This window comes from Vicia villosa, unplaced genomic scaffold (genome assembly GCF_029867415.1).
Source record: "Vicia villosa cultivar HV-30 ecotype Madison, WI unplaced genomic scaffold, Vvil1.0 ctg.000434F_1_1, whole genome shotgun sequence".
NCBI lineage: Eukaryota > Viridiplantae > Streptophyta > Magnoliopsida > Fabales > Fabaceae > Vicia > Vicia villosa.
The window spans coordinates 456,255-517,202 of NW_026705206.1; the positions used below are offsets into that span (position 1 = coordinate 456,255).

The 60,948-nt window shown below is 35.5% G+C and overlaps 5 protein-coding genes across 7 annotated transcripts; all 5 read left to right on the forward strand.

Annotated features, from left to right (window-relative positions):
• Positions 1–1,121: 1,121 nt before the first annotated feature.
• On the forward strand, positions 1,122–4,064 carry LOC131628215 (E3 ubiquitin-protein ligase SINAT2-like). 3 transcript variants are annotated; one of them, XM_058899072.1, is made up of 4 exons: positions 1,122–1,265; positions 1,876–2,188; positions 2,897–3,283; positions 3,456–4,064. In XM_058899072.1, the coding sequence occupies exons 2-4, from the start codon at positions 1,961–1,963 to the stop codon at positions 3,774–3,776; spliced, it is 936 nt and encodes a 311-aa protein (XP_058755055.1). In that variant the 5' UTR covers positions 1,122–1,265; positions 1,876–1,960; the 3' UTR covers positions 3,777–4,064. The 3 variants fall into 3 exon arrangements, with proteins under 3 accessions (XP_058755055.1, XP_058755056.1, XP_058755057.1); XM_058899073.1 differs by lacking the exon at positions 1,122–1,265 and adding an exon at positions 1,472–1,629; XM_058899074.1 differs by lacking the exon at positions 1,122–1,265 and adding an exon at positions 1,472–1,612.
• A 29,765-nt stretch (positions 4,065–33,829) lies between these two features.
• Positions 33,830–36,746, forward strand: LOC131628216 (probable protein kinase At2g41970). The gene is made up of 9 exons (XM_058899075.1): positions 33,830–33,975; positions 34,176–34,261; positions 34,571–34,709; positions 34,839–35,092; positions 35,181–35,307; positions 35,456–35,729; positions 36,020–36,152; positions 36,226–36,312; positions 36,388–36,746. The coding sequence occupies exons 3-9, from the start codon at positions 34,601–34,603 to the stop codon at positions 36,511–36,513; spliced, it is 1,110 nt and encodes a 369-aa protein (XP_058755058.1). The 5' UTR covers positions 33,830–33,975; positions 34,176–34,261; positions 34,571–34,600; the 3' UTR covers positions 36,514–36,746.
• A 4,106-nt stretch (positions 36,747–40,852) lies between these two features.
• On the forward strand, positions 40,853–42,094 carry LOC131628229 (uncharacterized). The gene has a single exon (XM_058899093.1). It carries the CDS (start codon positions 40,853–40,855, stop codon positions 42,092–42,094), a length of 1,242 nt encoding a protein of 413 aa, XP_058755076.1.
• Positions 42,095–42,220: 126 nt separating this feature from the next.
• On the forward strand, positions 42,221–44,231 carry LOC131628230 (uncharacterized). The gene is made up of 4 exons (XM_058899094.1): positions 42,221–42,411; positions 42,500–43,387; positions 43,478–43,721; positions 43,863–44,231. Exons 1-4 carry the CDS (start codon positions 42,221–42,223, stop codon positions 44,229–44,231), a joined length of 1,692 nt encoding a protein of 563 aa, XP_058755077.1.
• Positions 44,232–44,776: 545 nt separating this feature from the next.
• Positions 44,777–46,348, forward strand: LOC131628217 (uncharacterized). The gene is made up of 3 exons (XM_058899076.1): positions 44,777–45,708; positions 45,799–46,046; positions 46,131–46,348. Exons 1-3 carry the CDS (start codon positions 45,483–45,485, stop codon positions 46,341–46,343), a joined length of 687 nt encoding a protein of 228 aa, XP_058755059.1. The 5' UTR covers positions 44,777–45,482; the 3' UTR covers positions 46,344–46,348.
• The last annotated feature ends 14,600 nt before the right edge of the window (positions 46,349–60,948 follow it).

Consider the following 60,948-nt stretch of genomic DNA (forward strand, 5'->3'; position numbering starts at 1 on the left):
AAGGCCTCGCATAGGGTGATGCCTTTAGACAGCCCTAGAGGAGGCGACGTTAGAATATCGTCTAAAGAGAGGTATCGCCTCACCCCGTAGTTTTCCTATCGCCCTGACGTGGGATAAGACGTTACTTTGGAAGAGAGAGATTCAACCCACGTCTCCCTTGAAAATAGAGATTCAACGGTCCACCATTTATTTAGTGTGCGGTGACCCTTTCTAAGAAAATTCTAGGCCCTAAAGGCCTTTATAAAAACATCTCTCCTCAAGGGGAGAAGTTAGAAATGCTAAGTCATACACATTCCTTACACCTTAAAGAGCACAATAATCACTAAAGTCTTAGGACACAGTTGCATGCAACTATATACTTGCTATCAAGCATCATCGGTCATCATCAAAGCGTTTAACCTCATGCGAGCAGGTCTCTCAAAGTACCTCAAAATACTACCGTACAAGCTTCTCGCTGTCGTGAGCAAGCTCTAACTACCATATCGTGTTAAAAATCTACTAAGGCCTCTGAGTCTCCATGTCCTTACAGAAGGAACATGCACATCTGTACTTTTTTACTAGTGCAACTCTAATTTGAGCATACTCGCAACAAACACATTTTTAGCAAATACTAAGATAAAATGTCTACTAAAACTAAAAATTAATGAGCTTCCTCGAACCAAGAATCAGAAAAAAAAAAAAAACCTCTCAACATGTTTCATAGTAATTTTAACAATCTAATGCGATAACAAATATTTGATTTAAATTATCATTTTTAATATATAAAAATAAACATCAATCAGCCAATTATGTAAAATTTATCCTTAATTAAATTATTTAAAAATCTATTTCATCAAAAATAATATCTCAAGAATCAAGAATAGAAAATATTCAAAATAAAGTTAACTATATGAAGGAGGGAAAGTTGTTTGTTAGGTTGTATTTATGAGGATGCGTCAATCACATATGGAAGTAGTAGCACTGGTCCATCAACCCTTGTTAGTAACCACAGACAAAACCTAAATATTTAACTAATTTCCAAATCAAATTAAATTGCTGTCAGAAACAAATAGTACATATTTTATAAAAAAAATAATTAATTAATTATTTAATTAATTAATTAATTAATAAACAACAAAAAAAAAACAGAGCACAATACAAGGAACGAAAACAAATCCTGCGATTTGGAAGAAACATAGAAGAAAAAGAAAGAAGAAGAAAGACAAGACAACCTTGATTCTCAGCATCCATACATAACCAATCACCGACACCTTAAGAATCTCGTGGTACCAATTCTTCATCGTTTTTTGTTCCATTTTAATTTTTTATTATTATTTTTTAAAAAAAATTTGGGCATTTTTTTTGTACCCAAATGTGCATTTGTTCGTTTATTTAATTATTTTAATTTTGGAAAAAAAGGTTTAAATTTGTTTGCATCTTGTGAGTTTTGTTTTTATTTCCGTCTGTGATTGATAATTGTTTTTAGGTTTGTCTTTATTTTGCATGTGATTTTATGTGCTTAGTTTTTGTTGCATTGTTGTTGTTGAAGGAAGGAAATGTTGTTTTGCATGTGATGATTTGTTGAATAGGTGTTTTTGCTTAGGATATTTGAAGATTTGTTGTGTTTTTTCTGGTAGGTGAGAGATATAGGTATGTTTCTGATGAAAGTCAACAAGAACTATGTTGATTTGGTTGATTGAATTTCTGAAATGTTGTTTTGATCTAGGTTTGTTTTGAAGTATGAGATGTTCAGATGAGAGATTCAGTTTACAGATGTTGTTGTTATGATGTTTTCTTTTAGAGTTCATGAACTTTGAAGCTATGAAGGATAATGTTTTGAAGTAGTATTGTTTTCTGAATATGTTCTTAGGGATTGACCTCTTTGTTTTGTTACAGATGTGCGGTGTTTGTAGAAAGATATGAAGGAAAAGTTCTGAGGCGTGGTCCTTGAGAAAGGGATACTACAGATCTAAATTTTTCGATGGATCTGGGAGGCACTGGGAGTTCGTTCAAAGAAGTTCTTGAATCACATATGATATTTCCAGATTACGAGACAGCTAAGTCTAAATCTGAGGCCAATTGTAATAATACGTTCGTGAAATCAAGGATTTGTTCGGATGGAAAGAATGGAAATAATTCAAAGAATGGTGTCTATGATCTACTTGAGTGCCCTGTTTGCAAGAATTTGATGTATCCCCCAATTCATCAGGTTCAAGACTCTTTATTTCGTTTCAATTTTAGAAATTTAGTTCTCTTTCTTTAAACTTGAAATTTAATAACACGTGTTTTCGTCCGTGCGCATGTTTGAAAAGCTCATATTTTATAATGCACTACACAAACATGAAACGGAATATGATATCATTCACATCCTGCAAAAGAAAGATCAGGAATGAACTAACGGAAGTTGGTCCAGTCGGTAAGGAGTTGGCTCAAACCCCCACAAGGGTGTGAGTTCAACTTTCTCTTGCCACCATAAAATCCTCGTTGTTGGGTAATCTCTAACAATCTTTCTGAGTGCTTTCTGCTTTCTGAGCCTTGAGATTTGTCCTGGGTGTACAATATAGATATTGATTGATTATATTTTTGTGGATGTTCGAAGTGGTGCTTGTTAGTTGGGCTTTAACTGACTGATCCCAGCCCGAAAAATGTATCGGGTCCAAATTTCGGGCTTGGCCCAAATTAAGAGTTGGATCGAGCAGGCCTTATCATATTCCGACCTTATCATATCCTGATCGAATTTTTAGCTGAAACTTGGCCTTACCAACCCAAACAGCTCTAACTTTCCCGGATTGTCTTAGATGTTTGCTAATTTTTTTATATATAACTGAATCCCTAATACTTAATTTAATTATATGTTTATTTCCAAAATTCTTCTTAATTTTAATGTTTCCCTTGATGACTGCATTGCGTGTTCCAGTGCCCAAACGGCCACACATTATGTTCAAATTGTAAGATTGCGGTGCATAACCGTTGCCCAACATGTCATCGTGATCTCGGGAATATAAGGTGTTTGGCTTTGGAGAAGGTGGCGGAATCAATGGAGCTTCCTTGCAGATATCAAAATCTAGGTTGTCATGATATATTCCCGTACCACACTAAACTAAAGCACGAACAAAATTGTCGATTTCGTCCATACAATTGTCCCTATGCTGGATCAGAGTGCTCTATCATGTGTGACATTCCAACTCTTATGGCACATCTCAAGAATGACCACAAGGTCGACGTACATGACGGGTTCACCTTCAACCATCGATACGTCAAATCAAATCCTCATGAAGTTGAAAATGCCACATGGATGCTAACTGTAAGTTATTTCTTATGAATTCAATTATCAATTTGTTGTAGCATATAATTTGATGTATCATTTCTTGTAGATTTGCATGAGTTGTTTCCGATTCATTTGGAATTGGCAAAATTTTTATAGGCTTGCTTAAGGTTGAAAACATGACATCCTTCTCATCTACCTATCTTTGTAGGTTTTCAATTGTTTCGGAAAGCATTTTTGCTTGCACTTCGAGGCGTTTCTACTTGGCACAGCTCCAGTTTATATGGCGTTTTTACGATTTTTAGGCGACGAGAAAGAGGCAAAGAAATTCAGGTATAGCTTAGAGGTTGGTGGGAATAGCCGCAAACTGACATGGCAAGGAATACCAAGGAGCATCCGCGAGAGTCATAGAAAAGTTCGCGATAGTCAAGACGGACTCATCATTCAGAGAAACCTAGCTCTTTATTTTTCCGGCGGCGATAAACAACAATTAAAGTTGAGGATCACTGGTCGTATATGGAAAGAAGAATGAAAATATGGCGATAAACAACGATTAAAGTCGATGATCAATGGTCGAAAATGGAAAAAAGAATGTAATTATTTTAGGGATGTCACCCAATGATTCTGTACATTGTACAGATCCTGAAACATTTTAAAGATTTTGGTCTGTGCAGAGAATGAAGGTTTTATTTGTCTTCATAGGCTCTCATAGACATGAAAGGTAACATTCAAGTTGGCAGTGAGGTTTATGTTCTTTTATTTTTATTTAAAATGACATTAATATCGAAACTAATAAATGTGTGTTTTTGAATGTGAATTACATGCCAGTTTGACTGCTATCTTTTTATTTTACTTGTTTATTTAACTTTTTACTAGTTTCCATGTCTTTTTATTCTTGTGGAAAGAAAATTGACCCCTTTTCCTTTTTTATTAAAAAACCGCGTATTATTAAATTATTAGAGTGGACTCTAGAGAGAAAGTTACAAAGTATTTGGTATTTTGCCAAGAGGAAGAAGAAGAAGAAAAAAATGATAGTGAACTGTGGTGAAAATGATGTAAATGGAGAAGAGAAATAGAGTAATTGTTTCCAATGAAATTATGAAATCCAAGATCCAACACAATGAAACTACGACGGTGGAGCACTTTATTAGATGTAAAATTAAGGGCCCTAAAATTAATTATATTTTTGGCTAAATACCCTTTTTGGTCCCTTAAGTTTACCTCGGGGTCCATTCTGGTCCCTTATCTTTAAAAAGTTCCAAAGTGGTCCTTTAATTATTCAAAAAGGTCCATGTTAGTCCTTTCCGTCACATCCGTTAGTCAAAGTCAAAATTATGGTCCGGATGGCATATATGTGTCACTTAGTTAGCACATTGGCATTGACGTGGCACATTTATATTTTTCATTACTCATTTAATATAAATTCGTTTTTAAAAAAAAAATAATTAAAAAAGAATACAAAATAATAAAAGTTAGAAAATATGAAAAAATCTTTTTACTTATCGTCTTCTTCTTTCTCAAAGACCCATCACCATCTTCACCTTCTTTATGGTATTCATTAATGCTTTAATTTCAGATTCTCAAATATTTTATTGAGTTGGATTAAATTTAATTTTGATTCTCAAATAAGAAATAAAATTCCCAATTTTATTTCTAGATCTATTTTTTCTTCTCTTTTTTTATTCAGTCCATAAATCTGCAGAAACCTGCATCAAAGTTTTCTTTAATTGGGTAAAAAGTATTATGGATATACAGAAAGATGAAAGTGGATAATTCGTTCACATTGGTTTGAAGTAGAAAGATGAAAGCTTCATGGAGGATGAATATGGATGCAAAGGGTTAAGGGTTTCCAGATCCAAAATAATACGTGTACTATTTTTTATTTTAGTTTTTTGATTTCGATTTCAGATCCAAAATAATTTCGATTTTTTATTATAGTTTTTCAATTTTGATTTCAGTTTCGTTTTTCGATTTCAGATTTAATGTCGGTTTTAGTTTCTGGGTTTCAGTTTCTCCATTATTTTGAAGGTTTCGTTAATTAGGGAATGATGATGAAGATGATTCAGTTGAAGAAGACAAAGATTTAAGGAAACAGTCTCGTTCTTGGATTTCTTCAAATTTACTGGGTTTCTTCAATTAAAAATCACGAACCCTAAATTTAAAGCCACTGCCTCCATTCCGTCATGTTCACCATGATTTTGCCTTATTATTTTGGTTCCTTAATTCTTGTATGTCTTCTACTCTTGGTTATAATTTAGATTTGCCTTATTATAATGTCAATTTGGATTATTGTAATGAATGTTTATTGAGAGAATCTAAATCTATTGAGGAAGCTTATGTTATAAAACTAATGGTGAAGATGCTAATAACAGTCTGTGTAAATTTATTTCAATCAAGATTTACTATGAAAATGTAGCAAACGATTACCAGAATGGTGCAATAACAGAAAATGGTACAATACTCACTAATTGGAAAATCTTAAAATACAAGAAACTGGAAACTGAGTTGATCTTGAAAGCAAGATTTAGGAACAGGATGAAGAACTTTGAAGAAACCCAAAAAAAAAAAGAATTAATAAATTTTGTTAGTAAATTTGATCACAAAAAGAAAATTGCCTCAATGGTAAAGTAATATCTATGGTGACCACAATGTACTAGGTTTGAATCCAGGTTTAAGACAATTTTTTTGAGTTTTTATTGAGTTTTAATTAATAGTATAATTATCATACGCCACATCAGCGCCACATCAGATGCCACACAAGCAAAACTTGACGCCGTTAGTAAAAATTGGACGGAAAGGACTAACGTGGACCTTTTTGAACAATTAAAGGACCACTTTGGAACTTTTTAAAGATAAGGGACCAGAATGTACCCCGAGGTAAACTTAAGGGACCAAAAAGGGTATTTAGCCTATATTTTTCTTGTTCACTACAAATCCTATGAAAAAAACACCCTATTTACATAAAATCTTAATTCTAAATGTTAAATGAAGATCAATCATCAATCTTATTTTGAAATGTTAAATGAAGATCAATCATCCATGGTCTATATACATAATGATCTTTACTAGAACCATAATTGATATTGATAAGTGATAACGGACTTCTAATGCGGCGATGATGACGTGATGATGCGGTGATGCTGATCTCTGACGATGACGTGATGATGAACCTGCAAGGTTAATAATCAAATGCCTAAATCAATTACAGAGTCCAAGATGAGTGAAGTGAAATTATAAGATCGGAGAATGTACCTTAAAGCTTACTGTGTTGATTATATAGGTTGAATACTTATGATTGAACTTTGCTTTGGTGGGCTAGATATTTAGATCTCGCCCGTGTTGGGCTTTTGATCGGCCAAAAGGCTTCCCATGTGCTTTAATAGCCGAGAAGTCTTTCAAAGTTGCATCTGACATCTGGTTGCCAAAGCCGATCATAGGGAGAAGTGGGAAGACTATGTGGCGGTCGCAGAAGTAGTGGGAAACAAGCACATTAAATGTATTTTCCATTATTGAGGCATTTCTATGATTTTTCAAGTACGTGGTCTTAGGATCGCAGTTTAGGGTGTGACGCTCTTCTCTAGGGCATTCAAGTGCACTTGAGTTTGCATGTGTTTCCAAGGTGAAATTTGATTGTTAATTTTTAACTATATGTTTTCCCTTTCATCTGATCCACTGCTTCTTCCTTTATATAAGGGTTTCCGGGAATTTTGGGTGAACTTTTTGCCCTTCCGTAAAGCTGTCTTCCCCTGTTGTGAGAGCGATTCTCTTTCTTTCCAGAAGCCTTTACTTGAGCGTTTGTTATCTTTGAAATATAACTTTCCATTTTGCATTTAATCTCCACCCTATTCGTATGCTTCCATTATCTCCAGGTACCATTCTTACTCTGAGTTTACTTTCTTGTATCTAGTATTTATTTATTTTAGCTATGACTTATATAAATTATCATCGTGTAAACCTGTTTAGTGATTCTAGGAGTAATGGTTCCCTCTCCTTTTGTTAGAACAGAAACACCAACTAGTTTAGATTTCAACCTTTAAATTAATATCCATTCTGCCCCAATCATTATAAATGTGTCATATAATTTTGAGGCGAAGAGGTTTTCTAGCGGTTCTCTTGATAGAGAAAATAACCTTGATGAATCTTCCTTCGACGCTATCCTTTCTGACGATGGTGCTAGTAATGATCTCATAGTTAGCTCCGCAGCTGCTCTTTCTGGAGCCTTCGGGGACTAAACTTTTCTTTCTTTGACTTTTCCAGAGGTGGAAGTTACTGCCTGGAATAGGGAAGAGGCTCACACTTTTAGCAGAACTTATAATTCCCCTTTGGTATGGGTCAAAGTGATACCGAGATTGGGGATCATCTTGCGCGTGAGACTCAATCGACTGTCGTTGATTGACTCAGACCATCATATATCTTTCAGGCTGATGAGATATTTGAAGAAATATCAATCTTGTGGAGGCGGATGATGCGAGCAAGTATAATTGGGCGGATTCTGAAATATTAGGAACCCCTTATGCTTTAGAAAGTTCTGCAGCCATGAGGGATGCTAATATAGAAGTATGTCGTTCCTGTGATTGAATGGTTTTCTCCATGGAATCAAGCAAAAGGATTTGTAGCAGCTTCAGAGGATATTATATTCCTTTCTACGAGTTTGTGTTTACCCGGGTAAGTTTGCGGTTACCTTTGACTAAGTTTGAAGTGGAGGTGTTGAAGTTCTTGAAGATTGTCCTCATCACAGTTTCATCCCAACACTTAGACTTTGGTAAGGACGTTCCAACTATAGGCTGATTATCGGTTTTGAAAGCCCACATATCGACTATTCTTACATCTTTTTGTTGTGGTGCATACTTCACGAAATAATATTCAAGATCAAGGATTCATCTCACTGTGCCTGGAAGTTCCTTAGTTTGGCACTTGCACCGAGAACTGAGGCGATTTATGAGATCATTTTGTGTTGGTAAAATCCCATAATTTGGGAGCTCATTCCACCTTCTTCCAGGTTCCCAATAAGCTTCCCTTCACTTTAGGTGAAATTGGGTAAAGGTTGTTGTAGAAAAAAGTAAGGAGTTGCCCAATCATTTTTTGTTAGAATAATTAGTCAGGCAAGACTTTGTTAGATCCGCATAAAAGTTATTAAAGAATTGAAGATTGGAGCATAATTATTGTATCTAGCAAGTTTGTTGGATCAAGATCATTGAAGATCTTGAACATTAGCAATTGAGTAATATGCTTTAATAGAAGGGAATATCATTTAAGGTATGTGTTGGCTAAAGCATTGGGCTTTAGTGTTTTTGTATGATGATATTCTCACCCAACATTGACTGTTTGATCCCCATATTCTCACCCGACAGTCGTTACCTGTCCCGATAGAAAGGAGCTGGTGTAAATATTCAGCGTCACTAGGAACCTTCTATGACCAAGGGTTTAGTTCCCGTACCTACTACCCCTAGGTTTTTATCATGGTTCGGGGTGGACATCTCTTGGGCTCCATCGCCTACGCCCTCAGAGTGACTAATTCCTAAGAGAGGATGCACCAGCCCTGCTTAAGCGCGTTCCGCCTATTAGGGTCCTGTTTCACAAAGATAATCTATGTCACATTATCAAGGATTATTATATTATTCATGTGTAGAATATTCCTTTAGGAAAAGATCTAATTATTTAATTTTTTAGGATCTTTGAGAAATACTTATCTTACGTATTAAGATGACTTGATTGCATTCCTTTGATACTCGACATCAGGGAGTCCACAAATGGTCATTTGGTATTTGAATTTATCTTTGATGGATTACACGTCAGTGAATTTACTTCCTGACAGGCCTGTTCTCTTTTCATTGAGTCGTGGGTTTTGGCTCCTACACGTTGTCGTATTAGACATTTTAATAGGAATCTCGACCCAAGTTTTTTTGGATTCCTCCTCTTTCGAGTACTGAGGTGGATCACGGAGATTATTTTTTAATTTGGTGAAATTCATATCTAGGCCTCGTCATCGAAGCGCTGCATGTTTCCATAGTTCAACTTGATTGGAAACTATTGGTAGTTACTTAACTATTTCCTTCCAACCGTTATTTCCTTGGAAAGTACTCCCTTGTAGAAGGTTGATGAATCTGTTGGATGCATGGAATTTTCCTCTTGTCACCCCTACCCTAACCTGTGCATTGGAGATCTACCTTTTTGTTTATTTCAAGTTGCATTTGGATCAATTAAGCTCCTAATATAACTTGAGCATTCTAGCGCGTCATGGCTTATCAGGATCATAAAGACAAATTTAGAATTTGCTTTGGAGGTTCACAAATTGTGTCACGATAGAATTAGTTACATATTCTTTTGATTTATCTTTCTGATGGGGTGAGATCTGAAGGTTGAGAAAAACACAAGAAATGGGGGTTTGAATTGGGTTTTCTAAAAACTTTTTCTTCTAGAAAAATTATTCACCATAATCAATGAGATAGAAAAGAAATGAAAGAATTTGAACATGTTCGGTTATACAAGTTCACCTTAGAAAAGGTTAATCTTGTCCACCCGCCAAGGTAATTTTGCCTTAGAAAAGGACTTAATCGACTAGTCTTGAAAGATTACAAATAACCTCTAAGAGTCTAGAAATACACCTTAGCCCTCTCAAGTATATAGACTAACTACCTAATCACTTGAGGAATACAAATCTCAACAGATTTATAATAGAAAGTGTTTACAAAATAGTGCTTCTAAATAAGAAAATGAAAACAACTCTCAAGAATAAATGATAGCACAACTTATGAGCAGTAACACTTGTGTTCTAGAGATTCTTAGAAATAGATATAATCTCTTTAAGATTTTCTTTTTCTTTCTCTTTTCTTTCACGTAGAAGATATGTTTGCGGAGTTTGAAATATATTTGTATAGCAACTTCAATGAATGAGTAGTGAATTGGTAAGCATGTAAATTAGAAGAATTCTTAAAAGGAGAGTGTCTCATATATATAGTCCTAGGAAGAAGACCGTTAAGAAAGACAAGACGTTGATTTCCTTGCCAACTGATGTAACAGATCCAAAAAGATTGGGGGGGGGGGGGGGGAGGGGACAAAGAGCACACCAAAATCGAGTTCGTATATACGTCATTGCAGTAGTGGAGAAGATAGTGTACTATTATACCATTTAGCTTTTAGTGCAAGTTTCTTATCTTTCTTCTTTGAAATGTACTTATGATTTGAAGTAGAGAGCATGGAAAAGATCAAGTAACGTAGACATCCCAAGAGATTTGAGTCTTTAGAGTCAGAATGAAGTCTTCGGAGTTGAACGCAATAATTTATCTGAATGACACTTCTTAATTTCTGAGCTGGAAGCAAAAGCTTATCAGATCTTAAAATTTGGACTTCTGATCTAGAAGAGTAGCTTATCTTTATAAACACTTGAAAATCATTTTCCGAGGAATCATTCAACATTTTTTAGAACTGCTGATGTAACTTCAGAAATGGATGAATAGTTCTTCTGATGTGTGTCAATGTTGATTCTTATAATATTTTAGACAACAAGATCATTCAAAATAGTGAATCTGCACATTCAAGAAACTATTGGAGCACAAAATTGTTACATAAAAGTATATGTATTGTTATCATCAAAACTAAAGATTGAGTGCAGAACCAAATCTTGTTCTAACAATCTCCCCCTTTTTGATGATGACAAAATCATGTATTTTGATGAAAAATTTTACAAGGTAATATCACAAAAATAAATCAGAGTTAGATAGAGAAACCCCCCCTGAGATGTACAAGCTCCCCCTGAGTCAGATACGTGTTATTAGATCTTTGGTTGAACTTACTAGAGTCAGATTTCATTAGAAACATTCACCAATCAGAGCTTCAGATATCAGAGCGTGTGAAGCCTTGTATAACAGAGCGTGTTGTTTCTCATTGTTACTTAGAACATTAGTGAAACAAATCATGTTACATCAGAGCATGATTTGTCATATCTTATCTTATCGGATATTTTTGAACAGCTAGAAATTCATCAGACTTTACTTATTAGACATTTCTCAGATATCAGATATTTTTAACTGACCATCATAAGTTTTCTTATCTTTATCAGGATATAATTAATTCATTAGAAATAGCGTATTTCCTGAACCTTGAATTAATAATCTTCATAATAATTTTGGAAAATGTAAGCAGTGAGATTTTTAGAGATATAGATATGATTCAAAATCATCATTATTTTCTCCCCCTTTTTGTCATAATCAAAAAGTTAAGAAAAGATTAATTGATTTTAAATGATTAAGCACAAAATCAGAAGAAAACAAAGAGAAAACAAATAAAAAAATACTTTCATTGATAACAAGAAAAGAGTACAAACAACGTACAACAATTCTAAAACAAAAATAAACAGACAAGATCAATCCCTAAGGGAGTCAGATAATTGAAAGACAGAAGGCTTAACTAGGAAGGTAGGTTATAATCAGGACACATCAAGCTTCTAACGATATTGATACAACCTTCCTTCAAAATCCAAAATGTTTATCCAAGCTTCATCATCAACTGAATCATCATGAAACTTGAAAGGATTTTTCTTTAAGGACTTCATCTTTGAAACAAATAATCTTCCTGTTACTGAAGTGCCAGTAGATGTTCCAACAGATGTTCCAGTCACGGACACACTTTTTACTAGATTAGTATATTTATCATCCTTGGCTTCCAGCGAGTATTCCTTTTTATCCATAAAAATTATGGTGGAAGAACTTAGATTGGAAAGCTGTTTGGATGAACAACGATGAACATCAAGATTAACTTCAATGATTTCCTATTTATCGGCAAGGGTTTTAAACACCATTGAGAGAAGAAGGAAAGTTAAGGAGTTATAGAAACAAAAGACTGATGAAGGATGAAGAATGAAAGGAATCAAAGAAGACAATTATATAGGAGGGGAGAAAACGTAACTGATAAGAAAAATGATCTTGTTACGTAACATATCACCTTTGAAATTCTCAAAGCAGTTAAGATAGAACTTCGAACGAGAGAGAATAAAAAGATACCATCATTTCCAAGACAATTTTCAAAAAAATAAATGCAAAGAGACAAAAGAAAGAAAAAAGTAGAAGGTCGTGCTTAACCGTAGTTATTCTCAATTAAAGCTTATCTCAACAATTCCATAAATAAACATGATAGGGTAGAAATATAAATGTTTTAACTACTCTCAAAAACTTTTTCCACTGCTCGAGGTTTTGTTCAAATAATGTGTTATGATGTATATGACATAAGTATAGATCATATCCATTTATTTGAGAAACCATGAGTTAATGTTCTCAGAGTCAAAAATACCAACTGGTTTCTTACTAGAGATATTTCTGACTAAGATATCTTCCAACTTGTAGAAGTATCTTTGACAGAATAACACGCTTGCATAAGATATGAATCTTATTTTTCTCAGACGCAGATAACACACATAAAAAAGATTCATTCTAGACAGAACTCCATTATCACGTCTTTCAGAATGAATAGAAATCTATCTTCAGTTAATGGTTTTGTATAGATATCTGCCCATTAATAGTTTGTATCTATAAATTTTAAAAGAAGGTTCCTTTTCTGAACATGATCTCTAATGAAACAATGTTTAATTTCTATGTGTTTAGCTCTTGAGTGTAAAATAGGATTGTTACTCAAGCATTAGCAGCAGTCTTATCACAAAAGATAGAAATGTTACTCTCGTATATTTGAAACTCTTTAAGCTAACTCTTCATCTAGAGCTTGTGAGTACTGCACAATGATGTTGAGATATATTCGGCTTCAGTAGTATATAGTGCAATAGTTGATTGTATTTTGCTTGACCATGATATGAGATTTTCACTTGGAAATTGACAGTTTCCAGAAGTTCTTTTGTGTTCAATTCTATCTCCTACATAGTCTGCATCACAGAAACATGATAGCTTGTATTTTGATGTTTTCTCATACATCAAGCCAATGTTATTTGTTCATTTCATATACCTTAGGATTCTCTTAACAACTGTTAAGTGAATTTCCCTTGGATCTGATTGAAAATGAACACACATACATATACTGAATAAAATATCTGAACGAGAAGCAGTCAGATACAGAAGAGAGTCTATCATACCACGATAGAGCTACTTATAAACCTTTGTGCTTACATCTTTTTTAAGAAATCACGTAGGATGCATAGGAGAGTTTGCTGGTTTGTTATCTGTCATATCAAATTTCTTCAAAAGTTATTTTGTATACTTGCTTTGACGAATGTGTGTCATTTTTGGAGTTTGATTGATTTATATACCTAGAAAGTACCTTAACTCTTGCATCAGGCTCATTTCAAATTCATCCTGCATTAGCTTAGAAAATTATTGGCATACAAAGGGATTAGCAGAACCAAAGATAATACCATCCATATAAATTTGGCATATCATAATATTTTTTCCGAAATTTTTACTGGAAGAGAGTGTCGCTACCGCGAAAATCAACAGAGTCGCCACTAATATATTTATCCTGAAAAGGAAGGGAATGCCAGCAAACCACGAAACAAAACAACGGTCTCACGACCAGAGAAGAGGGTAAGGGAGTCGGTTACGCGGGGGTAAGGTGTTAGCACCCCTCGCGCCCATCGTACTCGATGGTGTCCACGCTTGTGTCTAAAACTATGGGTGTGTAACAAATCTGCGCCTAATATGAACTAAAATGCATGCAAAATGTAGGGAAAAGAAAGAGTTATACTCGCACGAGCCCTACCCTGCTGCCTACGTATCCTTTTTGAGGAATCAGAGGTACCGTAGCTCGGCTAACTAGTTTCTGTTTGTTTTGTGTTTTTTAGGTGAACGAGTTACATTCGCACTCCGCTGCTCGACCTTTGGAGACTTATGCTGGGAATGGAGCGGAAATAACAAGCTCCTAAGAAAAGAAAATCAAAGAGTGTGGTTTGTGTTTTAAAGAATGCATGAGGAAGACCTAAGCTAAGGGGGAAAGCTTGCTACCTATGTTGTCATACAAAGGGTACAAATCTAAACTAAGCTAGCAACCTATGGGGAAAAAGTGAAAGCAAACAAGAATATCACACAAACGAGCTCCGCTCGTAAAGCAAACACCTACTGGCGCGGGCCAAGTTGTAGAAAAGCGGTCCCGTCAGAGCCAAGGGGAGCGGATCACCCGAGTCAACCAAGCATTAAACCTCGCGCAAAAAGATTGGGCCATAGACAAGAGGAGCGAGTCCCTCTCAGCAACCAAGCCATCACAGATCTAAAAGGAAAATGGTGTGTGCATACACCGAGCATCAACGTCGGTCAACGTGAGCTAAGACACGTGGGGGTCCGATTGCATGGACCCGCTTCACTTTACCCATTGGGCCTTCGACTCGACGATCTTGGGGACTTGTCCAGAGCTCTGAACTTGCAAAAAGTGAGCATAGGGACGACCTGGGGACTGAAATCTGCGGGGCTTGATTGCTAACCCTCTCCGCTTTCCTTCTCGAGGACTTACAATAGCCTTGGTTAGGACTTCCTACAAGCACAAACATAAACACACCAACAAAAACAGAGCCTCTTTTGAGGGCTTAGCCAGATGCGATGCATGCCTAAGTCCTACTTCTCATGTTAAAGGATGAGGAAAGCGATAAAGTGCGAGAAAAAGATAAAATGAAACGAGATCAATATCAAATGGATGATGATCCGTAAACTGCAGCAAAATAAGAAAGAAAACCAGAGATCCCGCAAGCAAGCTAGCAAAGACAATAGCAAATAGTCAGCACACCGATTAACCGCATAAACGAATAAGGGTCGACATCATGAAAATAAATCACGCGTCGATATGTGCGTCAAGCACAATCACAATACACCTGCAAGAGGAACATGAAATCCAGACAATACAGATATAAAAGTAACGCGCGCGTCTCCTGATCGAGAATGCGAATCAGAAAGAGATAATGCCGTGTCCCACAAATAAAGCGGAACACGAGTGAATAAGTGCCAACCGGAAGATGCCTTAGAAACCTTTCATACTAGCACACAAGTTAGAGATGACAAATACCGCAATCGGAATTGCGTTGGTGCTTTACAAATCAAACCGAAAATTAATAATGGAATAGGAAATAAAAATATGGCGAAGGCAAATCAAAGCCCAAACGGGACAGCAACAACGTGCATAAGAAAATATCTACAAAACCATGTCGTAACCAACACTAAACACCACAAGTAGGCAAGACATTATTAGAAACAAAAATATACAGTTTTAAGCGAGAATTGAACAATTAATACACTTTTTAAGCATAACTCGAGCGAAAGTAAGATAACAACATGAAATAGCACTTAAATGTTAACCAAATATGTACACAAATATTATGGAAACCAAAGCAAATATTTACAAGTCAAAAAGTACACTGAAACGACGAAATCGGGTAAAAATGATAAAAACTAAACTTGTCAGAATTAAGCGAGATTTTCATGGTAATCTAAAAACATGGCAAGGAATTTAAATATGTGATCGGATTTTATTAAATCGGCTCGGAGGCCCGATTTCGGAAACGGGACAGTAGCGAAAACGGTAAAAAAGTCGGCCGAAACTGAAAATAAACCTCGCGAACAGCTCCGGAAATATTATTCTACTTGAGAAACATTATTCATATGCGTTAAAACTCCCACCGGTCAAGAAGTTATGGTAAAAACACAAAATCGAAACAATTACGTCTATCTACGAAAATCGCAACATAACAAACAAACGCATTACACCGTCATCCAAAACAGCCACAAAGTTCCAGAAAGAGACATCACGATTTATCAGAATTTTTAGTAATAGTTTCCACGCAATCGAACTCGGAAAAACAATCGATTCAGTCAATTTTCGGCCAAAAAGTCAAATTTTCGCACTTGCTGTCAAAACTTCCAGAACTTACCGAAAATTGCCCGAATTGAAATTCCGTTCGTATGGAAAACTTCAGAATCATGAAAATAGTACAGATGCATGTAAAAAAGTCGAAAAAACTCCTTATGGATCAAAAGTTATGGCAAAATCAAGATTCTAGCACATGTCGGACTTTAACAAGCATTTTGACAAACGCTTAGAGTGCATAGTTTTGAACAACACTTAATTTTCACCAATTATCATTTACAACACCAATTAATTTGATATCAAAATCAATTAACAACAAACATTCAACTCAATTTTCAATATCAACATCAATTTCCATAATTCAAGAACACAACAATTAAGTTCAATCAAAGTTCAAGAACAATTATCGAATTGGAGAATTAAACGAAGTGCGAAGTCGAAGATGGATGCACCGTTGGAATCGCGAGGAGGAGACCGAGAGATCGCTCGAGAGAGAAGAGAGATCGGAGAAGATTTGAGAAAATTCCGGAAAATTGTTCTTCGCCTTCTTCGTGTTCTTGAGATTGTTCGAGGTTATGAGTATTTTGTGGTTTTTGATCTTTGAGAGTTGAGAGAGAATTAGAGAAAATGTTTGTGAGAATTTTGAGAGAATTGAAGTTATGAGAGAAAAAGAGGGAAAATAGTTTATATAGTGTATGTGGTGAAATGTCAAAAACGCCCTTAATTATCTCTTTTTTGGCTCGGTTTCAAGGAAATGCGACTCGGTGTGAAATTCGGAACCGGGACCAATGCCAACTCAAAAATGACTAAATTTGTGACTCGTAGCCGCGAGAATCGTCTCGATCCGATAAGCAGTGAATAAATTACGCGCGTTTGAATGACGAGAAACACCGATTCATCTGGCGCGACTATGCAGAATTTTGTGAGTACCGCTCAAAGAACTCGATAAAACTCCATCTTCGGCTCGAAATCTGAACAAGCATATGTGACGAAGAATCGAAGCTAACAAAATTTCCGAGAGAATGCCACCAAAATGGACTTCATACAATAAAAATAGAAGAAATTATGAATTTTCAAACTTGTCGCGACATACCCGAAAACACACTTTTCACTGAAGAATCACGACGCTCTTTAAAATGCTGGGAATTTTCGGTGCATAATTGGTCGACAACCTGAGCATATGAAATCTCGAGAATAATGACACAGGGCTGCAGTTAAAATCTCGAGCGAATCTGACAAACGGATCATGAGATATGAATTTTTTAAGGCCCGAAAACCTACATTCAGCACCATTTTTCACTGTGAAAGCTCTAGTAATTTGCGAATTTGACAACCTTCCTCATAGAATTGGTTTCTGAGCCAAACACTAAAATTGTAGAGAACTTCGAAACAGTCTCGGCTAAGCAAAAACCAAGCTCATAGCACCTTCCAGATGAGACTTGTGAATTTCTTCGTATTTTCACCTAATAGACCAAATCAGTGCCATATTTCCTTGAAACCAACAGAACTCTCTATTATTTTCCTTCCATTTTTGAGTGAAGAAATAAACGTCTTCCATAACTTATAGCTCAACTAAAGAGGATAAATTTTGGGGTGCAACAGAGAGTAGTATCCATTTTTCCTCTTGAGAAACCATTTTCTAATAGAAAAGCACTTAGTTTTTCATACCAAGCTCTTGGAGCTTGATTTAGACCATAAAGCAATTTCTTAAGTTTAAAAACATGTTGTGGAAACTTGGTGCTTTCAAACCCAGGAGGTTGGTGTACATATACTTCTTCAGAAATATATCCATTTAGAAACACACTTTTGACATCCGTTTGATATAATATAATATTATTATTGACAACAAATAATATTAGAAGACGAATAGACTCTAACCTGGAAATTGGAGAAAAGGTATAATTGTAGTCAATACCTTCTTGTTGACTATAACCTTGTGCAACCAATTGTGCTTTGTTTCTGACGACTTCAACTTTCTCATTCAGTTTGTTAATGAATATCCATTTGGTTCCAATAACATGAGTCCCTTTGGGCTTAGGTACCAGATCCCAAACATAGTTTCTAGAGAACTGATTTATCTCTTCTTGCATTTCCAAAATCCATTCATTATCTTGAAGTGTTTCTTCACAAGAAGTTGGTTATATTAGAGACACCAAACCCAGAAGAGTTTCTTCAGATTGTTTGAAAGTGGATCTTGTTATGACAGGTTCAGCTTTATCACCCAGAATCAAATCTTCAGATAATGATTGCCTTTGCCTTTTTTGAACTGAAGAATGTTCAGATGGTTATGATGTATCATCGTTTTTGTGAGATTTTGGATCGAACTCTAGTATGGCCGAAGGGTAGCTTCTTGGTTCGACAGGGTTAAGCATGAAGTCGAAGGTTGTTCACATGCTTGTGTCGAAGATGCTAGGGTTGTTAGCATGTTAAATTAGGTTTTAGTGTTTAAACCCTAATTTGTTAAGTTAGCTTGTTTATTAAGTTGACTTGTGTAATGGGCCTTGTGGAAAAAGCCCATTAGTTAGTATGTTAGGTTTTATTATAAATAGCATACTAGTCTCTCATCATTGCTAAGCTGCAAATCCTAATTTAGGGTGAGAGAGGTTATTTGTTATTCTTGTAAACTTGTAATCTTGTTTTAAGAGAAAGTGAAAGAATAGCAGTTATAACCAATTCTTGTGTTCTTATCCCTAATTCCCTATTATACTTTGTTATTGGTATCGTTTTTCACAACAGTTTTTACCAGAATCTTTGTCTTCAGAATCCTTGGTCTTTTCTCCAGATCTTGCAAGTGTTATTTCTAGATCTGCAAAATTTTCAAACAACTTTGAATTTTTTGCGTCAAGCTTATCATCGAATATGACATGAATTGATTCTTCCACAATACGTGTTTCTCTATTGTATACTCTATAGTCCTTAGAGCATTCAGATTATCCTAACATAATACACTTCTGTGCTTTAGAATCAAACTTGTTCAAATATTTTTAGTGTTCTGAATAAAACAAGTGCATCCAAAAGGATGGAAATAAGAAATGTTGGGATTTCTTCCCTTGCACAATCTATAAGGAGTTTTTTTTCTTTCTAGAATAGGTATTATGGAGATTCTAATATGAACATAACATGTTATATTTACAGCTTCTGCCCAGAAGTGCTTAGTCACATTAGTTTCATTGAACATCGTTCTGGCCATTTCTTTCAATGTCCTATTCTTCCTTTCTACAACTCCATTTTGCTGTGGAGTTCTAGGGCATGAGAAATCATGGGATATGCCATTAGAATCAAATAGCTCCTCAAACTGTTTATTTTCAAACTCACCGCCATGATCACTTATGACTCTACCAATCTTAGAATCAAATTCATTTTGGTTTTAGAACAAAAACTAGTAAATGCAGAATGAGAATTATCCTTATACTTTAGAAATATTACCCATACCCAACGACTACATTCATAAACTATGACAAGTCCGTACTTCTTACCATTGATTGATGCAGTTTTAACTAGACCAATTAAATCAATGTGTAGAAATTCTAAAGGTATGGAGGTAGAAATGACATTTTTAGTTTTGAAAGATGTTTTATAAAACTTTCCTTTTTGACATGCTTCATAAAGAGCATCTAAAGTAAACTTCAGCTTAGGTAAGCCTCTGACTAACACAAGTTTATTCAGCTGATATATTCTTCTTATGCTAACATGACCCAAGCGTCTATACCACAACCATTGCTCTTCACTTACAGACATTAAAAATTTTACATCTTGATTTTTAAGATCATAAAGCTTGATTTTATAAATGTTGTTTTTCCTCTTTTCAGTGAAGAGAACTGTGCCATCTTTCTAACAGACAGCCTTACACATTTTCTGATTGAAAATAATGTCATAACCATTATCACTTAATTTACTTATGGATAATAAGTTATGCATTAATCCCTCAACATAAAGTACATTAGAAATAGAAGGAAGAGATCCATTACCAACTGTTCCAGATCCTCTAATTCTTCCTTTATGATTTCCTCTAAGGCCTACGGAGCCAGTATCTTTAAGTTCCAGGTTTTGGAACGTATGCTTTCTTCCTGTCATATGTCTACATACTTATCCAAGTACATACACATCTATGCTTACATACTTGATATGTTTAAAATACACTTCCATGTTCACCTCACCTATCCATGTTTACCATGTCCATACACATATCCATGTTCACATATCCATGTCCATATTCACAATGTTCATATTCTTAATTCTCATATACATATCCATATCATTGTAATGCTCACATGTTCATACAAATCTATGTGTTCACATACTCACATTCCTTTTGACACACACTTGATGTTGCTATGATCTTGGTGCTTTACTTTGCTTGCTTGAGTACATGACATACTTGTCTTTGGATTGATCATTGTTTTTTTTTTGATGATTGATTGAATACTTGTTTAAGTGTTCATATTGAGCATGCTTTGATGATTATGGTTTAGATGGTAACTCCTTTTTACTTAGGATTTTGATGTTTGTCCTTAAGATTTGTATAGTCCACTTGTGACTTTATCTTTTGTTCATCTACTCGTTGATTTTTTGCTTGATTCACATATTCCCTTAGGATTACTTAGTTTATACTTGATTCTTGATCAAGAATGAATTAAGATATACATTAGGACTCTTAATCCAAGCATGACAAAATTAGGATAGCTATTCCCATTCAGTTCAAAATTTAGGACCATTAATACATGATAACATTAGGTTAGTCTTCCTCCTCAAGACTTAACTTTAAGTCCATCATGACACGACAACAATTTGAAGATTGAGAAAAACACAAGAAAGGGGAGTTTGAATGGGTTTTCTAACAACTTTATCTTCTAGAAAAACTATTCATCAAAAACAATGAGATATATAAGAAATGAAGGAATACAAACACGTTTGGTTTATACAAGTTCATCTTAGAAAAAGTTAATCTTGTTTGTAACACCCTTCTAAACCCCGCGGAAATTAACATTAAAATCAGAGTAAAACATGAAGAAGAGTATTACAACGCCAACAAAATAAACAATATTCATGTCATGCCATAAAGGAACGATAAACCAAAAATTATTCAGGTAGCATGTTAACACAGCGGAATATTCTTAACAACTGAATAATCAAACATCTGGAGTCGAAGACTCATAATTCAACCATAAACCATAAACAAAACAGAAGTTTATCAGCCAATTCTAAAATAACGTTCCCGGTGTTACACGACCAGAGCATGACACTGACCCAACTGACTCTAACGAACTACTTGACGAGCTAATCCTCACCAAGTACACAAGCTACTCCTCAATCTGAAAAATAACAACAGTAAGGGTGAGTTTCATTCGCATTAACAAATGTTATAGGTATATAAACAATACAACTTCATCCATACATTATTCACCCAAATCAATTATATTCAGATAATATAGCAACATTCATACCAAAATACACACAAATCATAACATTGGACAACTTCCATTCATGTTACAATTATACATAACAACCTAATGCAATGCAACTAAATGCATGTGGTACCAAACATGGGATAACCCATCTCACCGATCCACCACCATAAAGATTCGGCTACTTCTCTCACCAATTCCACACAATGGGAATTAGCTACCGCTGTCCCACCACCATAAGGGATACAGCCCACAACATGATTATGAAATGCATGCATCTCATACCGCATGCTAATCATCAACACCAAACAACTGAACAGTCATAATCATCAATCAATGCAATAACAATATAATCCACCACAACCAATTAAATCAAGTGTTTAAATTAAATTCGAGTCACAACTCAAACACTGTTTTATTGCATATCTCACTGAATTAGTCTCACTATGTTCGAAACGGCACATCAAACAGACTAACAGTTAAAAAGTTATACACCGTTAAACTTTAACAAAAGTCCCAAACAGCACAGCACGCGGCGCCAACATCCACACGCGGCGCGAAACGAGGAAAAAGTTACGCCTTCGCGGCGCCAACACCTACACGCGGCGCGACGCGAGGAAAAAGTTACGCCTTCGCGGCGCCAACACAGGTACGCGGCGCGACCTGTGCGTATCAAAACATCCTGACATTCTGCCCACCTGTTCGCGGCGCCACCCTGTGCACGCGGCGCGAACCGGTGATTTCAGAGACCCCAACCTGCAGAAAACAGCATTCTATGCCTCCCAAATACTCTCAATCATACCAGTACGAATTTCAGAAAAATAAACCACACATACGACATAAATTGCACGTTTACACATACTTCTAATCATGTTTAACATCATTATTCATCACCAATCATCATTCACAACCTAAATTGAATCAAGGTTCTATAAACCCCAAAACCCCAAACCCGACATATAATCCAATTCGAAATCCTAACATACAAATTCCATCGAATCATTCATACAACCCATAATAGAGGTTAATGAGAAGAATCCCCCCTTACCTCGATGTCGAATTCTTGGATGCTCTTTCTCTTCGCACTTGCTCTTCTCCCAATTTCACGTTCAATTTTCTCTTCTCCCTTTTGGTTCTTTTTTTCACCAAAATACTCCTCTTTTCTATTTTTATGAAAATATAACTTTATTTTAGAAAAAGGGCTTTGCAACTGATACACCCCCCAACTGCTACTTACAACACTGGCCCATTAGCCTTATTTCATCCCTATTCTCAAATAATTCCATTTAATTCTAATATTTAATAAAAAAGTTAATTAAATTAAATAAAGAATTTTATGGGGTGTTACAACCCTCCCCCACTAGAAAAGTTTTCGTCCTCGAAAACATACCTTAGGCAAAGAGTTCTGGGTAGGAGTCCTTCATCTGGCTCTCCAATTCCCATGTAACATTTCCACCGGCTGGTCCTCCCCAAGCTACTCTGACCAACGCTATCTCCTTGCCACGCAATTGTTTCACCTTCCGATCTTCAATCCTCGTAGGCAAAGCTTCAACTGTCAGATTATCCTTTACCTGTACATCATCCACTTGGATAACATGTGACGGATCAGCAATGTATTTTCCCCAACTGCGACACATGGAATACATCATGCAGATTCGCAAGTGTCGATGGTAACGCAATGCGATACGCCACCTCTCCCACTCTTTCTGAAATCTGAAACGGACCAATAAAACGCGGAGTTAATTTCCTTGACTTTAGAGCTCGTCCGATACCAGTCATAGGTGTAACTCTCATAAACATGTGATCTCCTTCTTGAAACTCAAGAGTTCTCCGTCTCTTGTCATGATAACTCTTCTGACGACTCTGAGAAGCCTTCATCTTCTCCTGAATCATCTTAATCTTTTCTGTCGTTTCTTGAACAATCTCTGGTCCAATCACCGCACTTTCGCCAGATTCATACCAACATAAAGGCGTTCTACATCTCCGACCATACAAAGCTTCAAACGGAGCCATACCAATGCTCGAGTGAAAACTATTATTGTAGGTAAATTCGATCAAGGGTAGATAACTATCCCAAGTACCACCTCTTTCCAACACACAAGCACGCAATAAATCCTCTAGCGATTGGATAGTTCTTTCTGTCTGTCCGTCCGTCTGCGGATGATAAGCAGAACTCAATCTCAGCTTAGTACCCAAAACCTTCTGCAACCCTTCCCAAAATTTGGATGTAAACCTTGGATCTCTATCTGACACGATACTCGAAGGAATACCATGTAAACTCACTATCTTCTCAATGTACAATTGAGCCAGCTTCTCCATTGAGTAATCCATTCTCATTGGTATAAAGTGAGCAAACTTAGTCAACCTATCCACTATGACCCAAATGGCTTCATAGTTCTTCACCGTTCTCGGCAATCCAGAAACAAAATCCATAGATATACTATCCCACTTCCATTCCGGAATAAATAACGGTTGCATAGCTCCATATGGTTTCTGATGCTCAACCTTCGACTTCTGACAAGTTAAACAAGCATAGACGAATTCAGCTATTTCTTTCTTCATTCCAGGCCACCAAAACAGCTTCTTCAAATCATGATACATCTTGGTCGCACCAGGATGTATACTCAATCCACTACGATGTCCTTCTTCGAGAATACTCTTCCTCAATTCAGAAACATTAGGAACACAAACACGATTACCAAACCTTATAATACCATTCTCGTCGATTCTGAATTCACCTCCCTTGCCTTGGTTAATTAGAGTCAATTTATCCACTAACTCTACATCAACTTTCTGACCCTCTCGAATCTCTTCCAGAATGCCACTAGTCAACTTCAGCATGCCCAACTTAACACTGACAGGAGTGTCTTCGCATACTAAACTCAAATCTCGGAATTGTTCAATTAAATCCAATTCTCTCGCCATAAGCATAGACATATGCAAGGACTTCCTACTCAAAGCATCGGCAACCACGTTTGCTTTACCCGGATGGTAATTCAGCCCAAAATCATAATCCTTGAGGAACTCTAACCATCTCCTTTGCCTCATATTCAGCTCTTTTTGATCAAATAGATACTTCAGGCTCTTGTGGTCACTAAACACTTCAAACCTCGAACCATACAGATAGTGTCTCCACAATTTCAACACAAATACCACTGCTGCCAGCTCTAAGTCATGAGTCGGATAGTTTCTCTCATGTACTTTGAGTTGCCTCGACGCATACGCGACTACCTGTTGATTCTGCATTAGTACACCTCCTAATCCCAACAATGAAGCATCGCAATATACAACAAAAGATTCCGCCGGATTCGGCAAAATCAAGATCGGTGCACTAGTCAATCTCCTTTTCAATTCTTGAAATCCTTCTTCACATTTCGAATCCCAGATGAATGCTTGACCCTTCCTAGTCAACTTAGTTAACGGTAACGCTAACTTCGAGAAACCTTCAATGAACTTTCTATAGTAACCCGCAAGACCAAGGAAACTACGGATTTCGGAAACTGACTTCGGAGCTTCCCATTGAGACACTGCTTCTACTTTCGTTGGGTCAACGGCAATACCATCTTTAGAAATTACATGCCCAAGAAAGCTTACTTCACTTAGCCAGAACTCACACTTTGACAGTTTCGCATAAAGTTTCTTTTCCTTCAGTAGTTCTAATACCACTCTCAGATGCTCTGCATGTTCTTCTTCACTCTCAGAATATATTAGAATGTCATCGATAAATACCACCACAAACTGATCCAAATAAGGATGGAAGATCCTATTCATATATTCCATGAAAACCCCCGGCGCATTAGTTACTCCAAATGGCATCACTGTATACTCGTAATGACCATACCTTGTTCTAAATGCTGTTTTTCTGAATATCGTCCGTCTTCACCCGAATCTGATGATATCCCGACCTCAAGTCAATTTTGCTAAACACACTCGCACCAACCAGTTGATCCATCAAATCATCAATCCTCGGTAATGGATACCGATTCTTGATAGTAACTTTATTCAGCTGTCTATAATCCACACACAGTCTCATAGAGCCTTCTTTCTTCTTTACCAACAACACCGGCGCACCCCACGGCGACACACTAGGACGAATGAATTCTTTCTCCAGTAACTCTTCCAGTTGACTCTTCAATTCTGCTAATTCAGATGCCGACATACGATACGGCGCCATCGACACAGGACTAGTCCCAGGGACTAACTCAATAGCAAATTCTACCTCCCTCTCTGGCGGTAACTCTCTTACATCTTCTGGAAAAACTTCTGGAAATTCACATACTACTGGTAAATCACTACTCACCGCTTTCTTCTTCACTTCCATGGATGCAATCAACATAAACACGGCGGCCCCGTCCTTCATGGCTTCATCCACTTGTCTAGCAGTCATTGCTAAATCCTCGACGCTGACATCTTCAGGAAAAATAACTGTCTTCGTGAAACAGTTGATATGAACCCGATTAAATTGCAACCAATTCATACCCAGGATGACATCAAGTTGTTCCAACGGAAGGCATACTAAGTCCATTCCGAACTCTCTACCAAAAATATCAATTGGACAGTTCAAACAGGCAAACGAAGTAGTCACTGAACCCGACGCAGGAGTGTCAATGATCATACTTCCATGAATATCAGATATTTCCAAGTTCAGACGTTTAGCACAATCCAATGAAATAAACGAGTGAGTTGCTCCAGTATCTATTATTGCAATTAAAGGAGTGCCATGGATAAAACACGTACCTTTAATCAATCGATCTTCCGGAGTAGTCTCTGAACCTGATAAAGCGAAAACTTTACCCCCAGTTTGATTCTTCTTTGGCTTAGGACACTGTGGACTGATATGGCCCTCTTCACCACAGTTATAACAAGTCACAGTCCTTCCCTTGCAGTCAACAGCAATGTGGCCTGCTTTACCACACCGGTAGCACTTCTTCTCTTCACTTTTGCACTCGTGAACACGATGTCCAGGTTCCCCACACTTAAAGCACTTAACAGGAGCACTAGAGTCTCCCCCACTAGGCTTCTTCCAACTTCCAGCTTTATAATTACCTCTACCATATGGTTTACCACGGTCCATAGGCTTCTTCCCTTTCTTGTCAACTAACTCACGGGAGTGAGATGACTTCAGCTTCAGGTTGTCCTCTTCGTAGATTCTACTACAATCTACCAAATCAGCAAACCGACGAATCCTTTGGTACCTGATTCCCTGCTTAATTTCATCACGGAGACCATTCTCGAACTTAACACACTTCGAAAATTCGCTCGCTTCATCATTGTTATAGTGAACATAGTATTTGGCCAGCTCAACAAATTTTGAAGCATATTCCGGTACCGTCATATTACCTTGTGTCAGCTCCAAAAACTCAACTTCTTTCCTGTCCCGAATATCCTCAGGAAAGTACCTCCTCAGGAATTCTCGCCTGAATACCGCCCAAGTGATCACTACACCTGCAGATTCAAGTTCATCTCTACTAGCCATCCACCAATCATCAGCTTCTTCAGACAGCATGTGAGTCCCATACCTCACCTTCAGATTTTCAGCACAATCGATCACCCTGAAGATCCTTTCGATTTCCTTCAGCCACCTCTGAGCACCTTCGGGATCGTGCGTGCCTTTGAACAAAGGAGGATTGTTCCTCTGAAAGCTATTCAGCTGCCTGTCAGCACCAATACCAGCTCCATTGGCATTCCCTCCCAACACACCAGCAATCATGCCCAGAGCCTCAGCGATCGCGTCGTCATTTCTTCCCCCTCTTCCGGCCATTGTTCTGCTAAATACCAGACAATATTCATTAGAACAAGAAGTATCGACAGTGTCAACTTTACACTAATCGTATACGAAGGATTAACCGACACTAAGACTCTGACTCAAACGACCGACTATGCTCTGATACCACTATTGTAACACCCTTCTAAACCCCGCGGAAATTAACATTAAAATCAGAGTAAAACATGAAGAAGAGTATTACAACGCCAACAAAATAAACAATATTCATGTCATGCCATAAAGGAACGATAAACCAAAAATTATTCAGGTAGCATGTTAACACAGCGGAATATTCTTAACAACTGAATAATCAAACATCTGGAGTCGAAGACTCATAATTCAACCATAAACCATAAACAAAACAGAAGTTTATCAGCCAATTCTAAAATAACGTTCCCGGTGTTACACGACCAGAGCATGACACTGACCCAACTGACTCTAACGAACTACTTGACGAGCTAATCCTCACCAAGTACACAAGCTACTCCTCAATCTGAAAAATAACAACAGTAAGGGTGAGTTTCATTCGCATTAACAAATGTTATAGGTATATAAACAATACAACTTCATCCATACATTATTCACCCAAATCAATTATATTCAGATAATATAGCAACATTCATACCAAAATACACACAAATCATAACATTGGACAACTTCCATTCATGTTACAATTATACACAACAACCTAATGCAATGCAACTAAATGCATGTGGTACCAAACATGGGATAACCCATCTCACCGATCCACCACCATAAAGATTCGGCTACTTCTCTCACCAATTCCACACAATGGTAATTAGCTACCGCTGTCCCACCACCATAAGGGATACAGCCCACAACATGATTATGAAATGCATGCATCTCATACCGCATGCTAATCATCAACACCAAACAACTGAACAGTCATAATCATCAATCAATGCAATAACAATATAATCCACCACAACCAATTAAATCAAGTGTTTAAATTAAATTCGAGTCACAACTCAAACACTGTTTTATTGCATATCTCACTGAATTAGTCTCACTATGTTCGAAACGGCACATCAAACAGACTAACAGTTAAAAAGTTATACACCGTTAAACTTTAACAAAAGTCCCAAACAGCACAGCACGCGGCGCCAACATCCACACGCGGCGCGAAACGAGGAAAAAGTTACGCCTTCGCGGCGCCAACACCTACACGCGGCGCGACGCGAGGAAAAAGTTACGCCTTCGCGGCGCCAACACAGGTACGCGGCGCGACCTGTGCGTATCAAAACATCCTGACATTCTGCCCACCTGTTCGCGGCGCCACCCTGTGCACGCGGCGCGAACCGGTGATTTCAGAGACCCCAACCTGCAGAAAACAGCATTCTATGCCTCCCAAATACTCTCAATCATACCAGTACGAATTTCAGAAAAATAAACCACACATACGACATAAATTGCACGTTTACACATACTTCTAATCATGTTTAACATCATTATTCATCACCAATCATCATTCACAACCTAAATTGAATCAAGGTTCTATAAACCCCAAAACCCCAAACCCGACATATAATCCAATTCGAAATCCTAACATACAAATTCCATCGAATCATTCATACAACCCATAATAGAGGTTAATGAGAAGAATCCCCCCTTACCTCGATGTCGAATTCTTGGATGCTCTTTCTCTTCGCACTTGCTCTTCTCCCAATTTCACGTTCAATTTTCTCTTCTCCCTTTTGGTTCTTTTTTTCACCAAAATACTCCTCTTTTCTATTTTTATGAAAATATAACTTTATTTTAGAAAAAGGGCTTTGCAACTGATACACCCCCCAACTGCTACTTACAACACTGGCCCATTAGCCTTATTTCATCCCTATTCTCAAATAATTCCATTTAATTCTAATATTTAATAAAAAAGTTAATTAAATTAAATAAAGAATTTTATGGGGTGTTACATTGTTCACCCGCCAAGGTGATTTAGCCTTAGAAAAAGGACTTAATCCATTAATCTTGAAAGATTACAAACAACCTCTAAAAGTCTAGAACGACACCTTAGCCCTCTCAAGTATTCAGACCAACAACCTAGTCACTTGAGGAAAACAAATCTCAACAGATTTACAATAGAAAGTATTTACAAATAGTGGTTCTAAATAAGAAAATAAAAACAACTCATAAGAACAAATGTTAACACAACTAACGACCAACAACTCTTGTGTTCTAGAGATTTTCTTAGAAATAGATTTCTCATAATGGAGTGTTTAGTATAATCTCTTTAATTTTCTTTCTTTCTTTTTTCTTTCACGTTAAATTTGATGTAGTTTAAAATATGGTTTTGCAACCTGAGCAACTTCACAATGAGTTACTAGTAAATTGGATTTATTCTTCAATGGTGAGTGTCTCTATATTTAGCCCCAAGAATAAGACCGTTGAGAAGGACAAGACGTCTCTTTCTTTCCAGCTAATGTAACGACTCAAAAATATTGTGGGGGACAAATAACACACTAAACTCTATTTTATACTATGTCCTTGCAGTAGTGGAGAAGATAGTGTACTATTGTACCATTTATCTTCTAGCGCAAGTTTTTGAGAGAACTGAGTCTTCAAAGTCAGAATGTGGTCTTCATAGTTGAATGAAACAACTTATCTGAATGATACATCTTGATTTCTAAGCTGGAAGCAAAAGCTTATCTAAGCTTTAAAATCTTGATTTCTGATCTGGAAGAGTAGCTTATCTTAGAAACAGTTGAAAATCCTTTTCAAGTGAACATTCAACATTCTTCAGAAATGATGATGTTTCTTTAGAAAGGATGAATAGTTCTTCTGAGGTGTGTCAACGCTTATTCTGGTGATCTTTCAGACAACAATCCATAATCAATCAAAATAATGAATCTGCGCACTCAAGAAACAGTTAGAGTACAAAATTGTTATATAAAAAATATATGTATTATTATCATCAAAACTAAATATTGAATGCAGAACCAAATCTTGTTCTAACAATCTCCCCCTTTTTGATGATGACAAAACCATATATTTTGTTGAACAATTTTACAAGGTAATCTCATAAAAACATATCAGAGTTAGTTAGAGAAAACTCCCCTTGAGTCAGATAAGGGATATATAGCCTTGGTTGAACTTATCAGAGTCTGATTTTAGTAGAAACATTCGCTAATTAGAGCTTCATATATCAGAGCGCGTAGAGCTTCATATATCATAGCACATTGTTTCGAGTTGTTCCTCAGAACTTTAGTGAATCAAATCATGTAATATCAGAGCATGGTTTATCATATCTTATCTTATCTAAATTTCTGACATTTAGAAGTTTTCTCATCTATATCATGATTTAATTCATTCATTAGAATTAGTGTTCCTGAACGTTGATTTAAATCTCTTTTCACAATAATATTGAAAAAATATTAGCAGTGAGATTTTTCATAGAATTAGATATGAATCAAAATCATCATTATTCCCCCTTTTTTGCATAATAAAAAAGTTAAGAAATTTTAATTGATTAAGCACAAAATTTCTGAAAGAAAATGAGAGAAAAACAAATAAACAAATCTTTCATTAATAAAGGAAGAGAGTACAAAAATAACACAGAAGGACGGAAAATGATAAAACAAACAGAACAACCATCATGTGAACAATTGATCTCTAAAGGTTTCACATCTTTCATCCACGAGGGCAGTATCTGGACCAACCCTAAGCCTTCAAACTATTCCAACCAAACTAGACTTATAAATCAGTTCAGATGAAACTATCCCATATGGTATGAAAGACTTGTTTTTTCTTCTAGAGATCATTATAGATTCCACCAAGTGATTGAAGATAGTTTGAGGAAGTTTAATTGGAACTCGATTGAGAAGACAAAAATCAAGAGTTTGTCATTGTGATACATAAAATCCTTGTTAACATCTCTGGGTTTCAGGTTGGTTAACATAAGAAGAAACCAATCTATGGCATGTGGCAATTTTTTTGTTAGATTGATAGGTTCATAATTAGATGTAGTGTCATAGATGGTATGAGTTTCTCAGCAGGAGTGTACATAAGATAGGTTTGTTATATAGTAACACCCGTTTGAGCGCACCCAATGGCTTTAAAAATAGAAGAGGGAGTGATGATGAATGGGAAACCAAAGATACTTGATTGTATGTAACTATTATCACTGCTAACAAATACATACCTCCAAAAGGCTTGCATAAGGTTTGGATAGATGGGTTCTCTAAGCAAGGCGATATAGCTGGTCCATCCTTGAACATGAATATTAAGAAAGAAGTAATTGTTTGAACTAATTAGATTTGAACACTGTTGGATAAATAAATCCAGCGTCACCCTTAGGGATTCGAATGGGCTTAACATCCCAACCCATGACGCCTAGAAAGAGCTTACAAACCTCGCTTTAGGTGCAGCCCCTGAGGGCTCATACTATAAGGAAATAAAGTTGCGCCCTCACTAACAGCAATTGCTTTTAGCGCAGTGGTAAGCGCTTGATCCTACAAGTGGTATCAGAGCATGGTCATGGGTTCGAATCCCCCCGGCTGACACTGGGGGGGAGATTGTTGGATAAATAAATCCAGCGTCACCCTTAGGGATTCGAATGGGCTTAACATCCCAACCCATGGCGCCTAGAAAGAGCTTACAAACCTCGCTTTAGGTGCAGCCCCTGAGGGCTCATACTATAAGGAAATAAAGTTGCGCCCTCACTAACAGCAATTGCTTTTAGCGCAGTGGTAAGCGCTTGATCCTACAAACACTTTTCATTATTGACTTCTAAAAGATCATCATCTCCACAGAAGGTTTTTGATGGCATGATGAAAGAAGAAGGAAAGTTAAAGAGTTAAGAAACAAGAGACTGAGGAAGGATGAAGAATGAAAGTGAATCAAAGAGTACAAATATATAGGAGTGGAGAAAACGTAAATGACAATATAAATGATCTTGTCACGTAACAGATCACCCTTGAGACTCTCAAAATAGTTAAGACAGAACTTGGAACGAGATAGAACAAAAAGAAACCATCATTTCCAAGACAATTAATTGTCAGGGAAATAAATGCAATGAGACAAAAGAAACAAGAAAGTGGAAGGTCGTGCTTAACCATATTTAATCTCAATTAAAGCTTGTCTCAGCAATTCCATAAATAAACATGATAGGGTAGAAACATAAAGATTTTAACTATTATCAAAATCTTTTCCCACTGCTCGAGGTTTTTTTTCAAATAATGTGTTATGATATATGACATAAGTCTAGATAAAATCCATTTATTTGAAGAACCATGAGTTATTGTTCTCGAAGTCACGAATACCAACAGGTTTCTAACTAGAGATATTTTTGACTAAGACATCTTCTACCTTGTAGAAGTATCTTTGACAAAATAACAAGCTTGCATAAGATCAAAATCTTATTTTTCTCATAAGCATATAACACATAAAAGAGATTTATTCTGGACAAAATTACATTTTCAGATGTTTCAGAATGAATAGAAATCTATCTTCAGCTAAGGGTTTTGTGAATATGTCATCAGCCCATTGATGGTCTGTATTTATACATTTTAAAATAAGAGTCTCTTTCTGAACATAATCTCTAATAAAATGATGTTTGATTTCTATGTGTTTAGCTCTTGAGTGTAAAATAGGATTCTTACTTAAGCAAATAGTAGCAGTATTATCAAAAAAGATAAGAATGTTACTCTTGTATATCTGAAAATCTTCAAGTTGACTCTTCATCTAAAGCATCTGAGTACTGCACATTGATGCTGATATATTTATACTGCTTTAGCAGTAGATAATGCAATAGTTGATTGTCTTTTGCTTGATCATGAGATGAGATTTTCACCCAGAAACTTACGGTTTTCAGAAGTGCTTTTGCGTTCAATTCTATCTCCTGCATAGTCTGCGTCACAGAGACCTAATAGCTTGTATTATAATGTTTTCTTATACATCAAGTCAAGGTTAGTTGTTTCTTTCAGATATCTTAGGATTCTCTTAATAGCTGTTAAGTGAGTTTCCCTTGGATCTGATTGAAAACGTACACACATACATACACTGAATAAAATATCTGGACGAGAAGCAATCAAATACAAAAGAGAGTCTATCATACCACGATAGAGCTTCTGAAAAAGCTTTGTGCTTACCTCTTCTTTTTAAAAAAAATATTATTTTAATTAAAAATACTGTTCATCGTATAAATACGGTGAACAGTGTATACGATGTATGTATTAGGCGTAAAAAAAGTGTACACATAACAATGCTTTTTTATATATATATATATATATATATATATATATATATATATATATATATATATATATATATATATATATATATATATATATATATATATATATATATATATATATATATATATATATATATATATATATATATATATATATATATATATATATATATATATATATATCCCGGGGTGATAAGTAGGGGATAGAAATATAAGAAACATTTAAGAAAAGAAAATTCACAAAGACATTGAATATAAAAAACTACATGAAAATAGTAATATGCGAAGTACGTGCATCGTGGTGGCACGTACACAACCCTTGGAAGGTCAAGGTTAGAGCAGCACTAGCTTTAACTTATATATGATAAAAACACAACCGATTTTCCCGGGAAACGCATAAACATGCACCTTTTGTCCAAAACTTGATTATTTTCATTTGGAAGAAGTTAGAACAACAACACCTTTTTGTTCTTCTTCTTCCCCTTTCCAATTCTAATTCCAATTCATTTCATTTTCTTATCCATTCATTCATTCATTCATTCTTGCATTCACAAACAGGTCACAGGTAATCAATCACTATATGATATCCTTGGTTTGTGTTATTTTCTTTCTATATCGATCCTTTTTATTTTCCTTGTAGGTTTTCATATGCTACAAATGTTTTGTTCTTGGTTGCATGTGATTTGTCTAGAATGCAATTTCTCCATCTTTTACATTATTTTTTCATAGCAAATGATAATTGATTAGTTTTTCTTTATAAATTAGGGACTTTTGTGCTGTCAAATTCTCTCATAGAAAGATTCAGGTTCAGAAAACTACTTGCTGCTGTTCTCGACGCTCTCATATAAGAGGTAATATATACCTGTGAAGATGGACATTAGAAATACGACAATGACACGTCGACATTAACAATAATTTGAAAAAATGAATAAGACATTATTTAGAGGTGTCGGTGCTATAAAGATAGATGCACTGAACTTTTAAGATTTTTGATGAAAATGTAGTATCAATATATTTTTTAATTCTTTAGCTAGTTGTTACAACATTTTCAAGTCATTTTCTACATTTTCCTAATACAAACTTTATGGTAAAATTTTCGAGTCTTGCAACATATTCAAGTTATTAATCGAATATTGTTCAATTTTAATGTGTTTGTTTAGGGTAGTGATTCGACTAGACAACTTTGAGCTATGTTGTGCTGTGGAGGTGCAGAAGAGGATTTTAACGGTTTAGCTGCAAACCATTATAGTGCAGCAGCTATCGGGGCTAACGCTTACGGTGCTGGTGGTGGTGGAGGAGGTAATTGATCTTTGATATAATAGATAATAATCGCGATCAAATGCCTTGTACTATACTAGGATAATCGCGATCAAATATCGGCTGGGAACCTTCTTTTGATGTAAAGTAATTTACTATCTTGGAATGCAGGTGGTGATAGAGGAGAGCCAAGGAGCAATATTGTGAAGAGTGGTGGTCCTCAAAAAGCATTAGAAATTGAGATACCTGAATTTAAGTTGAACGAGTTAAAGCGGTTAACAGAGAACTTTGGAACAAAAGCACTCATTGGGGAAGGTTCCTATGGGAGGGTTTTCCGTGCAAAGATGAGCGACGGTGTTGAGGCTGCAATCAAAAAGTTGGATACTAGTTCTACACCGGAAGTTGACTCCGATTTTGAATCACAGGTAGTTTTTTCTTATATTTGAGATTGTCAATTTATCAAAGAAATGTTTAGTCTAGGTGGTTTGGATTCTCACCGTCTGAATTATACAGTTAGCAATTGTTTCAAGATTGAAGAATGAACATTTTGTCGCGTTGATGGGATATTGTCTCGAGGCGAATAACAGAATTTTGGTTTATGAATATGCAAGTCTTGGTTCTTTGCACGACACATTACACGGTATGCTTAACGATATAACTAACTTCCGATATTTAGAGACATAGCTAGTATTAAGAAAATAGATTCGTGCCAAATTTTGAGCTTGTGCGGTAGCCCGCTTTGCTTGTTATCAAAAACAGTCCTGACTACTACGGTTTTGTTGTTGCAGGAAGGAAAGGAGTTCAAGGGGCAGAACCTGGTCCAGTTTTAAATTGGAACGAGAGAGTAAAAATTGCGTTTGGTGCAGCAAAAGGACTTGAGTTTCTTCATGAGAAAGTTCAACCTTCAATAGTACATAGAGATGTTAGATCCAGCAATGTCTTGTTATTCAATGATTATGAGGCTAAGGTTGCAGATTTCAACTTGACAAATCAGTCTTCCGACACCGCAGCCCGGCTACATTCAACAAGAGTTTTGGGAACATTTGGCTATCACGCTCCAGAGTATGTATTCTCGAACTCTACCTCACTCTTAATTTGTTAGTAGACATAGTCATGCAATCTCGGCCATCAGATTGAGATCAGACAACTCATGTTTCAACATATGTAACCAACTTTAAAATTTAATCTCAAATGTAAGTTGTCTAATCGAGATCGAATGACCAAAGATTGCGTGATGTCATTTGTGTCAAATTTAACAATTTGCACATGCTATGACACAACAAAGTCGCTATTTGACAACATTTTGTACGAGATAGTTTAATGGTTATCGAAATGATTACTTTCGTTTTCAGATACGCCATGACAGGACAAATAACCCAAAAAAGCGATGTATACAGTTTCGGTGTTGTGCTTTTAGAACTCTTAACAGGAAGAAAGCCAGTGGATCATACAATGCCTAAAGGGCAACAAAGTCTTGTAACTTGGGTATGTCTATTGGGTTAAATTTTCATTATTGTATACTCTTGCTTTCTGATATGATTTCTGATTATTACTATAGGCGACTCCAAGACTAAGTGAAGACAAAGTGAAACAATGTGTTGATCCTAAACTAAACAACGAGTATCCGCCAAAAGCAATCGCTAAGGTTGGTTTCTTTATTTCTCTTCGATTTATCGTCGACGAGAGTGTTTTGTAATCGGTGTTTGATGTGGATATGTAGTTGGCAGCAGTTGCAGCACTTTGTGTTCAATATGAAGCAGATTTCAGGCCAAACATGACAATTGTTGTTAAAGCTCTTCAGCCACTTCTCAATTCGAAACCGGCTGGACCTAACACTAATGCTTGACATAGTGACCAAGTTTTTGTGGAATTAATTTGTAACACAATGAATTTGTTCCTAATTTTTTTGTTCTAGATATTGTACTAAACCAAGTTGATTCAGGATTCTTGATCTACTGTTTAACTGGAAAAATATTGTGTGCATAATGTATGAAGTAGATCATAATTTTTGTATTTAAAAAATGAAAAAGTCAAAGGTATATAATATAAGCAAAAGAGAAATCAAAATTGTTAGATAAATCTTTAGTATGGATAATGTTGTTTATAGTAATATTGTTTAGTTTGTAACATGTTATCTACCATTAATTAAGTTTAACACGTGAGTTTCGCTTATAAGCAAATTTTGCTTAGATTATTGAACACTACTACATTTTTGGCCTACGGCCATACTAAAATTTTCCACAGTTCTGGAACTGTGGCCAAACACACGCTTTTGCCATGGTTTTCAAATCATAGAAATATGTTTGAAAATATTGAATTGGAGTGTGAAACTGTGGCCTTTACCTCAGTTGTCACGGTTATGTAACAGTAGATATTTTAAGCCGCAATCAAAAAATCGTGGCCTTATAATTTTCATAATTTTCAGTTCAAACTGTGGCCAAAGCCCAAAAAAAAACCCCTCCAAAAAGTTCCCTCTTTTTTTTTTTTTTTCGTTTCCCTCTGTATCTTTTTATTTTCTTTTCTATTTTTTTTTAATTAAAAAAATAAAACAAATTGAAAGAACTACCCTAATACTCCATCTATCTCGTTGCGCCACAGAAATAGAAAAGAAAAGAAAAGACGAGACCCTCCATCTCCATCTCCATCTCCGCTGATGCTGCCACTGCTGCCACCTCCATCTCCGCTTACAGGTTAGTTCATCACCTTCATCTCTACTTCACCTTCATCTCTACTTCACCTTCATCTCTGCTTCAAGATTTCACCGAAACCCTAGTTTATGCTTCAAGGTCGAACCCTAACTTTCATCCCAAATCTTCCCAAATCTTCATCCCAGATTTCACCGAACCAAACAAACAAACACAATCACAGGTAGCAGCGAACGAAAAAACACAAGATTTCCACAGCTCAAAAACCCACAACCCGCAATGATCTTTCCCTCTACATGTGAGAATCTTTGATTTGTTTTTCTTGTTCTTCGTTGTTTGGATCTACAATATTTGCAAGTTTCGTTCTTTTGCACTATCATGGGTCAATTCCCAATTCTCTTGTTTGGGAATTACACAATGAAAAGTAGCTTTTTGGTTATAATCTTGAGTACCCTTTTGTTGATTTAGGGTGTTTTGGCTGAAAAGGTTCAATTTTGTGCAGCTTTTGCAGAGATTTTTGTTGGGGTGGTGAAGTTTTTTCAATTGGTGGAGCTTTCGGTTCGTGCCAATTTGAAGGTGATTTGTTGGGTTTCTTGTGGGGTTGATAGTTTTTTCACTTTCAGGTGGGTTTTTGTCACTGTTTTGATTTCTGTTGAAGTTGAAAGTTTCTAGGGCTTTGAATGTTTTCTTAATTGTTATTAATGTGATGATGATTGAGTGGGTTTTTTATGGTCTGTTTTTTTTTAGTTTGGGGGTTTTGTTCTGAGACACTTTTTGAAAAGCTGTTAATTTTTTTTGAACGTTGGATTTGAATATATTTGATAGTCTTGAAGATAAAAATTGAAATGGGATTGGAAAAAATTGATAGGCACTCTGAAACTCTGAAACTCACTGTTGTGTGTAATGAAGTTCATGTTATATCCCTATGAATTTGAGGTTTATAAGCAGAATGAAAAGTGATTACAATTCAGATCATATAAAGGAGCCACAGTGTGAATGATTCTGTATGTATAAATTGGTGTTGGTCATGTGTGTTTTGATGTTTTTAGTTCACTTGTGCTTATTCAAAGTCTATGTGTGTTTTAGTTGTACTGGTGTGTTTTCATTTATTCTTAGTTGTTTCAATTTGATTTATCAACTGTATTATTTGGATGAAGATTTGATGTGCAATGTCTAGAATGAATTTTGTGATCTATGATTTTTTGTTGTTGTTGAAGATTTCAATTTATTGAAATATGGAAAAACAAAATGAAGTGAATGAATACTGTGGTATGCTACTATTCTTAGAAAAAACTTAGGCACTTAATTGGTCAAAAATTGCATGTATGTGGAGGAGATTTATTGATCATAACTCTCATCACTTTCCTTAATTAGCTATTATGGATAATTTCTTATCGACTAATTATTATAGAGAAATTTAAATTTGATGTTATGGCTGAAATCAGTGGAACAAAACTGTATTCACTAAAAGTAAATATGGTCAAAATTTATTTTTCTACCTATCAAATGTGATTTTACTAAAAATGTAGATGTTCTGTAAATTTGAATGAAGGTTAATTTAATCTCTAAGTATATCACTTCAATTAGGAGTAATTAAGATAAGATTAGGTTAGATTGAATAACTTTAGTGTAAACAATATTGAAACAAATTACATATTAATTTTTTTAGATAAATGCTAATATCCCAATTCATTGTGCATGTTAGATGGTTAGGTTTTAGGTATTGATCATAACTAGTTTGCCTTATTTATATTTTATGTGTGGAGTGTTGATCAAAGATAGTTTTAAAGATAAAAGTTTTAAGTATTATGAGTTTGAGAAATATGCTAGGCGATCTAACAAATGGCCTAGCAATTCAAGTGAGGGAGCTTGGAATTTTTTAAGAGTATATTTGCTAGGCAAGCATGTGCATCGCCTAGGGAATTATGGAGGATAGGGAATTATGGAGGATATGGACTAGAAAATACTTAACCATTATAGGCTCTGTTTTCATTTTTGAACATTGGCAGGTACAAAACTTGTAATATACATACTGGTTCTGTTTTTCACTATTAGATACAGAAGATGCCATAGCTTATGTGTGTGGATTCAATACATTTTACATGCTGAGATGCATGTTAATAATTTCTTTTTCTAAATTTCTATATGAAATTGGCTTTGCTCTAATTTCCATGCATCACATGTATAGAATATTGCGTGCTTAACATAAAAAATGAAGTAATTGTTTGTTTTGTCTTTCATAGATTGGCTTGAACAAAGGATCACACGGCAAGAGGATTGATTTTTCTGAGCAGGTTTTAACTCCTCTTTTATTTTTGGCTAATTTTGGTTGATGATTTTGAAACTGTAATCATTTCACCTAATTAGTTATAAATTAGGTATAATGTATATTAGATCCAACCATGCCATCATATTCCCTTTCACAATAAATTATCAAGTTTTGGGATATGTTATACTTAACTCCTACAATGACATCATATCATATGTAAAATAGAAAGAGGTTAAGAGCCAAACATGAAAATTACTTTTGTTGTTAAAGATATGACCAGTAAAAATTTTCTACATGCTAGAAACTGACAGAGCCCACAAAGTACTGTGATGGATACTAATGCTTCAAGAGACCAGAAATTATCAAGTTTTTAATATTAGTTTGTTATTTCTTATCATTCAATAATAGAAACCATCCACTTCTACAAAAAAACAAACAAACCCTGAAACAAGGAAACTAAATAACAACCAGATCTTATATAATTATATCCTAATCCTATCTAGATAAATATGTAAACCAAATAACAAAATCAAATCCTAAAAGACCCTATCCTATCCTATCAGATTAAGACCAAATACTTAACTGTAGTATTTGCCATCTAGCAAGTGTGTATTGAATATCTGATCTAAATGTGTATTGAACATCTGATCTACATGAAACAATATGCCTCGTATGATTGAGGATGTATGTTATATTCATATTTTTCAAGCATCCATACATTCTAATCACTAACAATGATTTAATTACTTTACAACTCATTCTTACATTTCAACTTCATTAGGAGAGGATGTACTCCCTCCGTCTCATAATAAGTGTCTTATTTGAGCTTTTCACGGTTCCTAAGAAAATGATTAGATGTGTTAATTTTAATGATAAATTTAATATCATTTACTAAAAAACCCTTATTTATTATAGGTAGTGGAGTAGTTGAAAAATGTGAAAGTTAATATATAGGGGTATAGTAGTGGAAAAAATAATAAATATTGCATTGGTATTCTAAAGAGACATTTATTTTGAGACATAGAAAAAGTGCAAATAAGACACTTATTATGAGACGGAGGGAGTATGTTATATTCATATTTTTCAAGCATCCATACATTCTAATCACTAACAATGATTTAATTACTTTACAACTCATTCATACATTACAACTTATTCTTACATTTTTCAAGATTCTGTTAGTACATTTTTTTGTATGAATTCAGTTTTGAATGTGTTATGTGTTTTGAATGTGTTATGTGTTGTGTTTCAAATATATAGATTATCAAGTGATGGACAAAGAGTGGACTAAATTTCCGTGGTTTAGTCAAGAGTACATCAACGGTGTTACTCGATTTTTAGACTTTGCCTTCACTAATGGAAGACCTCAAGGAGATGAGCTTCTATGCCCTTGTGCTAAGTGTAAAAATTTATATTGGAAAACAAGGGATATTATTAAGGATCACCTAATAGCCAAAGGTTTTCTAAACGGTTATGACGTTTGGTTGCACCATGGGGAGAAACTACAAAGGTCTATGGAAATTGGTGATGGGATGGAAGATCAAGAGGGATCACATGATGACATTCCTGGCTTATTGCATGATATATATGGAGATAGGGCAGAAGCACACGGAGTTCACGAAGGTCCCAATGACGAGGCTATAACGTTTTACAATTTGATTAAAGAGGCGGAACAAGAACTGTACCCTGGATGCAAAGACTTTTCTTCGTTATCATTCACGATTCGACTCTACTTGTTGAAATGTCTCCACGGCTGGAGCAATACGTCATTCACTGCCCTATTAGAATTGTTGAAAGAAGCAATGCCTGATTTGAACATTCCGGTATCATTTTACAAGACAAAATCCATGATAAGTGGTTTAGGCCTTGATTATAAGAAGATAGATGCCCGCCCAAATGATTGCATGCTATTTTGGAAGGAGCATGAAAAGGACAATTCTTGCACTAATTGTGAAGCTTCACGGTGGAAACAAAATATTCCAACTGAAGGATGCGAGTCTGAGCAACCAAAAAATGACTGTAGAGTTCCTGCAAAAGTTTTGAGGCACTTTCCGTTGATTCCTAGACTACAAAGGTTGTTCATGTGCTCAAAGACAGCTGAGTCAATGAGATGGCATGGAGAAGAGCTCTCAAAGGATGGGAAATTGAGGCATCCTGCTGATGGTAAAGCGTGGAAGGACTTTGATGAGCTCCATCCAGATTTTTCTAGTGAGTCCCACAATGTAAGACTTGGCTTAACAAGTGATGGGCTTAATACATTTAGGACAATGAGCTTATCTCATAGTACATGGCCTGTCTTGATGATGGTATACAACACACCACCTTGGCTGTCCATGAAACCTGAATATACAATGTTGTCATTGTTGATTCCTGGACCAAAATCTCCAGGCAACGATATCGATGTTTACCTCCAACCACTGATAGAGGAGCTAAAGGAGTTATGGGAATCCGGCATAGAGACATATGATTCTTCAATGAATCAAACTTTTCAAATGCGTGCAGCTCTTTTGTGAACAATTAGTGACTACCCTGCTTATGCTATGTTGTCGGGCTGGAGCACCAAAGGAAAATTGGCGTGTGCATGTTGTAAATCTAACACCAATTCGTTATACCTCAAACACAGTCATAAGATGTGTTATATGGACCACCGTACCTTTTTACCAAGAACTCATTCTTGGAGAGACGATGTCAAATCATTTAACGGAGAAGAAGAACATAGGACTGCACCATCCATGTTAAACGGGGTAGAAATTCTTGAACTCTTAAAAGATTTCAATAATGAATTCGGGAAGAAGAAAAAGAAGAAAGTTGATGGCCCGTGGAAGAAGAGGTCAATTTTTTTGAGTTGCCTTACTGGGCTCAAAATACATTGCGCCATAATTTAGATGTAATGCACATTGAAAAAACATATTTGATAGCATTATTGGAACTCTTTTGGACATCCTGGGGAAGACAAAATATCATATTAAAGCCCGTTATGATTTGCAAGAAATGGGAATTAGAGAAAGACTTCATCCAAGGGAGATTGGTGGAGGACGTTCAGAGTTTGCAAAAGCATGTTTCTCAATGACTCCGCACGAAAAGTCAATTTTTTGTGGAGTTATAAAGGCTGCCAAGTTACCTGATGGGACTGCATCAAATATTTCAAAATGTGTACAAGTTGCTGACAAAAAAATATCTGGTTACAAGAGCCATGATGCGCATTTCATGTTACACTATTTGTTGCAAATTGCAGTAAGAAGCACAATGCCCAAGGAGGTGGCAACCCCACTAATTTGTCTTGGTTCCTTTTTCCGCTCTCTATGTCAGAAAGTTATACAAGTGGAAGATTTATATTACCTAGAAGATGAGATTGCAGAGATACTTTGTCAGTTGGAGATGATATTTCCTCCAAGTTTCTTTGACATAATGGTTCACTTGCCTATTCACCTGGTAAATGAAGTTAGATTGGGTGGTCCTGTTCAATTTCGATGGATGTATCCCACCGTAAGATACTTGTGTAAACTTAAGAACTATGTCCGCAATAGAGCTTATCCTGAAGGTTCTATTGCCGAGGGGTATCTGGCTGAAGAAGCTATAACATTTTTCTCAAGGTATTTGCATAGCAATGTAGATACAAGGTTGAATAGGAAGAGTCGGAATTATGATGTTACCGATTCACTTGAAATCGATCCAGATGATTACTTTACAACTGTCTGTCGTCCTTTAGGGGGGGAAGGTGAACCCTTTCATCTTGATGTGAAATCAAAGGATGATGCCCAACGATACATCTTATTCAATTGCAATAAAGTTCAAATTTACATCAGGTACTACAATAACTATTTGTCCTCCTATGTATTTATCTAGTAATCCTAAGATTAGAGTTATGTTAACATATAAATTGTTGACTTTTGTAGTGAGCATGATCAGAGTGTTAATTCAAACACTACCAAAAGGAAGTGGACCAAGGCCAAAAGTCAAAGTAAAGAATTTGGTGAATGGTTTAAAACTCGTGCCCAAAAAGATGATATGCCATTACAACTTGAAAAACTTTCTAGAGGTCCTAATTTTGTTGCAAAGAGGTATCCAGGTTACGTCATTAATGGATATAGGTTCCATACTACAAAACGGGATACAAATCGCAAAACTCAAAATTCTGGCGTAACTTTAGTTTCACTAACTTCAAGTTTTGCTAGCTCTAAGGATGGAAATCCTAGGACATAACCCATCACATATTATGGAGCCATTGTTGATATAATTGAGTTATACTACTATGGAAACTTCAACTTTGTGTTGTTTAAGTGTGATTGGTTTGAGGTTGAAAAAGACAAATACGGACTTACTTGTGTGCGTTTCAATAAGAAAATTTATCAGAATGATCCGTTTGTGCTACCTTCTCAAGTTCATCAATGTTACTATGTCCAAGACCCTTTTGATCCAAACCGGCATTATGCTCTGCAAACAGTTCCACGAGATTTCTTTAACATTGCTGACCCGTCAAACTTACAAGCTAAAACACCTTCTAATGGAGAAAATAATGATGGTGAATTAAATTGGGTTAGGGAAGACATACCTGCAACAATAGCTAAAACACCTCATGAAATGAATGAAGCTGAAAGTGATGGAGAGGATTTTGATTATGATGATACCCTATTTGATTTCATGGACTAATGTATATCATCAACAAATACATCTCTTTTCAATTTCTGGTGCAACTGATTAGATATGGCATTAAACAAATACATCTCTTTTCCATTTCTGTATTTGAATATTGTTAATGTTGTTAATTGTTAGCTTTCTTACTTTCTGGCAATCATGTTCCAATGACAAATTCATTGTTTTTTTTTTATTATATAAATCAGATATTGTTAATGTTGTTAATTGTTAGCTTTCTTACTTTATGGATTATGTATATATATATATATATATATATATATATATATATATATATATATATATATATATATATATATATATATATATATATATATATATATGTATGCATGGGTCACTGTATCTAGAGAATAGATATGTTTTTAAAAAGTTTCCATTATGATGAAGAATAGATATGCATGGGTACACTATATTACAGGTAACTAGTAGTCTGTTGTGATATGGTTTTTCAATTGCTTAGGAAAACCTAATGTTATGTTACAATGATTGATTAAATTATTCCTAATGTTATGTTTTTTGCAATGTTAACAGAAAATGAAGAAGGTTTCAAACTTGCAAAAGAAGACGGCTGCCGCACAAAAGGGTGAACAAGTTACCGCCAATTTTCGGTTGCCTCTATTTAGATCCAGTGCTGAATTGGCTAAGAAGTATGATATCAAATGTGAGATGGTAAATAATAACTGTGAAGGACCTAGTAAAGTAGGCATCCGGCCTCCTTTTGTGCCTGCATCTAGGGAACTTTTCAACTTATCTAAGTTTGAAACTGCTGATTCAAGGATTGATAGTTTGGCCGATGTGTTGTATCCAACCGAAATAAGGACAAGGCAGACAATTCCCAGAAAAGTAGGGGCTGAATTTACTGATTCAAGGACCAGGCAGCAAGTAATTCCCAAAACAGGGCCTGAAGTTGCTTCAAGGACCAGGCAGCAACTTACTAAAAAAACAGGGCCTGAAATTGTTGATTCAAGGACCAGGCAACAACAAGGAAGTGATAAGCAACAAGTTTCAAGTGCCAAGCAGCAACAAGGAAGTGCTAAGCAACAAGTTTCAAGTGCGAAGCAACAAGTTTCAAGTGCTAAGCAACAAGTTTCAAGTGCCAAGCAACAAGCTTTAAGTGCTAAGCAATAAGCTTTAAGTGCGAATCAACAATGTCCTTCAAGTGCAAAGCAGAATCCTTCAAGTGCAAAGCAGCAACCTAAGGAGAAACGGGTGGTTAACACTGCTGATTCAAGGTCAAACCAGAATCGTATGAAAAGGGCAATGATAAAAGTTGATGGAAATTCCGGGACAAAGCAAGGAAGTGGCTTGAAGAAGACAAAACGAATCCCAATGTGTAAATCGACTTCAGTTGAAGAATTCCTCAAAGAAAATGGGGAAAATAGTGAAGAAGATGAATGTGAAAATCTTGAGGAAGAAGAAAATATAATGGGTGAAGAAGAAAACACTCAGCAAATTGGAAGTGAACAAACTGAAGGTACGTACTAAGCTTTGTGTCATGCATCATTCTTTATTATTGTTTCATTCAAATTTATATTCCATTCTAATTATATTTTATCTAACACAGGGGCAAGTAAGAAAAGGACACGTGGGCCAACTCAATGTTTGAAAATCCATGCTAGAAAGAGTGCGGATCGTGAAGAGGTGGTCTTAGACGATGATGGAGAACCTATTGGACCTAATAATCGAAGCGTGACAGGTTTGAGTTGTTTCCTTGGCACTGTCGCGAGGAATTCAGACTTGTGTCCCTTATTTTATACTAACTTCAAAGCTTTGAAGAAAGCAAACAAGGACCGTATATGGGAATTTATCACCGTATGTGGGAATTTGTCACTGTATGAATCATTTTGTTACTTGTGTTTCTTATTTATTTGTCACTAATTTCCTTCTTTGTTGTAGGATAAATTCATTATCCCTGATAATGGAAGTAGAGCGGTTTTCTCTCGCATAAATGATGCTTGGAGGCGTTACAAGAAAGATCTCAAAAAGAGTTGTTTTTTAAAGTACACTACTATGAGTGAAAGATTGAAGCATCGTCCCCAGACCGTACCTGAAGTTCATTTCAAGCAATTGATATCCTATTGGAAGAACAATAACATCCAAGTAATATAAATTAGCAATTGATATCCTATTTTCTAACATTTGCTAATTTAACATTTCCTGTTCCAAAATTGAACATATTTTCCATTGCATGATATCTGCTAATGATCTAATGTCTGCATAATTTAACCCATAATATATGCATGATTAGGATCCTACATTAAATATCATGCAATGCTGTATATTATGATCAATGTTGTCCCTAATATTTGATTCTGTAATTTAACATTTGCTGTCCCTAACTTTGCTATTTCTGAATGTAGAAAATTAGCAAAATCAATGTTGTGAACAGAGCTAAGCAAAAGTATATGCATCGGATGGGCCCAACAAACTTTGCGAGGATTCATGCAAAACTGGTAGGGTGTTTATACATCCTTCAATTTACAATTATGTATTGGTTGAGTGATTCTTCTTTTGCTGTGTTTAATATCAACCAATGTAGCATGCTAAGAAAGAGGACGAGAAGGAAGTTAGCCAGGCAGAGATGTTCATTGAGACTCGACAAAGTCGAAAAGGAAAACAGCCGGATGAGGAAACTTCAAGTGTAATTGTAAGTTTTCTATTTGATTATGCCTTTAATCAACATTTGAAAGAAATTGAGAAACTAGGCTATTAGCAAATTATGTCTTTTTCTAATGTGAATATTTTCTAATGTGAATATTTTTTAATTAGTCTAAGCTTCAAGAATTAGTTCAGAATTCAACTGAATCTGAGACATTTAACTCCTTGTTTGGGAAAGAAAAATCTGGACGAGTTCGTTGCTATGGAAGAACAATAACACCTACCATGCTTAAAGGAAAAGAAGAAATTCTGGTTATTAAAAAGCAGCATAGTGATGAAGTGGCTGGCATGAAGAGGGAGATGGATGGTATGAAGGCACTATTTAAGACCATGATAAAGCAACAAAACCCACATATGAGCGACGAGGAGATCTCTAATTTGATGGCAACTGCTATGGACTGTTCCATTAGTACTACTGCTGCTCCTGCTGATCCACATTCGTCTGCATCAACTCATATTCTGCATTGCAAACATGTATACTCTAAACTACAAAATTTAGTACCATGATAAATGTAGTATACCTCTAAGTTTCCTTAGAATTATCAAGAATTAGAAACTGAATTGTCAAACTATATGTCACATACCAGTGATCTAAACTACAAATTGAATTGTCAATTACTTGCATTATAAAAGTGTCCTAGTGTCTTATCAGAATAGTGCTCTTGTTTGTTACTGTTAGAGTGGCAGCAAGAAGGGACAACTAGCTATAGGGCACTGTAGAATGTAGCTCAAGATCATATTGTAGATATGAAAAAATGAGTGAGTGTGTTATTCTGAAATTGTATGGTTGTCATGGATGAACAAGTGCAGGACTACCATGATCTGGATCTATTGTGAAATGATTATGAATTCAGACTGTGCTTGAAATTCTGAATGTATATGCCTGTTTCTTTGTTTTTTGCTGGTTTTGTTGGTTTTGATGGCAAGTGGTTTATCGTGGCATTTTAGTTTTGAACTGTGGCAGGCGAAGTTGTTGTTTTGGTCCTCTGAATCCTTGTTATGACTTAATGACAGTTGAGCTGGTTTTGTAGGGAAATTTGATTCATGTATGAATAGCTTAGGGTATTGAAATGCTAATAATGGACTTAGAATGAGTTGAATACTCTGAATGAATTGAATCATGTATGTGCAGTAGCTATGAATGAATGGAATTGGAATTGGGTAAATGATGGAATGACATGGATTGGTGTTATGCATGTTCATATGAATGTGGTTTGGTGATTTGTTTGGCAGTGGGTTTTATGAGAATGTAACTCCAAAATCAAAATCACTATCCTGATACGATGCGTGGCTTTGAATCAATAACTTTTTCATTTCAGAAACTGTTGTGACTTTTGAAATAGGTGTATGAAATAGGTGTATGATTCTAAAATAGTTTGATTCTGAAATAGGTGTATGAAATAGGTGTATGATTCTGAAATAGTTTGATTCTGAAATAGGTGTATGATTCTGAAATAGTATGATTCTGAAATAGGTGTATGAAATAGGTGTATGATTCTGTAATAGCTGTATGATTCTGGTGGTGATGGCCTAAAACTCTCTTTCTTTTGATTCATGATTCTGTTGCACAACCATGACTAGTAATTCTATTGATTTTGTTCCAAGTACACTTATAAATTCTAAATAATATAGAATGCTGGACAAGTACACTTATAAATTCTATTGATTTTGTTCCAAGTACACTTATGAATTCTGATATACTTGTTTATTATGAATCCATTAAATGAGCCTCTAAAGTTGTAATATGCTGAATGATGTTTGGAATGATGTTTATTGCAGGGTGGAGACGAAGAAGATTGTGATGAAGATATGGAAGAAGCTTGTGATCATGAAGATGTGGAAGAAGGTTGTGCCGAAGATGTGGAAGAAGGTTGTCCTGAAGATGTGGAAGAAGAACAAGGAGAAGTTCAAGAAGAATAGTTGTGTTTTATATTATCTAGCTAGCTAGTTCTTAAAACTTTTTTTGTTATTTTGGGATGACTCTTTGAGAGAAACTTGTGTTTAATTTAGCTCTTGTTTTGAATCCCATGGTTGTTTTGAATTTTAAATTTGGGATGACATCAAAACTTAGTATCCAACTTATTAGTGGCACTACAAAAAAAACTTACTTTTGATGTTAATGTTAATTTGCTTGTAATTAATTAGATTCTAATCATCAATATTATTGTTAATTTTATATTGATCAATATTATTGTTAATTTTATATTGATATATATATATATATATATATATATATATATATATATATAATGACATATTTATGTAATGTTACAGAAATAAACCATGGCAAGATAAATGGTTTAGAATCCATAACATATAACAACGGTTTTAAATCTGTGGTCATAACCAAACCGTGGCTATATCTTGAACCAAAACTGTGTGTTAAACGTTAAATTGAAACCGTGGCTTTACCATATGGCCACAGTTTTGTAATCATGGCAAATATAAACCGCGGCCTTAATCAAACTATCTAAACCGTGGCCTATAAAAGCCAAGGTGGTCAAAAAAAGGTGGTATATACCAAAAAACCGTGGACTATACTTTAGGCCACGGCCGCATATCCCACAGTTGGATTTACATGGCCAAACCGTGGCCTCAGCGTTACGCCACGGTTATTTTGCATATAGCCTCGGTTTCTTGGGCGTGGCAGGAGACCTTTCTTCTTGTAGTGGAATAATGAATAAAAAAAGCCAAATTTACTTATAATTTGTTACACATTGTAATTGTAAGTTGTAATAAACAACATTTTATACTTAACCATTAATGTGAATGTAACATTAATGAATGAGCTATCACAAATCCCATACATAATGATTGTAGTCATGATATATTAGGGGTGGCAAAATGGGTCCGACCTGTTAGGCATGCCCGTTTTGTCCATACTTTTGTGTGGGGCGGGCCATTTCATCCTAATAACATCCACGTGTGAACTTCTATGATAGAAATAAAAAAGAACCTTCAAGCCCTAAAACACTTACTTCACAACCATTATTCTACTTTAACAAACTTGTGCGTTCACATCCAGGTCAGTACATACATTTGTTTACATAATATATTTATTTTAAATAAAGAATTAAAAATAAAATAAAAATTTAGATCAATAATAAAAAAAAATTATTAGATCATAAATATTTTAGTCATAAATATCATTTTTCGTATATAAAATTATTTATATCAATAATTGATTTTTTGGTTAAATATACAAAACTTCCGTGTAATGTAGGCGAGATTTGATTTAGCCCCCTGTAAAAGATTTTTTTTATTCCCACCCGTTATATCAAGATTCCATGCTATGGCCCCCGTGCGCACTATTTCAGCCAAGATTCCTTTTCTGTTTCAGCGTGGCTGCTTAAATGTATTTTTTATTTTAAAGAATCATTCTAAAATAAACATCAATTTAACAGCATACACAGGTTTCATGGGTGATATATCGGTGCATGCTATGCCACTGGGCTATATCACTTGACTTGTTTTACAATCCTACGAAATAATATATAAGAAAATTCATTATTTTTACCAAACGAACAAGTGCATGCATACAATGCATTGCTATACGCGATTGTCTCCTCACACAAACCCATGAACCAATGCATGCAATTTCACTAAACTTTTCAACGTCCTATATGCACGTCTTGCCTATTTTCAACCCGTTCATCTGGAGTTCTTTACTTTAGTGAAATAGCTTTAATGGAGTAAGTAAATGGGAGCTAATATTCTTGTTGCTGTTGTAACAGGAGTAGCCACCATGATGATGTTCCACAAATTGAAAAGTAATATTCAGGTCCACTTCAAATACTTCTCATTTTCCTTTACAGTTAAAGCTTCAAAACAATGGTAACCTCGTTCTCGAAACGGTTAAAGAAAATAAGATAACATAATAGAACGATTACAATCTTTCACCAAAACAAGGGATGCTGAGGCGAGGAGTTGGTTCAATAACGGTGCAGATTCTGGAAGTTCAAAAGCTGTTAAAAAATAATTTCAATCAAATAGTTCGACGCTAAATCGTGAACGAAATCACTTTCCTTATAAGTATTTCAAGCACTCTCTATATTGTCTTAGAGTTGGAACGCAAGAATACCCAAGATAATTCAGCCTTTATCGAGTTTGCGTAAGACTGACGAAAACTTGGATGTAGCGTAGAGTGTCTGGAATTTTAGTGAAGATGATAGGCTTATCAGATATACATTTTTTTGTTATTAATTTTTGAATTCAGAATGAGGTTTTTATAGGCCACTTTAGTATTGTTTCATAAGGTAGCGACCCTTTGCGAAACAATTCCTTTTTTCCAACTTTTACAATGCTTGGCCTATTGCAACATTTACCAAGAGTTGCATGTTTTCATTCCGCCACACTTCATGAAGTGTTGCCTATTTCTGATTCAAACAACAAACAGACTATTGCAACAATTCACGAAGTGTTGCCTATTTTCATATTCAAAATACAAACTTCACATAGATATTTTCTTGTCATTTTAGAACACACCCATGGTGATTAAATATTATTAATTATTAATAATTTCGAACAATTCCCCAGTTGTTCAAATGATGACAAGATCAATTCCAGAAAAAGGAAATAAAGAATGTTAATACAGTTAGGTATCTTTCGATTTAAAACTTAACCTTAGTAAGGACAACGCAATGTCTAATCGGAATGTTAGGTAGCAATGCTTTTAAATCATTAATCCATGTGATTAGACCGGCGTTACCTTACATACATTCTTTCAGGGTTCTTCGCCTACATCTCTCGCCTAGCACTTATTTATGGACATATGCTATCATGTTTCATTAATTTTTCATGAGAGAAACTCCAACTCTCACTTTGAGACGGAACCATCTCGAAATTCACATAGGCGAAGTTCATATTGTGTCCTTTTCCACGAGACACGTACCCTCGATATTGAACTTAATTAAGAGTTTGAAATAAAACTCAACCCTCGTTTTAAGGTCAACATTATCACGAAATGTTCGACAATTATCCAAATCAACGACTTGTTTTTATCCATTGAATCTTGAGGTTAATGTTCTGTTAACGTAAGATTGGGTTGCCGCCGTTGTCGGAACTCTTACTCAAGGAGTTTCAACCTCATACCTCTCGAGGTTATTTTTACTAAGTCTCTGGCCAGTAGCTTAGTAAATGAATTTCCCAAATTATAGATCATCGTATATATGTGGGTGAAATGATTATATATTTAATCAATTTTCTCATGAATGTCTAAGGCCTCAGTGCCCAGACTTTTCATTTTACACTTATCTGAATTCTCTAACTAAAATGGCCTGAATATTAAAATGTGTAAACACCTTTGAAGCATTGTCTTTAGCCAATGGAACTTCCAACAAAAGATCCCTCAACCATTCAAATTCTTGACCAGCGGAAGCGAGAGCCACAAACGCTGATTCCATAGTTTAAAAAGTAATGCATGTTTATTTCTTGCTCCTCCAATAAATTAGATCTCAGTTGGTGTAAATATCGATGAATTTGTAAATTTATGATCTCCAACACTCGATATCCAACTCACATTGGTATATCCTTCTAACATGGGAGGAAACCTACCATAATGAAGTCAAGATTTTGATTTTAAAAGATAATAAAAATCCTTGTGATGGTCTTCCAATGCACACCATTTGGATTTTTAGTAAATCTACTCATTTACTATTTGGAACTGCTATATCGCATATAGTACATTGCATTAGAAAACCAATTTCACTTGTGTATTCTAATATGGCCACAACTCTTCCATCTTTATTTTTACACTGAGATCAAATTGAACATTACCTTTTTGAAATGTGGAATTTTGAACTTATCAAGAAATTTCTCAACAAAGAATGTTTAACTAAGTTCATAACCCCCACTATTTTGCATTACTCTGATATCCAAAGGAGTGTCAACTATTTCAAGATTTTTCATCTTGAATTTGGAAGTTAGAAACCTCTTTGTTTCTAAGATTCCATTCATCTCGTTGTTAATGATCAACATGTAACCAACATATACAAAGGAATATCACAATATTATCCAACAACTTTGTTTACAAACACTTGTCACAAAAGTTAGATGAAGGCGGTTTTTTTTTAAAGATAATGATGCATGATGATGCAAGAAGGTTTTTAGATGAAGTGAGAGATAAAATTATGAGCAATTTAAAGTAGTATAGTATAAATTGCAATGAGTACCTTAATCAAGTTCTCTTGTCTCAAATATTCACTTGAATTTCTATGTTCAACCTTCTTAATCAACTTCATCATTGATGTGCATGACACTTTTGATCCTTTTCTTCTTTAATAGCCTTTGTCTTCATCAAAACTAGATATAAGATATATATTCTTCACAATATCCCCCCTTTTTGATATGACAAACTCTTTGAATTCTTGTTTTCATAAGATTGAAAATTCTTCCTCTAAGTTGTGTGTCTCCCCTTAATTGGTGAATTTTGCAATGACGAAGTCAAACTTTTGATGCCATTGTTTCAGTGCTCATTTTAATCTATACAAGGATTCGGCAAACTTGCACATATTTTGTTCATTATCCAGAAGCACATAATCTTTTGGTTGCTCCATGTAAATCTCCTCATCGGGATCTCAATTTATGAATGTTATTTTGACATCCATTTGATGAAATATAAGGTCATGCAAAGAAGCTAATGCAAACAATACTCTAATTGTCCTCACCCTTGCTACCGGTGTGCCAACACCTTTATTTTGTCTAAAACTCTTGGCTACTAATCTAGCCTTGTTGGCGTTTAGTGTATCATCACTATGATACTTCCTTCTAAACATCCACTTGCATCCAATAGGTCTTGATTCTTTAGGTAGATCAACAAGCTCCCAAGTATGGTTTGACATTATTAAATCCATTTCGTCATGGATGACATTATGCCAAAAGAATGATTCCTTTGAATTTATTCCTTGTAATCTTCCACTTGAAGAATAATAGGAATCTTACGAACAAAGCTCTTAATATTTACTTCTACACAAGAGAAACAAGTCGAAAAGCGATTTTGTTCGGTTCTAGATCCTTAGTATTTCAGACTTTCTGCTTATTCTAAGTTTGATTTGTTTTTCAACAATCAGCGGGGAACCTTCCTCACGAAGTTTATTTATTTATGGGAATCTCGAATTTCTTATCCTCCTTGATAAGGTTTTCAAAATTCCACATCTTCTGATCCAATAGTTACTTTAGACTCCAAATTCAGAGTTCTATTTAAGTCATAATCTATCTTTATATGATCTTTGTGTTTTATAATAATAAATTTCATTGAACACAAACATTATTCACATAGAATCCCCAAATTAATTATATTTCTCATACATTCCAATCCATAGAACATGCCACAATTCATCGAATTTCTTACATGTGAAGAAAATAAAACTTGTATTTTAAAAAATCAATACAGAACATATATGTTTATCATACAAAAAACTCACTTTTAATTATAGATTCAAATCTTGAATTAAATTTCATGCATGATGAGGATCATGAACTATATGGATATATCTATCACATGATATTTACATTCACACGTATTGTTAGAACATGAAATGTTCTAATCAATATTTATAGTTTTGATAATAACATTATATATGAATCTTGTATAAGACAATGTGGTACTCTAATTATTCACGTTTTCCATTTTAGGAAAAGTCTAAGAGAGTATGCACAAAATCAGCATTCAGAAGCTCTGATCCAGAAGATCTGGATGACTTTGTCAGAACATGGTCTGGAAGACATCAGAAGATGGTCTTGAAAAAATCAGACCATGATCTGGAAGGCATCAGAAGATGGCAGTCAGAAGCAAGGCTCTGAAGATCTGATGGTATCACGCTACAAAGCACTTCCAAAGTCTGATGACTGAAGTTGCATCTGCACTAACGCTGAAGACTCTGATATTCAAACGTTATTCTAATAGTCTGAGTCCAGAAGCAAGTACAAGATGAAAAGGCTTCAACGTCAAATCTGTCTGACTGACAAAAGGAATGTTAGAAGTTACAAAAGGCAAAGTCAGCAAAAGCAATTGAAGCATGGCTCGAGGTAGTTGACAAAAGAGTGAAACATTAAATGCAGCAGTGTACTATTTACACAAAGCATTAAATGCTACTCAACGATCACATTTCTCACTACCTATATAAAGAAGTTTTGATGCTGAAGCAGCCAACAACTCTTGCTTGAAGTAACCATACGCTGCCAAAACGCTATCACATAAAAACAGAAAAAAACTTCATCTTTAACCTCACAAATTGTAATATCTTAGTGAGAGAACTTAATCTTGAGAGAAAAATCACTTGGTGATTATAGCTTATTAAGAAGTACATTAAACTCTTGTAATATTTATTTACATCTTTGTAAAAGGAATTTCCTAGAGTGATCAAGTGGTGATCTGTATACTCTAGAAGACTTAGAAGTTGTCTAAGTGGAAAACCATTGTAATCAAGATTGATTAGTGGATTAAATCCTCAGTTGAGGTAAATCACTCTGTCAGGGGTGGACTGGAGTAATTTGGTTAACAACGAACCAGGATAAAAATAACTGTGTGATTATTTTTTTATCTGTCTTTTTTAGAAACAACCCTTATTCAATCCCCCCTTTCTAAGTGTTTTTCACTCCTTCAATTGGCATCAGAGCACCGGTTCTAGGTGCAAACACTTAACTGTGTTAGAGAAAAGATTCAGGAAGAAAAACACGCTATGATAAATCCTACTCCAACACCAACCGTTACTGAACAAAGCAACAATGGTAACTCTAGCTTTAATGGATTCAATAGACCACCAGTCTTTGATGGTGAGAACTTTGAATATTTGAAAGATAGACTTGAAAGTTACTTTCTATGCCAAGATGGTGATTTATGGGATCTAGTGTTGGATGGTTACAAACATCCAGTGACTGCTCAAGGAGTCAAGCTCACTAGACAGGCTATGAGTGATGATCAAAAGAAAGAGTAAAAAATCACCACAAAGCAAGAACTATATTGTTAAATGCCATTTCACATGCTGAGTATGAGAAGATCACAAACAGAGAAACTGCTCATGACATCTTTGAATCTCTGAAGATGACTCATGAAGGAAATGCACAAGTCAAGGAGACAAAAGCTCTGACTCTAATCTAGAAGTATGGAGCTTTCAGAATGGAAGATGATGAAAACATTGAAGCAATGTTCTCCAGATTCCAGACTTTGACTTCTGGATTGAGAGTTCTTGACAAGGGATACACAAAAGCTGATCACGTTAAGAAGATAATCAGAAGTCTACCCAGAAGATGGGGACCAATGGTTACATCATTCAAGATTGCAAAGAATCTGAATGAAGTATCTCTTGAGGAGCTTATAAGTGCACTGAGGAGTCACGAGATTGAGCTAGATGAAAATGAGCCTCTAAAGAAAGGTAAGTCTATTGCTTTAAAATCTAAAAATAAAAATTGTGCTAACGCTTTTCAGGCAGAAGAAGAAGGATCTGACCAGTTAGAGTCACAAGAAGAAGATGATGAATTGTCTCTCTTATCCAAAAGGGTGAATCAACTCTGGAAGAGCAAGCAGAGAAGATTCAAGAACTTCAAGAGACCTGAAAAGGGAGAATCTTCTGATCACAGAAGATCTGGAAAAAAGAAGGTAGTATGCTATGAATGCAAAGAACCTGGACACTACAAGAATGAATGTCCTAAGCTTCAGAGGGAAAATCCCATAAAGAAGTTTGAAAAGAAGAAAGGCATGATGGCTACATGGGATGACTCTGATTCATCTGATCAAGAGTCAGACTCTGAAGATGAGCAAGCCAACATAGCACTCATGGCAACAGTTGATGCTGAAGAAGAATCTACTTCTGATTCAGACTCTGATGAGGTATTTTCTGAACTCACTAGAGAAGATTTAGTTTCCAGATTTCCAGAACTTCTGGAAATCAAGAGTAAACTTAGTCTCAAATACAAAAAGCTCAAAGAGATTTTTGCATCTGAAACTAAGAGATTTGAAATAGAAAACTCTGAGCTCAAAAAAAAAAGTTTTAAAATTAACTAAAGATGTTGAAACTCTAAAAACATCTTCTAGCTCAGACACGTCTATTCCAAGCACTAACAATATTCTAAAAGAATATGACTTGAGCTTCAGAAAGTTCTTATCTAGAGGTATAGGCAGAAGTCAGTTAGCCTCTATGATTTATGGTGTTAGTGGAAACAAAAGGATATGTATAGGCTTTGAGGGAGAAATCCCATATAAACTTGAACTTGTTGATGAAATGATCATTAAATACCAACCTCTGTATGAACAGTTCAAGTATGGTCATTCTCATGATATCAAACACACATCACACTCTAAAAGTTTCCATATCACACACACAAAGAAACATGTTGTTGCACATTCTGGAAAATCTTATGTAAAATCTCAGTTCAATCAGAAAATGAGAAGGACTAACCCCAAAGGACCCAAAAGAATGTGGGTACCTAAGGATAAGATAATTCATGTTGCAGATCTCCTTCACACTACAAAAGACAAACATGTCATGGTACCCGGACACTGGGTGCTCACTCACATGACGGGAAGAAGGTCTATGTTCCAAAGTCTGGAACTTAAATCTGCTGGAGAAGTGAAGTTTGGAGGGAACCAGAAGGGCAAAATCATAGGCTCAGGAACCATATGTGTTGGTAATTCTCCCTCTATAACTAATGTTTGTTTAGTAGATGGATTAGCTCATAACTTATTGTCCATAAGTCAATTAAGTGACAATGGTTATGACATAATCTTTAATCAAAAGTCTTTTAAAGCTATTAGTCAGAAGGATGGCTCAATCCTATTTACAAGCAAGAGAAAGAACAACATTTATAAGATTGATCTTTCAGATCTTAAGAACCAACAGGTTACTTGTCTTCTGTCTGTTAACGAAGAGCAGTGGGTCTGGCATAGAAGATTGGGTCTTGCTAGTTCGAGAAAGATTTCTCAGATTATTAAACTTAATTTGGTCAGAGGACTCCCAAATCTGAAATATAAATCAGATGCTCTTTGTGAAGCATGTCAGAAAGGGAAGTTTTCAAAACCTGCTGTAATACGGCGAACTGACTTTAACGAAATGTCGCGGTTAGGCAAGAGTCGCCACCGACTTTTATTTTATCCAAATATCAGAAAGGCTAAAAGAACAGGAAAAAACCTTTTTAAAAAAAAACAGGGTTCGGGGGGTAATTTATACAAAGGGAAGGTGTAAGGCACCCTTTGCATCCATGGTTTTCCATGAGCTCTTAATTGCTTAGCTCACTTTAGAATTGTTTGAAATATTTGGAATGTCGTGTGTGATTAGAAAAGATTTTCGTTAAGGACTTTAGCTTGTAAGTAAGCGTAGCCTTTTTGAAATTGTTTTGAAAAGGAGGTGTAAAAAGCAATTGAAAGTTTGTTTTGAATTTGAGCAAGCAATTGAGAACTACCTACCCTAAGTTTGAAAAATGTTCTTTTAGCTTTTCGGGGTGAAAGGGTCTATCCGTACCATGAGAGGGCAGGAAGTCTTTCAATTGGATGTGCGGGTCATCGAAAGTATCGTTCGCCATAAGACTGTCCCTGCCATAAAGAGGGCAGGTAATCTAAGGGAAGGATATAATAGTCATTTTATCTTTTAGGCAACAGGCGAGGATACCTCAGCAACTGGGACAATTATCATGTATTAACGAGGCAACTTCAAGGGACAAAATATTATATGATAATTTCAATATTTAAAGGCAACCTTGCTTTAGGTATCCTTGGAATCGAGGGACTTGACTATTTTAAGGCAACAAAACTAAGGCGACAAGGCAGCATAAGATAAGGCAACATGCAACAAGAAGGGTTACCCTAAAGGTGTGTGGGTGCACAATCAGGTGAACTTCGATGATATTTATCTTGTAAAAATTAGTGATTCTACGTTCAGTTCACGGTTTATCACTCCCTAGGATTAGTAACCACGCAGTTCTAAAATTGCAAAAATTAAAGGCAGGAATTAAAACATACGCTATTACAATAAACACCTGCGGGGATGGGGGAAATTAAAAGCAGAAAATAAGGAGGATCAACAATTAGTATAAACATCCTTGAATGCCTGGATCTTCCTCGAACTCTGAAAATCAAAAAGAAAATAAAATGAGGGTTAGTGTATTACAGATTCATTGACTATTGAGGCAAATCCTATTTTAATTCAAAAGGCAAAATAAAATAAAATGATTTTAAACAAAAAATAGAAAGGCAAAATAAAATAAAATGATTTTAAAACAAAAAATAGAAACTTAGCTTTTTTGATCTGGTACGGTGCGTGACTGAAGGATCTTGGTTAACCCTGAAAATTAGGCACGAAGAAGAGAAACAGTTAGTGCATTAAAGATTCAACAATTAAGGCTACCAGGGTTTATAAATGGATCGAAGTTAACAAAATTTAAAAGTATATACAAAAATAATAGTTTTTAATGTTTAAAAAACAATTATTGATAGGATTGTAGAAAAATCGAGTTTTCAATAAAAATTAATAATTAAAATAAAACATTATTTTAGTTAATGTGTTTTTCTAGAAAAGAAAATAATAATTACTAGTTAATAAAAACAAAAGAAGATAGTTTGCTAAAAAAGAGGAAATATGTAATTAAATAAAAAAAAAACAAAAAAAACTTAGCTCTGGTATGGTGTGATGAGCTTGTGGGCGTATACCATGGAGGCTCGTTCCTAGGCCTTCAGATCTGGGCGCACAAGAGATCCAAGGGTAGAAACTGAGGGTTCATCGTATATCATGTGGGAGCTGACGCCGGAGACTGTTCTCCGATCACCTTCTCCGATGGTTTCGCGAGCCAACCAATCGGTGAAGATGAGCGAGGTCCCCCTGGAATTCTTGGCCCTTCACGAATGATATGAATGTACTCCTAGGAACCTCCAGGTGATGAATGAACGCTTTGGATCGATCCAAACCTGCTGAAAAGAATTTCAGACCGTGCCCTAATTTTTGAGATTTTTGGAAAGTTTCTTTTTACGTGATGAAGGCCAGCAATCCTTATCCACGAGTCTGAATCTCCTCAGTATAAGTAGGAGAACAAATTAGGTCTAATTTTGGGCTTGGTCTTTAGGTATTTTGAGAAAAAATATTTTGAATCAAAATCTTATAATTCTTTCTATATTTTCACAATATCCTTCCCATGGCATGCTCCACGAATTTGGGCTTTTCTCCTATAATTATTTGGACCTTTGGATGTTTTAGAGTTGAAGCCCTTTTCATTTATTTCATAATTTTGTATTTTACTTAATAAATTTGGTTTTTTAAATGATTAAAAAATCCAAATAAATCAAATAATGATAAAAAAATATGATACTAAATTTATGGGTCATATATGAGGTCATAATCATGTTTAGAATCTGAAACATAGGCCCATTAACTTGAAAAACCAAAATTGATCAATTAGGGTTTTGTGCATTCTTTGAATTTTGCTCGACTTGTGCGTTTCATATCTCCCTCAATATTGATCCTATGGAGGTGTTCTAATACTTTCTAGAAAGCTCAAAGAGTCCCCTGAAGGCTCCTTTTGGTTTCATCTCAAGTGAGTTTACCATGTTCAAGTTATGAGCTTTGAGAAAAAATGACCTTTTGTTGACTTTTTGGAGGACCTATAATCTCTTTGACCATATCTCCCAAATGAAGCATTTTTGGCCTTGGCTTGTGAGAGACAAAGTTTTAGATAATTCAATTTACTTCAAATTGAGCTTTAGATGGGAAATTTCTGATGTTCCATGTGGAAGTTATGGCTGGTCAAAGTTCAGTTGACTTTCTCCTATGAAAACCCTAATTTAGAAACTTTTTAGAATTGTTGATTTATGATCTTTCCTTGATGGACCATGATCAATTCTTGATCAAATGGTGAATGATACTTCAATATGAGGATGTTGGCAAAAAATCAGGATTTTCGACTGTACTTTGACCACAGTTGTCTTTTAGGTCAACTCAGTCGACTGTTGACCTTATGAGCAATTGGGTGATCAATCTTTTGAATTAAGACCTGAAACTTGTCATGGGGGTAGTGTGAGGTATCATAGACCATATGGGATGCCTTGGAGCCTTTGGTTCATTGATTTTCCTTCAGA

Coding starts and splice junctions, on each gene's coding strand:
- LOC131628215 (XM_058899072.1), top strand. CDS start 1,961: ATGGATCTGGGAGGCACTGGGAGTTCGTTCAAAGAAGTTCTTGAATCA. Junction 2,189..2,896: donor TGTATCCCCCAATTCATCAG/GTTCAAGACTCT, acceptor TGCGTGTTCCAG/TGCCCAAACGGCCACACATT. Junction 3,284..3,455: donor ATGCCACATGGATGCTAACT/GTAAGTTATTTC, acceptor CTATCTTTGTAG/GTTTTCAATTGTTTCGGAAA.
- LOC131628216 (XM_058899075.1), top strand. CDS start 34,601: ATGTTGTGCTGTGGAGGTGCAGAAGAGGATTTTAACGGTTTAGCTGCA. Junction 35,308..35,455: donor TTTGCACGACACATTACACG/GTATGCTTAACG, acceptor TTGTTGTTGCAG/GAAGGAAAGGAGTTCAAGGG. Junction 36,313..36,387: donor CGCCAAAAGCAATCGCTAAG/GTTGGTTTCTTT, acceptor GTGGATATGTAG/TTGGCAGCAGTTGCAGCACT.
- LOC131628229 (XM_058899093.1), top strand. CDS start 40,853: ATGGACAAAGAGTGGACTAAATTTCCGTGGTTTAGTCAAGAGTACATC.
- LOC131628230 (XM_058899094.1), top strand. CDS start 42,221: ATGGACCACCGTACCTTTTTACCAAGAACTCATTCTTGGAGAGACGAT. Junction 42,412..42,499: donor GATGGCCCGTGGAAGAAGAG/GTCAATTTTTTT, acceptor CATATTTGATAG/CATTATTGGAACTCTTTTGG. Junction 43,722..43,862: donor GCAAAACTCAAAATTCTGGC/GTAACTTTAGTT, acceptor GTGTTGTTTAAG/TGTGATTGGTTTGAGGTTGA.
- LOC131628217 (XM_058899076.1), top strand. CDS start 45,483: ATGAAAAGGGCAATGATAAAAGTTGATGGAAATTCCGGGACAAAGCAA. Junction 45,709..45,798: donor TGGAAGTGAACAAACTGAAG/GTACGTACTAAG, acceptor TATCTAACACAG/GGGCAAGTAAGAAAAGGACA. Junction 46,047..46,130: donor GTATATGGGAATTTATCACC/GTATGTGGGAAT, acceptor TCTTTGTTGTAG/GATAAATTCATTATCCCTGA.